Here is a 71,598-nt window from a genome sequence, read left to right on the forward strand (position 1 = left end):
GATCGTACTAGTTTGCTGCTATTTTATATGGACCTTTATGTTTCACTGAACCATGAGTTAGATATACAAAGGAAAAATGCAATTTAACAAAAATAAGAAAGTACGTGCAACAAACACGTTCACTGCAGTAGGGACGGCACCAGATTTAAGAGACCAGAGACCTAGAGCCAGCAAATGAGACACAGGGTTTTACTTGGGGAAACTTAAACACAGGGACAGTCCAGTGGTGGTGGGCTGAGCAGAAGAACCGTAATCACTGGCAAAAGTATGCAGTTGATTCAGCACCCTCACTGAGCACCTTCCATCAGCAACTTCCGCATGGCAACCTTCATTTCTTAAATTATTGCTGTTGGGCCAGGTGCAGTGGCTTACACCTGTAATTCCAGCACTTTGAGGTGGGAGGATCATTTGAGGTCAAGTGTTCGAGACCAGTCTGGCCAACATGGTGAGACTCCGACTCTATTAAAAATACAAAAATTAGCCAGGCGTAGTGGCGCGCACCTGTAGTCCCAGCTACTTGGGAGGCTGAGGCAGGAGACTTGTTGAACCCGGGAGATGGAGGCTGCAGTGAGCTGAGATCACATCACTGCACTCCAACCTGGGTGGCAGAGTGACACTCCATCTCAAAAAAAAAAAAAAAAAAAAAAGAAAGAAAAGAAAATAGAAAAAAAAATTGTTGCTGTCAGGTGAGCCTACCACATACTAGCCAAGATGAAATGTACAATGTTAATGGAATATCTGCTTCAATGACATGACAAAGGTCCTATTGTCTCTGTAACTGCTGTTGACAGCACTACTGTTAGGAACTCAATGGAATTTTGCTGAATGTCAATTAGTTTTATATTTCACATCTTTAACTTTATAGAAAAAAAGAACTTCACTCCTTTTTCCTTGGAAACTATGTAAACACTTACAGACTACTCAATCTCCCAATCAATATATTGAGCAATACTGACTTACCAGGCAAAGATTAAAAAGTGTAGAATACCTGAGTACTTTTCATCCAATTGACTTTGGGGCATAATTTTTGCAGTCTAATTTGTTTCTTGCTACCACTAGTCTGCATAAATTTGACAATATTTTTTATAACCTGTTAAAAAGGATTGAAAAAAACACTTTACAAGTTTCTGGCATGTTCTTAAGAACTTTAACCTCCATTGAACTGTATTTATTTACATTGTACAGATTTTAATAACTTCTCATTCGAATCTTAGAAGGAAAAGGTTGAGAAGCAGGAAATGCTAATCTCTGAGACTATAAACAGAGGTAATGCATTAGTGAAGATGGGTTGGGTTATGCCCCAGTAACAAACGACTCCAAAATCTTGAAGACTTAAAACAACAAAAGTTTTAAATAGGCTTTAAATCTACCACAGGTCAGCAGGGACCTCTGCTCCCATCTCAGCCTTGCCCTCACTCTGAAAAGCAAGTCAAGAAAGCAACCCCTCTCTGGAACACTGCCTGTTCCTGGGGGAGAAGGCAATGAAATGCTGCAGCCTAAAATCAGGGGCCTCCTTTACTCACAACTCCATGGCAGAAGCCATCAAGTGTCACCAACAAGAGGGCCAGGAAGTGCAAACTTACTCTGTGCCCAGAAGGGGGAAGAATGGGAAGAGGGGAACTGCACAGGTGATTCCCACCTCGGGCAGTCAGGCGGGTTTTGCTGCTCAATCTAGCAAATGTGCATGGGATTCTTACTGGTCCAAAGCGTAGTTCAAATTGTTGAGGGGTTCAATCATAACCTTGGGTTAAACAGTATCAAATAAATCAGAATTATGAAGAAATAACTTCTGTATAACAAAACGTGCTAAGAGCCAGAAAGGTAAAGAAAGCAAGAATCAAGAAAAATTTCAAAGAGAGAGAAATCCTTCGGGCTTGAATGACTGGGAAAAGCATAGAGGGGGCTAATTGAGGGCAGCCTTAGTTTAGGAGACATGTTCACATGCAGGGATGGGCAGGGAGACAGAGAGAAGGGATTTCCAAGCAGAGGAATTCCAAGCAGAGGGATTTCCAAGCATAACCAAAGCAGTACATGTTGACACACCCACTTTGTAATTGTATGTTGCCAGTTTTATAGCAACAATGATATCTTAAAGTCCATTTTCCAGCTTGCTCAGAGATCCTGATACTTATGCTAAGATTGGAATGGGGATATTTGTGGTATTTTGTCGTATCTGATTTTGGGGGCTGCTTTATTTCTGTTAGGGTGTGCGTGTGTCGTGTGTGTGTACACACACAGAGTGAGCGTGAACACTTGGAGAGGTACTTCTTGAAAGCTAATGTGTACTTTTTATTAAAAGGACTGCAGAAAAGATAGTCTTGATTTTAGGGAAGGGCAAAGAAGACATTTCACATCTACTCATATCCCTGTGTTGCCCCTAACAAAGAAACTGCGTAACTTTCTTCTTACGTTTGTGATGAACAGCTCTATCTCCACTTGTTTTTCCTTGTGAACTTCCCCCTCCCTCCTTACAGAAGTTAGGTTGGAGTAAGGTGGTTTCTTCTGTTTTCCTACACCTAAGCTAACTCCTTCCATGTTGTTTGAGGCAGACCTTGAAGAGAACAAATAATAGCAACAATTATGATAATTATTATCATTGTGACATTAGAAGTTACGTTAAAATGCCTTAGGAAGATGCCTGCCTCTTTGGGCCCCTGAGTGACATGTGATAGACTAGGATAGGTGCAGAGCCCTTTTAGTTGAGAAAGGTAAATAGAAATGGAAAAGTGAATGAGAACAATCCAGAGATGTGAAAAGATGAAGGCATGAGAGTTCATGCCCAGATCTGAAGCAGCAACCTTGGCAGGGCGGAGCCAGTGCCGTGGGTTAAAGGAATCCTGTGAATGTGGCCTCAGCAGCAGCCACTGAGTGCTGAATGCAAGAAACTGCAGCCACGGACCCCACATTCACAGTATCTGGGGCAATAGCAAGTCAGCTAAGCCAAGGCAGGATTGATGGGGGCATAACTGCCTGACAGGTTCATCTTGCCCTCTGCCCAGATACAGACGATTTATCAAGAGAAGGCAGTTGCAATAAAGAAAGAACTTAATACAAATAGAGATGGCTAAGCAGTAGACTGGAGGTTTTATTATAACTCAAATGAGTCTGCCTGAAAATTCAGAGGCTACGGTTTTTAAAAGGTAGTTTGGTGGACAGGGGGCTAGAGAATGGGAAGTACTGGATGGGCTGGATTAGGAACGGCATTATAGAGAGTCAAGGCTGTCCTCTTGCACTATGGCAGTTCCTGGGTGAGGGCCACAAGATCAGATGAGCCAGTTTACCAGTCTGGGTGGCACCAGCTAGTCCATCAGAATGCAGGGTCTGAAAAATATCTTGAACACCAATCTAAGGTTTTACAATAGAATTGTTAGATATAGGAAAAAGTGGAGATGTTAGAAATCTTGTAGCCTCATAATAATTTCCAATCTTCCAGCACTTTGGGAGACCAAGATGGGTGGATCACCTGAGGTCAGGAGTTCGAGACCAGCCTGGCCAACATGGTGAAACCCCATCTCTATTAAAAATACAAAAATTAGCCGGGTGTGGTGACACGTGCCTATAATCACAGTTACTCAGGAGGCTGAGTCAGGAAAATCCCTTAACCTGTGAGGCAGAGGTTTCAGTGAGCCAAGATCATGCCACTGTACTCCAGCCCGGGCAACAGAGCTGGAGTTGTCTGTCTCAAAATAATAATTTCTAATCTTGTGGCTAATTTGTTAGTTTTGCAAAAGAGTCTAGTCTCCAGGCAAGGAGAAGTTTGCTCAAGGAGGGGCTGTTAACATCTGTGTTTCAAAGTTGAACTATAAATTCATCCCAAAGTTAGTTTGGCCTAAGCTGAGGAATAAATAAGGGCAGCTTGGAGGTTAGAAGCAAGATGGAGTCTCTTAGGTCAGATTTCTTTCAGTCATAATTTTCCTGTTGGATTTTTCTCACTGTCATAATTCTTGCAAAGACGGCTTTAGGGGCACCTGTCTTCAGTATTTGCAGGCATTGAAGAAGGTTGAGGAGTTGTTAAGAATAGAGAGTGTGCCATGCTTGGATCAGGAGGGGAAGGAGGGGTTCTCCAGATGGATGCTGGGGCTCAGACCACAACCAGGGACCTCACTGCCCACCGAGCCCTGATGGAACTCCCCGGGGTAAAACAGGTGGGCAGATGCTGTTAAATTCCAATTTTCTCTCAATGCTAACCTTGGAAAATGCTATACGTAGAGAAAGCCGAGCCCCTCAATACCACTGATTGAAAAAAAAGTCACTGAAGAGGAACTTGATTTAACAAAGCCTGCTCCCATCTCCATCCCGCCCCAAGACTTAGGGAGCTGGCAGGCATTCCCTATTAAACTTGGCTAATAGCAGTGGTTCTTAAATTCGATTCCATATCAGAATGACCTGTTAACACACATTTTCTGTTGGGGGTAGGAGGTCTGGGAACCAACAGTTTGCCAAACTCCTTTACCAAGTGATTCCCATGTGCAACAACGCTAAAGAGCAAGTAGATTACAGCCTTGCATGTCAAAGTGTGGTCCCTGAACCAGTAGCAGAAGCATCACCTGGGAGCCTGATAGAAATGCATACTCCCAGGCCCCACTCAGCCCTGCGGCCTCAGAGGCTAGTGAATCACAAGATCCTGAAGTGTGTCATTTGCACATTAAAGTTTGATAAGCACCAGAATATCCTTTAATGGGGCCTAATGGGGCCTGCTGATTGTCATTATCTCCATAAATGGGAGCCCTGACTAATGTTGCAATAATGATGGTGGGTTGGATGTTGGAGTGGGGAGGGGCATGCAGACAGCAAGACCGGGAAAGCTGTTGATAAAGAGGCTGGAAGAGGCGGAAGTTTCTGGTGGTTGTGTACTTGTGTAGTTTGATTTTCACATTGCCGCCAACCTTCCAGATAGAATGCTACACAGTCAGCAGATTTTTGTTTCCACTGACAGCTTAATAGGTGACAAGCCAACTCTGTGCTTTGTGCTCATCATTAAATTAATCCTCAGGGCCACCACCCTACAAATGTTAATAATCCCCATTTTGCAGAAGCAGTAAGAGGGTAAGAACCTATCCAGTGTCACTTAGCCATTCCGTGGCAGAGTGAGGATTTTGTCTTTAGTGTTTGATCAATTATTCCTGAATCATCAAAATTAAGCTTTATTTTATAATTAGTATGGAGAAAGAGAAATAAAGACCAAACAGAAGCAGTGCTCAGCAGCAATGCTAGGGCAGAAACTGTCCCCACAGGGTTGACAAGAATGGCATGCCAGGTTCTGGATAGAAAGATAGTTATAATTAAGCATTAATCAGGCTGCACTTTGGCCCACTTTCTTGTTGCTAAAAGATATGTAGCACTAGATTCTGACCATTTGTATCTCTTTGTTCCTGTAGATAAGATTTCTGGCATTAAGGTTATAAGATGGTTTAAGAATTGATCTGCACCCCTGTTGTTCCTATAGACAGGATCTCTGACATTAGAGTCATAAGGCTTTTCTTTAAGGATCAGTTGATTTTTTCACGCCCCACATTCCAGCAACCAGTTTCAAGACCCCACAGAAGGATAGGATCAGCATGAGATTACAGCTTCTTCATCCTCATCCCATGACTACACCCTGCACTCTTTGGTCAATGAGTGATTTCCACACTTCACACTGTGGCACACTTCAAAACCCTTAAAATCACTAGCTCCTCAGTCCTTTGGGAGGTAGATTTGAGGTTTTCTCCTATCTCCTCATTGGGTGACCCTACAATTAAACCTCTTTCTCTGCTGTAATCCCACGCCTCAGGCATTGACTTGTCCCAGACTTAACAACCTCATTTTGTCAATTAAAAGAATCACTCTATAAAATTTTTCAAGAGATTTATTCTGAACCTAATAAGAGTCACTAATGGCCCTAGGCACAACCCCAGGAGATCCTGAGAAAACATGCCCAAGGTGAGCTGGCTATAGCTTCGTTTTACACATTTTAGCAAGGTATAAGACACTAATCAATACATGTAAGATATTCGGTGGTTTGGTGGGGGCTTCCAGGTTACAGGTAGATTCAAGAATTTTCTAATTGGCAATTGGTTGAAGGAGTTAGATTATTGTTTAAAGACTGGAATCAGTAGAAGGGAATATTTGGATTAAGATAAAGGTTTATGGAAACCAAGCTTCCTCTTATGTAGAAAGAATCAGTAGAAGGAAATGCCTCTTATCAGATCTAAGTGATCTATCAATCTTTAGATGTTTTAATGTTAATGCTGGTCAGTTGTGCCTGAATTCCAAGGGGAGGAGGGTATAATGAGGTAGGTCTGACTCCCACTTCCCATCATCACCCTAACTAGTTTTTCAGGTTAACTTTGGAATGCCCCTGGCCAAGGGGAGTATCCATCAGTCAGTTGGGGGGCTTAGAATTTTAGTTTTGGTTTACAATTTCGTAGCCTGGGGTTGTGGGGGGAGGCAGAACTAAAAAAAAGAGAAGACAGTTTGTGTTCACTTCTTCTATTTTGAGACAAGTAGGGCCCTTCCCTACTCCTTCCCTCTTACCTTACCCTGTCTGGAACATCTGCTTCATTTCCACCCAATGACAAGGAGCAGTGGGAAAAGTTTCACAGGATACCCCAGAGTGTGCCACTGTTGCCTATGCTAGATCTGCACAGAGCCTGATATCCTCCTGTTGTGGCCATAAGCACACAACAGCAGCTGAGGGGTCACCAAGTCAAGGCCATTCTAGACCAGCTAACCCCTTAAGAAACAGCACTACCTTCCAGCCAAGGTGTCATAACTGTAGCTTTATTGTAATATGTCCCATTATTTCCAGAACATCACTGGCAACTAGAAACTTGTATGCAAGGGTGATTTTTATAACCGCAGAGTAAATAAAATATACTAGACTTGTAACAATAAATACACTTTAAATATAAATATACACATTGATATCTCACACATATAAAAGTCATGCTCTGCAAATACTTTGTATACATACTGTCCTTGTGGGGTACTGAATTCCGGGATGTGTCTTCAAGGATTTAGGTGTGTCCCATTAGTTGTAGATATTTCCAGAGAACTTATGTAGAAGCAACACGTTACTAATTCTGGGGGAAAAAATTAAGAATCACAGAGCAATTTTTAAAATATTTAATACATTTTTGTTCTACAAAGAATGAGGATTTCTTAAATATTACAAACAGTGAAACAAATAAACTAGCTTCCAGATATGTACAATTTACTTTATACTACAAAAATGCAGGAAGGTAAATATATACATGTAATTTTAGATAGAATGAACAATTCAATATTGCTCTTGTGTTGGCCTTGCTGCATTGTATGCATGCCCATGGCTTGTTGCAGGATGGAGGAGGGACTCATGGGGATGGAAGGGAAGTCATGGAGTCCCATGCCCAGAACGCCACCTTCAAAGCAATGTTAATTTTATAACTTATTCTGGCTGGGTCAAAAACTGCTGTTCCCATTTGCAATGTAGGCCATGTTTTCAAGAACCACAGCTACACACTTGGAAATGGAAACATACAAATGCTTAAAAACAAACTGATTCCACGATACTAACTCCTCAAACCCTGAGTCAATTGGGGAGCTCCTAAAAGATGATTTTGGGGTAACCATCGATATCCTCAGTTCAGTTCATAGAAAATGATCTCAAAATGAAGACCCATAATTGAGGCTTTAATAGCCTTCCTAGCCAAAAATTTACAGGCAAAATATGAAGGAAAAAAAACCAACCGTGTCCTGCATGAGATCAGATTTTCAGTAATCACAAGCTTCTCATGCTGATAAAGCCCTAGACACTTAAACATGTAGAAGCCGATGTGAAAGGGATAAAAGAAATTCTGACTTACAATCAGTAGAAATGGGACGGTCTGCAAGACTATTTCACATTGAAAGCCTTATTCACACTACAGTCAGTGTTAGCAAAGAACCCACTCAAAATCGATACACCCCATTTTGGCCACGAACCTCTGTTTCTTCTTCCATTTAACCTATACCCAAATTAAAAGTCAATCATCTCTCTCTCTCAGAATAGAAACAGAAAAAGTTGTCGGGACAAGTTGAAAAACAAATGCTCCAGAAAATCTGCCAACTAAAGATATCATTACGAATGCTGCAACGGCTTTCTAGAACAGAACAAGCCTGCCTGAAGAATTTGAAGAGGGCCTCAGGACTGGCCCAAATGCTCTGCACCCTCAGCTGGCTACCAGGCCACTTCTTTGCTTTGTCAGCTCAGCATGAGTGTTCTCCCTGTAAAGTCAGGGCGGTTTTGTTCTAGGAGATCATGGAGTCAAGCAGTTCTCAAAGGCACCTCCCCCGCACTAAACACATCCCAAGGGTGAGTTATTGGGAGACCAGAGAGGATGAGATCAGGACACGGGAACTGAACCAGAAAAGACTAAAGAAATCTAGGACATGTTGAGAGAGCAAGTGTGCTTTGGGGGATGGAGATGGCCACATTGCTGCTGCTGCAAGCCCTGCATAGGAGGGACAGGAGAAACAGCAGTTGCAGGAGGTGGCATGGTCAAATATCCCCAACTTAAGCCCTGACTGTGCTGGCACTGCCGCCCAACAGCCAGGCAGCCCCCCCGCCCCGCCACCCCCAGGCAGGCCCACGTGCGACTTGCAACTACAGCTTCTTCTGCTCACCAGGCGGGTGACAGGAAGATTGCTGAGAGGATGCTGCACAGTTGGGGCCAGTACGTGTTCTGCCAACTGAAACAAACAGGAGATCTAACAGGCACTATCAGTGGGAGCTTTCAGGAAGCCAAGTCCAACCAGGCTCTGCGATGGCAGAACAATTAAGCTGAGCAGGCTCTGCCCAGGACAGAGCAGCCTGCCTGTCTCCAGCCACCATCCTATCCCCAAGCTAACACACAGGAAACCTGCAATGGCTATAATTTGGCTTGAAAGATTAAAGATGCACACAAAATCATTAGGAGAAGAAGATAATTGCTTCTAGAGTGAATACTGCATCGAACAGTTCTTAGAAGTCATGTATAATGGAACATGCAAGAGAATTTACTATTATTTAAATGCATTTTCCAGGAATATATTTCCAATATAGATAGATCATCAAAAACACAGTGAGTAACTTCTGTTTCAAAGTATTTCATTAAGGTGCAAAGTGTGTCCTATACATGTTTGTGACAGCTACAAAAATGAATGTGCTTCTGGTTGTCTGATGGCCTTTGCTGGCTACTACCCAGCTGAGTAGAGATTGAGTTATTTAAGAGAAGAAAACCACCTTGGAGGAAAAAAATGTCCAAAAATAGCAACTTTATTTGCTTGTATTTAAAATCTGAGGACTGAAAGAAGTTATAGTCCTCACAGGTCAAAAGAAGAAAACCACATTTCTAAAACCCTCGATGTATAACACACAGGAACATTATTGTGATGTTTTAATACTGTCACGATATCCTCACTCAAAAACTAAAGAACTTCTGACAGAGAAGCATACTATTGGTGAACCTGTCCCTGTACATGAAGATAAATACTCTAACAGGTTAAAATGATACTTCCCAACTAGGTCTACATGAGGCAAACACATCCCCTCAGGGTAGCAAGGCTTCTAACAGGCCAGGTGGGAATTAAGAATGAACACCCTTTGGGGGAGAAGCTGAATTTTTAAATCCCCTTTTAAAAAGCTGTAAAATGGACTAACTGTGGTCCACTTTGGACCATCTGATCTTCTCACTGCTTCCCGCCCCTCCCCTCCCCCAAAGATGTGACTGGCTTCTGTCTGGGGTTGGTGCAGGTAGCTCTGGGTTGACACGCTCTCACATGCATGTAGATGATATTTAGTCCTCTCGGCACATGTTGCTTCGTGGGTACCCGTCCTCCCATCTTCAGGTGTTGATCACCACCTTCAGAAATTATTGGCGCCTCTCAGTCCCAGGGATGCTGAGTGCGTTGGTGTTCACTTGAGCCGCCTGGCAGATTCTGTGACTCCAGAGGGGGGTGGCTTATTGTTGGTGGTGTGGAACGCCCTCTTAAGGACACTAGGGCGCATTTCGATTAAATGCAATGTTTAACACGTGGGCATTGTACATGCTACCCTGACGACGGTGGGTGTCACTGTGGGGAGTGAGGTGCCGGGGACACACAGCTGCTCCTCCCGCAGGAAGGACCTTCACATGATCACGCACTTGCCTTTGAGCTTCTCTTTCCGTTTCTGCTGCTTGCTCTTTTTCCCGTCGATCTGGAGACTCACGGTCCTGCGCTTCTCCAGGTTGAGCAGCTCCTGGAAAAGCTCCTTCACGTTGTGGTTGAGCTTGGCTGAGGTCTCCATGAAGGCACACTTCCACGTGCGGGCCAAGGCCTCCGCCTCGCTGCTCTGCACCTCGCGGCTGGGGCTCTCGTCACACTTGTTCCCCACCAGCATGATGGGGATGCTCTCCACGTCCCCTTTGATCTCGCAGATTTGTTCGTAGATGGGCTTGAGCTCCTCCAAGGACTGCCGGCTGGTGATGGAGTACACCAGGATGAAGGCGTGTCCTTTGGAGATGGACAGCCGCTGCATAGCGGGGAACTGGTGGCTCCCAGTGGTGTCGGTGATCTGCAACGTGCATATGCTCTTGTCGCAGCTGATCACTTGCCGGTAGGTGTCTTCCACCGTCGGGATGTAGCTCTCCCGGAACGTGCCTTTCACAAACCTCAACACCAGGGAGCTCTTGCCAACACCGCCGGCCCCAAACACGGCCACCCGGTAATCGTTGCTCTGTTCAGGCATGTTGCTGGAGAGCTCCAACGATCAGCCAGGACGCACCTAGCAAAGGAACCAGATGTTTGAGAGAATTAATAATTAAAATATAAAAACATTAATAAGGATGTCTCTACCCTCTTTTGATAGCTTAAAAATGGGAGGTGATGACATTTTAAATGGCTACAACTCTAAACCCAATAAATTTGGTCAATCTGCAGTTTCAAAAGGACAATCTACTGGGGGCCTCACTGGAGCCCACCTCTTTCTCCTTATTGGACCATGACAATTAGCATATTTGCTTCCACATAGGCCCTAAGCCCAGGGAAGATGCAAAGTGAGCCCCAGAGGCAGCACCAAGGAAAGGCAATGAGAATAGAAGTTAACCACCCCTCCAAAACACACACACACACACGTGCACACACATCACCGTCATCATCAGTAGCAGATCTTTGCTGTTTTTCCTGAAGTACTGAGTACCCAATATATTGGTCGTGTGTGTGTGTGTGTGTGTGTGTGTGTGTGTGTGTGTGTGTGTTAACAAATACCGGGAGAGGGAGATGATTGAGGAGAAAGGATGTTCTTAACATTTATTCAGTATTTATATTAACTCACGAAATCCTCACTACTCTGCAGAAGTTGGTGCCACTAGCTCTGTTGTGCAATGATGAAACTGGAAACAAGAGATTGGGAAAGGAATGTGTCTGATGTTACCCAGCCACTAAGAGGGAAGGCTGGGATACAACCAAAGCACTGTGGATGTCAGTGCCCACCCCCCAGGCAGTTTGTAGACAGAGCTGTCACCGTGCTTTGGGCATTACTTAGACGATGGTACAGATTGTCTCCATTAAGCAGGAAGAGTTAAATAATAAGCTTGGATAGTCATTTCATGCATCAAAATTCAGATGATTTTATAAGCTTTATTTTTAAGAAACATAAGGAATTGGATATTACCAGGATAGTAGCATAAACCACTCATTAAGGGTCATTGAAATGAGACGAATGCAGCAACTCTTTATAACAAACCTCACCACTAGTCTAAGGGATGTGTAGATGTGCCTTCTTAATTCATAACCAATCACAAATTTTTTATTCTGTACCTTCTTTGGTAAGGAAGGACATATAACACCAAATAAAATAGAGAATTACACAAATTTGGATACATTTTTAAAACTGAAGTTGATAAGTAACATGGCAATGTGAAGCATGGAATTCATTCTTTTCTGCAAGCAGATATTGTGCTGACTTTTCACTTTTCCAGTTTTAGGGTAACTGGAAAAATAACAAAAAGCTTTACTGAACAAAATCAGTTCTAGAGTCCAGTGAAAGTACTAAACATAACTACCAATGGAAGGAAGTGCATTTGTGTGGTGAATACGTTCTCCTGGTAGACAGAACATCAGGTCAAAGCCCCGGACTGAGGCATCCCACCTTCTCATTTTGCCTTGTATGTCTGCCTACAAATCTGCTCAGTTTAATACACGGCTGTTCTTGCATGCACTCTGGAATCCCAAACCCTCCAAGAGACTAAGGAAACATCAGTGCTAACAGAGAATATAAAAGACTGTTAGAAAGTTCATTAACAACAAAAGACGGCAGGGGAGCCTGCTTAGGAGTTTGATGAAGTCTATAAAATGCTTATGAGATAGTTATGATTAATTTGTGGCTGAAGCATTGTGAAAAATTGTTCTACATTAAAAAAAAAACTCAATGGTGTCTTAATTTGTTTTCTGTTGCTCTATCAGAATGCCACAGATGGAATAATTTTAGAAGAAATCTATCGCTTACAGTTCTGGAGTGCTGCCTCTCGGGCTCACTTTGCGTCTTCCCTGGGCTTAGGGCCTAGAGAAGTCCAATATGAAGAAGCTGGGTCTGGTGAGAGCCTTTCGCTGTGTCATAACATGGAGGAGAGCATGGTGTCACCAGAGAGAGCAAGCATGTCAGCTAGGGTCTCTCTCCTTGTCTTATAAAGCCACTGATGCCATGACAGGCATTGCCCAGCCCCTTCATGGCCTCATCTATTCCTAATTACGTCCCCAAAGGCCCCACTTCCAAATGCCATGAACATAGACATTTGGGGATTACATTTCTAACACATGCACTTTTAGGGGACACATTTAAACCATAGAAAATGGCCAATGGAATCTACTCTTAGGTTTCTTTCTACATCCTCAAAATGAAACCCTCTTTTTGCTTAGAAGAGAGCTTCCTAACTCTGTTTTGCCTTGTATTGTGGTTATTTAGCTCCAGACTAGAGCATAAGCATATAGCTAGAAGAGAACATGTCTTAACAAGTTCTACATCCCAATATACGTCAAAGAGCTCTTGGTTCGCAGCGCACATACTCTATGAGTTTGCTGAATATGTGGTCCTGTTTACTTAGCATAGCTATGTTAAGGTGTCTCCATTACTAAGCTGGCAGCCGACACATAGGAAGCAAATGCTAAAGATAATGTTTTCATGGCTACAATTATTCAATTACCCAGAGAAATATCCACTGAGCTTCCACTAATCCAGGCTCTGGACGAGGGGCCAGGAAATAACTGTGCAGAGGACAGACTTAAGGAAGAATCTCTATTCTCATGGAACTCAGAACCAAGTAAAGCAGACATCAGTCCAAAAGATAACTTCACAAATATTTAATAAATTATATCCCAGCAAGTGCTACAAAAGAGAGGTCTAAAGGAAAGTAATGGAACCTGAGATATCAGGAACAATTTCACTAAGGAGGCGGCGTGGAAGCAAGAACCTGAAAGATGAACAAGGAGTCAGACAGTTGAGGGGGTATAAAATTCAATGTGCATTTATGAGATAGGTCTGGGGCAATAACTCCATACTGATCTTCAACTCACTAACAAACACCCCAACTGTAGAGAATCACTTGAATCTAGGAGGCTGAGGTGGCAGTGAGCTGAGATCACACCACTGCACTCCAGCCTTGGTGACAGAGCAAGACTCCATCTCAAAAAACAAACAAAATAAACTCAAAACAAGCTATTTTCTTCCATCTTAGAACCATTCATTTATTTCATAAGCATTTATAAAGTGTCTCCTAGATACTGTGCACTTCTAGATACTCAATGCTTACCCAATAGCACTCACAGCATTAGAGGGGGGACAAGCATAGGAAAGTATACATTACACCCCGCTTCACAGATGCTGCAAAAGAGAGGTCTGAAGGAACCTAATGGAACCTGAGATATCAGGAGCAATTTCACTAAGGAGGTGGCGTGGAAGCAAATTCGCAGGAGAAAAACCTAGTGGGACATCTAGCTCTGCCTGGAACCTTCAGGAAACATTTCACAGAGGGCTAGAACTTGCCAGATGTTGAATGAAGGCAGGTCAGTCAGAGGAAAGAACCTCATGGGAAGGAATAAATGAAGGAAATAGAGCTAATGCTTGTGCCATGGTAGACAGCTTGTGTAAACTGGCATCCAGGAGTACACTCGGGGGAGCAAGTGAGATGTGACACTCACCATGAATCAAGATAAAAGGTGAAAGAGAAAAGCAGCTTTAGAGAAATCGTGGTAAACAGAAGGAGAACGGAGCTGTGATTGGTTCAGGTTTATGGGACAAATAGGAGGAGATATCTGGCAGGTGATTGAAGTTTAGCGTGAAAGTTCAGCAGAGAGGCCTCATCTAGTGAGAAATATCTGGATACCATTCATATACAAACAGCACTATCATAAACAAAAATTCTCCAGGGAGCAGGCAGATCATGAGGTCAGGAGTTTGAGACCAACCTGGCCAACAAGGTGAAACCCTCTCTCTACTAAAAATACAAAAATTAGCAGGGCGTGGTGGCGGGGATCTGTAGTCCCAGTTACTCCAGAGGTGGAGGCAGGAGAATTTCTTGAACCTGGGAGGCGGAGGTTGCAGTGAGTCGAGATCACACCGCTGCACTCCAGCCTGGGCAACACAGTGAGACTCCGTCTCAAGAAAAAAAAATTCTCCAGGGAGAGAGCATGTAGAATGGAAGAAGAATACCACATGCCCAATCTATCATGTGACCCAGCAATTCCCCTCCTTTGTAATATGCCCATGAGAAATAAAAACACTTAGCCACACAAAAGACATACAAAGATATTCATAGCAATATTATGCATAGTAGCCAAAAAGTAAAAACAGCACAAATGTTTGCAATTAATGAATGGATAAGTAAAATGTGATCTATCCATTTGATGAAATATTATTCATCAATAAAAAGAAACTGGTACATACTACAACATGAATGAATCCTGAAAATACATGGTAGTAAAAGAAGCCGGTGACAAAAGACCACACATACTGTATGGTTCCGTTATATGAAACATTTGGAATTGCAAATATACGGAAAGGGCGTTTGTGGTTGCTTAGGGGTGGGACGGGGTAGGCACTAGGGGGAAAACAAGAAGTAACTGATAATAGGTACAAGGTTTCTTTGGGGGCAACGAAATGTTCTAAAACAGTGGTAATGGCTGTACTGTAAAACCCTGTGAAGTTACTTGCTGAAGTGTACAATTTAATAGGGGGAATTATGTCTCAATGAAGTTTTTACTTATAAATAGACATCGGGAGGGCCAGTAATCCACTGCATATAATCTATTGTCCACTGATTCTGAGAATGATTCACAGATACAGAGCATCAGGTCACAGATCCTTGTATGAGAAATGACATGTTAAAGGTAAGAGGCTTCAGCTTTATTCCTACTAGGCAAATACTTGAAACATCCCATATAGTCACAGAAGATGAACAAACCCTGAAATATTCATAGCATGAATAACAATACCCTAAATGCTAAATGAACATATTAATACTTTAAGAAAAAACAATACAGGCTGGGCACAGTGGTTCATGCCTGTAATCCCAACACTTCTGGAGGGTGAAGTGGATCACTTGAGACTAGGAGTTCGAGACCAGCTTGGACAACATGGCAAAACCTGTCTCTAATAAAAATACAAAAAATTACCCAGGTGTGGTGGTTGTGTGCCTGTAATCCTGGTTATTTGGGTGACTGAGGCACGAGAATTGCTTGAACCCAGGAACAGAGATCGCGCCACTGCACTCCAGCCTCTGCAACAGAGTGAGACTTTGCTGTGGAAGGGGAAGGGGAAGAGGGAGGGGAAGGGGAAGAGGGAGGGGAAGGGGAAGAGGGAGGGGAAGGGGAAGGAAGTAATACAAAGAATGATACATGCAACAACATCTTTGAACCCAACAGTGGCCTGCTGGGTGCTGGAAATGTCACATATCTTGATGTGGGTGGTGGTTACGCAGATGTTAACACTGTGTTGTTACATGGCCATTATCTAGATTATTCTATCTTATTCACTTAAAATTATCATGAAAATGAATTTCAAATTTAAAACATCTTTGAAAACTCAAAAATCCAATAGGATACATTTTCAGATCCCAGTTAGAGGAATAGTGGCGTTGAGAGATCAAGTATGATAGAAATAAAGCATATCTTTGATTTCACAAAGCAGGAGTTAAATCAAGACTAACAAAATTTTAGTTAAGTGACATATTGGGGGGCTGTGAAGGGAGTAGAAGTTATGTTGCAATATTGGCCTGGGAGCGATGGAAATGGAAGAGATGGCTAGAAAGCCAGGAAATGTAGACTTCGCTTTAAATAAACACGGAGATTAAGGAAAGGAGAAAGAATGAGTGGTATAAGGTAATGCAGGGTTAGAGCGATGGGAAAGATTCTGTATAGTTCTGGTGATGGATAACTGATGGAGCAAATCTGGAAGGAAGCAGAAGTCACTGGGGTCTAGGATACACTCGGCAGGTTCATCTTCAAGGAAGGGAGGAGACAGAGAAGAGAGGGCACCTGTTAGTTCAGAAGCTCAAATTAAAACTGCCCAGACGAAACCAAAGAGTGAGCTCAGTAAAACTTACAAAGAGAGCAGGAGAAAGCCTGACTGATTACATAAATCTTTACAAAAGTACACTTTAAAACCAAAAAAAAAATTGACACAATGCATGTATTTGGTTAAAACAAAATAAGGAAATTATAAAATGCTTTTTAATGTGTAGCCAGGCCCCTTCGTTTAGGACCCCTCCAGTCTCTCTTTTCAGAAATAACAACTATTTAAAATAATGAGAATTCAGTCATCATCTTCTGATGTCCACTGTTGTAATTTTAAATGAGGCACTTATCATTTGAGTAATATATCTATGGTCTATCTACAAAATTAACACAATTACATTCCTTCCTCCACTACCCTGATTTTTGTTTTAAGAAAAATAAAGTATGCACTAGTATTTAAGATTTCCAGCTATATCATTTATAGTTTGTTCTAAAATATAAGTGTTCTGTGCTTTGCTACAGGCTGTTTCTAAACCCTACCAATAGGCCAGGTACAGTGGCTCATGCCTATAATTCCAGCATTTACAAGGCTGAGGCAGGAGGATTGGTTGAGGTCAGGAGTTTGAGACCAGCCTGGGCAACATAACAAGACACCATATGTACAAAAAGTACAGAAATAAGCTAGGTGTGACAGCACCCACCTGTGATACTAGCTACTCGGAAGGCTGGGACAGGAAGATCTCTTGAGCCCAGGAATGTGAGGTTGCAGTGAGCTATGATCACACCACTACATTCCAAGCTGGGCAGCAGAGCAAGACCCTGTCTCAAATACATACATACATACATACTCTATCAATAAAGAACATTAATAGGATTCTGTAACTATTTGAGTAGATGGTAGGACTGGACCCACTGAGAGAGAAGGGTAATATTCTTTATCAAACTTTGCTAATTGAAGAATAATTTTCTGTTGGTAACATTTGGATCCAACTTTTTTCTGGAGTTGTTTTTTTTTCTCTGACTCTTAGTTGCCATTTTTGATATTTCAGTTTGTCTCCTTTCAACCATTTCATGTGCTGGTATAGACAATACTAATAAATTATTTTAGATGGCATTAAAATTTCTCTCTGACTTGATAGAGTCCTGAATGCAACCCAAGTTCAAAGTCTTTCTTCTTCAGAGGTTATTTCATTTTTAAGTTTTGTAAGCCAGGCTTGTTAATGTAAAATCCAAAGGCAGTATGATTATCTTTCCTTTGTTAGAAATTTGTGTTTTTCTTTTTCTCTTTACAACAGTTCAGAGTTTTCTCTTTAAACTTGGAGTTATGAAGATTCACAAGGATATATTCAGAATTGCTTTTGGGGGCCTAGAGGGAGACAGAAGGGATTAAAAACCCAATTTTTCCCAAAGCCTGGGACATTGTCTTCTATTTTTAAAAATTACAGCATTCTAACCCCTACATCTTTTCTCTTTCTGAGGCTTCTATTAGATGATGGATTGATTATACCTATTCTTGATTTCTCCAGCATCTTCTATTTTTAATAACCTTTCTTGTACTCTGATTTTCCTTTTTTCATAGAAGTACTTTCTTATCTTAGGAAATGTGATACCGTGCTGAATTTCAATGAGAATGCTCCTTGTCATTGGTTGTGGCTGTTCTCACTTATCTGAGCTATTTCTGTCTCTGTTTGTTCATATGAATCCTTCTTTTTCATCTGCTCATTTTCCCCAGATGTCTTCTGGTCTCTGGTTTTTCATTTGGTTTATGAAAGAATCATCACATTGGCTGTGAGAGCTAGCTGGAGTGTGAGTACTCTTGAAGATGTACAGTTCTGTTTGGAGACAGCCCATCTTCTGAATGAGAAGGCTGGCTGGATGATGTGATCCACAGCCCTGTAATTTCCCTTTACTTGAACTTGGTTGAACTAAATTGTCTCAACTCTCACTTATAATCCAAAAAAGCTTATACATAGACAGATAGATGAAGGAAAGGATTAAGAAAAGAGAATAAACCATCCATCCCAAAATGCATAAAATGTAAGAATGTGTGTCAAGAATTCAAAACGAGACCTTGTAGGCAGTGAAAATCAGAATTAGGCTTATAGCGCCTAGATTCAGGGAAAATACAGTTTGATTTACTGAGTGACAGAAGTTTCCCATTCAAGAATATTTTAGAAGAAACTTGGATTCATGTGAATGAGATAGAAGCAGGATCTCAGGCAAAACAAACCCACAGCCTTTATCTGTATTATATCCTAAATTAATCCTGCTTCAAAACACAGTCATGGAACTGGGCATGGTGACACACACCTATAATTCCAGCTACTTGGGAGGCTAAGGCAGGAGGATCGCTTGAACCCAGGAGTTCAAGATCAACCTGGGTGACATAATGAGACGCTGCCCAAAAAAATAGTCAAAACTAGAGAAAAAATTATAGATTGGAAGAATTCAGATCTTTAAGAGAAAATGTTTGGAAAAGGTTGATAATTCAGTGTACTATTCTGCCCTAAATGTTCCATCTACAGCCTGAGTTAAAATGTTTATGAAGTTTATACAGGCTGTCTCTGCTCAATTACTGATCTGGTTTCCATGAAATGTTATTAACTTTAAACAAACCCTATATTTTAAGTTGGTACATGACAGCCCCTTAAAACTCTTAATAATACAAGGTGAACAATGGTCATTAAGAAATAACAATCAACAAAGGGTAAATTACTTAGGTAGAAAAGGGTACTTTTATATACTTTTAGAATCTTGATTTAAATAAATGTTTACTTTATATACCTTCTTATCTGAATCTAAAAAATGATAGATTTGTTAGTGGAAAATGTTTGATCATAAACAAGACTTAAACGCTGATAGTTCGTCTTTATCCAGAAAAGCAAAATGCTTTCCCAGGAATCTTGTGTTGTAGTGTTATGAAGACATCTTCCCTGGCAGTGGAGCAGGTACAGTCTTGTGAGACACATCCAGAGGGTCTCAGCTGCTCATTTCAAGATGCATACTATCTGGAAGAATGAAGTCAGTGGAGATAAACGGGCACTTCTTGGAATGGTGGGGATAGCATAAATTATTTTTTAAGGTTTCATTTTAAAGAGGCAAATAAGCCCACAGCTTTAAGTATACAAATAAGATTCACTTATATTTGTCTAGAACAATTTCATTTGGGGAAAACATGATGACCAAAAATTCCAAAGAGCCAAATAAAACATGCTTAATGACACTTTTAAGACTGCCAAGAGCCTAACTACATTTTGGACATTTTCTGCTTCATCCCTTTTTTATGTGAGTAAGGGAAACAAAAAGGAAAATCATGTGAATAACAAACAATATCGTTGTCTTGGTCAAGGCACTGTTGAACAATGACCAATGACCAATACAGCATGCTAACCCCTGCAGGGAAATACATTCCAAAAGACAAAGTCAACTGGAGCACATGAATCTGAGTGTATGGAAAAGAAAGTATTTGATGCCAGTTACAAGGGCTTTGATCTGCTACTGTGTGCAGCTCAGGCTATTTCATTCACTGTCAGCCCATGGGTTATCCATGTATAAGTGGTTAGGAGAATTTCTAGTGTTAGCCACCTAAATGTTTACAAAATTGGTAAGGTATAAAAAACGATTCTTTCAAACAATCATGAATTATTTTGTTATTCATTTTTTGGTGTCATTTGAGAATCCATTAGCAAATCCAAGGTCATGAAGATTTATTTCTATGTTTCTCCTAACAGTTTTATGGTTTTAGTTTTTATACTTAGGTCATTGATCCATTTGAGTTAATTCTTATATATGGTGTGAGGTAGGTGTCCAGTTTCATTATTTTACATGTAGATATCCATTATCCCACCACCATTTGTTGAAAAGATTATTCTTCCTGCATTGAATGGTCTAAGCCCCCTTGTCAAAAATCAATCAACTATAAATGTGAGTTTATTTCTGGACTCTCAATTCCATCCCATTGCTCTACATGTCTATGCATATGTCAGCACCACCCAGTTTTGTTTATTGTAACTTTGTAGATGATTTTGAAATTGGGAAATATGAGTCTTCAACTTTGTACTTATTTTTCAAGATCTTTTTTATCTACGTGAGGCCTCTTGTAACTCCATATAAATAGGTAAATTGAGCTTCAACCAAATTTTTAAAAATTTGTACAACAAAGGGCATTACCAAGAAAATTAAGAGATCCTATAGAATGGGAAGAAACATATATTTGAAAAGGATGTAGTATACAGAATATGTAAAGAAACTCTTACAACTGAACAACAAAAACAAACAAGCCAACTAAAAAAATGAACAAAGAAGCTGGGTGCAGTGACACATGCCTATAGTCCAAACTACCAGAGAGACTGAGCCAGGAAGATAGTTTGGCCCAAGAGTTCAAGTCCAACCTGGGCACTATAGCAAGTCCCCATTTCTTTAAAAAAAAAAAAAAAAGAAAAGGACAAAGAACTTGAATAGATATTTCTCTACAGAATATATATAAATGGCCAACAAGCACATAAAAATATGTCAATATCATTAGTCATTAGGGAAATGTAAATCAATGAAATGCCACTTCACACCCACTAGAATGGCTATTTTAAAAAAGCAGAAAATAAAAAGTGTTAGCAAAGATAGAAATTGAAACCCTTGTGCATTGCTGGTGGTAATCTAAAATGGTACAAAATCTGTGGAAGAAATTAAAGATAGACTTACTGTATGATCCAGCAATTCCACTTCTGGGTGGAAAAGAAATGAAAGCAGGGACTCTAATAGATACTTGTGTTTCCACGTTTACACAGCAACATTACTCACAATAGCCCGAAGGTGGAAGCAAACCCAATTTCCACAGAAAAGATGAATGAATAAACAAAATTCAGTGTACATAGACAGGTGATACAGTTTAGATATTTGTCCCTGCCCATATCTTGTGTTGAACTGTAATCCCCAATGCTGGAGGTGGGGCCTGGTGGGAGGTGTTTGGATCATGGGAGCAGATCCCTTATGGCCTGGTGCTGTCTTTGCGATAGTGAGTAAGTTCTTGTAATATCTGGCCATTTAAAAGTATATGTCATTCCTTCTCCCCCTACCCCTCACCCCCCCACCCGCAACTCTCTATTCCTTTTGCTTTCATGATGTGAAATGCCTGCTCCCGTTTTGTCTTCTGCCATGATTGCAAGCTTCCTGAGGCCTCCCCAGAAGCAGACACCACTATGGTTCCTGTACAACCTGCAGAACCATGAGCCAATGAAGCCTCTTTTCTTATAAATTACCAAGTCTCAGGCATTTCTTTATAGCAAAGCAGGAATGGACTAGGGCAACAGAAATATTATTCAGCCTTAAATGGGAAGGAAACTCTAACATGTGCTACAACATGGAGGAACCTTGAGGACATTATGCTAAGTAAAATAAGCCAGTCAAAAAAGACAAATGCTGTATGACTCCACTTACAGCAGGTACATAGAGTAGTCAAATTCATAGACAGAAATAAGAATGAGAGTTGCCAGGGGCTAAGGGAATGGAAGAAGGAGAGTTGTTTTATGAGCATGGAGTTTGGGTTTTGTGAGACGGATGGTGGTGATGATTACATGATGATGTGAATTTACTTACTGCCACTGAATTAATTATATGCTTGAAAAGGATTTAAATGGAAAATTTTATGTTATATATATTTTACTAAAATAAAAATAGATGAGTGTATGCGTAAACATTTTTAGAAATAACAAAACCATGAATTAAAGATAATACCCATAATGAACATAATTGGCAGCATTAGCTAGGCAGACAGCTCCTCCTTATTCATCCACACTATATAGTTAAAACAGTGAGGGTCAGGGGGTGTAGGGCAAGGGGAAGGAGAGCATTAGGACAAATACCTAATGTATTCGGGGCTTAAAAGCTAGATGACGGGTTGTTAGGTACAGCAAACCACCATAGTACATGTATACCTATGTAACAAACCTGTGCATTCTGCCCGCGTAGCCCAGAACTGAAAGTAATTTTTTTTTTAAAGAAAAAAACTAACAAGGGTCTCATCGAATCTGACAAGACAAACAAAACAAAACTAATATCTTGAGAAGATCAATTAAAATGCACACCTTCATGCTGGCCTTAAGTTTATACCGTATTACTGACCGTGTGAAGCAGTCATTATTAGCCATGGCATCTAACGCTCAGCCCGCAGACCTGTGCTACCCACACAGTGCCACTGGCCCCTTGAAATGCAGTTGGCTGAACTGAAATGTGCTGCCCTGGATTTTGAAAACTTAGAATAAAAAAAAATTTCTAACCTTATTCATAAATTCTAATACTGATTACAAGTTAAAATGATCATCTTATATATTTGTGAGCATATCAGTGCTTTACTGTCAGCCACAGCTGTGACCATGTTGCCATTTCAGACTGGGGAGGCTAGTGGCTGTCATCATTGCTGACCCTGTGGATAACATACAAAATGTAAAATAAAACAAAATCAAAATGAAAAAAACATATATACATATTACCTTACACACACACACACACACACACACACACACACGCTTGTACATTTTTTTGAGACAAAGTCTCATTCTGTTAGCTAAGCAGGAGTGCAGTGTCTCAATTGTGGCTCATTATAGCCTCAATATCTTGGCTCAGGTGATCCTCCCACCTTTGCATCTCCAGTGGCTGGGACTACAAGAACATGCCACCACTCCTGGCTAACTTTTTGTATTTTTTTGTAGAGACAGGGTTTCATCAGGTTGCCCAGACTGGTCTCAAACTCCTGGGCTCAAGTGATCCACCTCCCTCAGCCTCCCAAAGTGCTGGGATTACAAGTGTGAGCCTCCCCGCCCAGCCTAAAAATACATTACTTAAAATTAATTTCACCTGTCTTTTTACATTTTAAAATGTGATTGCTACAAATACAAAATTACATAGGTGACTCACACGGTCTGCACTGCTGGAGAACATAAAAACAAACCTCCATTTTCCAGCACAGTTTAATAACACATAATACTTAATCCAATGTGTTACAAAATTTAATTAAGCTTGATTTTAAAAAAAATGCTTACAATCCTCTTTTAAGGTTTTCTATTAACAGTGAAAGGCACAAAGCCACAAACCATTGGAAAAACATTTATTTTCCTGCTGTGGTAAACTATATACAATAATCCACTAAAATGTATGGTACAAACTAGAATTCACTTTTCTCAAAATCTTATGAGAAGATATATAGGAAAAAACTGCTGACAGTGTGAAAAAAAAACAATGCGGTTGTTCCTTGGTATCTGCAGGGGATCGTCTCCAGGACACCTGTGAATACCAAAATTCGGACGCTCAAGTCTCTTACATAAAATGGAGTAGTACTTGCATGTAACCTATGCACATCCTCTTGGATACGTTAAATCATTTCTAGGTGATTATCATACCTAATACAGCTTAAATGCTATGTAAATAGCTGTTATACTGCATCATTTAGGAAATAATGACCTGAGAAAAAAGTCTATACATGTTCAGTACGAGCACAACCATCTTTTTTTCCCCATTTTTTTTTTTTCAATTGGTTGAATCTGCAGATGCAGAAGCCACAGATACAGAAGGGCCAACCCGAACAAAAGTTACACAGAGAGAGCTTTGCTAAACAGTTGGGCAAAAGTACAAATGTTCCCAATAAGCCCCAGCTCATTTATGATTTGCTAGAATGATTCTCTTTCAACAATAAGGAACTTTGGTACATGTATTCTTCTTTCGGTGTTTTTATGCACTTACATCCATTTTTTTTCTTCCTCTTCTCTCTCTCCTACTCTTTACTTGAATATAGAAGCCAGGAAGGCAGGGACTTTTGGTTCATTCCCCAGCACATCCATGCCACTAGCCCAATGTCAGATACATCAGAAACACTCAATGTATATTTATTATTTGCTGTGGGAATACATTTTTTGAGTGTGATCCAACAAAGGAAAGTTGTAGCACTGAAGAGAATTAAACCATAAAAAAGTAAATAAGTTTTTTGAAAAACTCTACTTAAAACCACTCAAAAGTTGGCAGTGCCAATGGAAATAAAAAATTACACAAAGATATGTGTAAATATATGGAAATAAAAATATGCGTAAATAAATGGAAATTTTAAAATATATGTGTAAATAAATGGAATATTTATTTATTCCATTTATTATATGTGTAAATAAATGGAAATAAAAAATATATGTGTAGGCCAGGCGCGGTGGCTCACGCCTGTAATCTCAGCACTTTGGGAGGCCAAGGCGGGTGGATCATGAGGTCAAGAGATCGAGACCATCCTGGTCAACATGGTGAAACACCGTCTCTACTAAAAATACAAAACATTAGCTGGGCATGGTGGCGCATGCCTGTAATCCCAGCTACTCAGGAGGCTGAGGCAGGAGAATTGCCTGAACCCAGGAGGCGGAGGTTGCAGTGAGCCGAGATCGCGCCATTGCACTCCAGCATGGGTAACAAGAGCGAAACTCCGTCTCAAAAAATAAAAAATAAATAAATAAATAAATAAATGTGTAAATAAATGGAAATAAAAAAATGTATGTGTAAAAAATGGAAATAAAAAATTACACAAAGATATGTGATAACATGATAGAAACAGAGCAAGAGGTGAATTACTGCATCATCCATCACTACCTTATTGCAGAAAAGATCTTGAATCCAAAAGTAGGTGGGAGCTATGGGATAGCATGCACTTGCATATGTTATTTTCCATTTATAAAAGTCAGACTTTTAAAATACAATAGAATCTTTCCAATACTTTACATGGAGATGTGCAGCAACCATTAAAATATTTTCTATCACACAATGATTCGCTAGTTACTCTGTAGCAAAAAATAAGAGTTGTAGAACTAATATCAAGGTGTGCATTTTCCTTTTATACAAAAGCATTGTTCTAAGTTTATTAATGTTTTCTATTTGATAGGTCTTCAGGAGCAGGCCAGATAGCAGATATTTTCCAAAAAATAGGCATATTTTCTTCATCCCTGTAATTTAAAGGTGAGAGACACAGTACCTGCTTTGGAAAGCTAATCATCCTATAGAGACAGCATTTTGAAAAGGGACATAGAATAATGATTCCACCCTTACATGATATTGCCCAAAGCAATGTAAATGTGTCCTTAAAATTAACTCTCCAATCAGTACAGTTCAGAACCTGAAAATCAAATTTTAAAAATAATTTGCAAGGCCTTCCAAATGCGGGATTTCCTACAGCGTGCAACCATTTGACAGAAATACATTAATATATTTTTATTACATTTCAAAATATGTAGTGAGCATCAAAGATGATGAGAGGCCAGGGAAGGACCCTCTGAAACGATGATATGTTAGCAACAATTTGAGAAAGGTAATGGCATGAACTCTGTGGAAACCTGTGTGTGGGTGGTGGAGTTCTTCTGACAGAACAGCAGGTCCAAACACAGACGCTTGTCCAACATGCTCAAGACACACGGAGAAATTCTTGAATTGAGGGAAAAAGGCTGATGAGGTCAGCAAAGTAAAGGTTCTGGAGAAGACAGGTCGTGTAGAGCTTTGTAAGCACAGGGAAAAGGTCAGCTTTTATTCTAAGAAGAACAGAAGGCCGCTGGAGGGTTTTTGAGTAGAGAAGTGACAGGATGGGACCTCCATTGTAAAAGTACCTCTTTGAGGGCCTGCAGGCCAAGGGTTGGGAGTGGAGGCAGGATCCCAGTCAGGAGGCTCCAGCAATAATCCTGGTGTGTGCCAAGGGTGGCTTGTACTAGGGTGGAGGCAGCAGAAGAGCTAGATCGGCACCATCACTGCAACTAGCTTGCCTGTGAGACAGCCACACCCTATCTTTGCTACTCGTCCTTTGCTGCTACTCTACTCATTCAGTCAGTGGGGGCATCTGATATGGCATATCATTCATATGCCAGCGCCCGAACTGCATACCCATGGCCAGGACCTCTCCCTAAAACTGCTAACTCATATACCTCTCTCCTGCCTCAGCATCTCCACCTGGGTGCCGTGCACATTTCCCAGATAGAACGTGTGCAAGTCTAAACACCCTATAACACCCCAACACTGCCCCCCTACAGTTTTCTTGGTCTCAGTCCATAGCAACATTATTCCTTCAGTGACCCAGGCCAAGAACCTTGGCGTCCTCCTTACCTCCTCTTGTTCTCTTATACCTCAAGTCCACTCCATCAGCAACATTTGTCAGTGATATCTTCCAAACTCTTCCAGGCCCCAATATGAATCACCTTCCTCATTGTTAGCAGGCTTTCCAGGCACCATCGTCTCTCACCTGGATGACCGCAGCAGCCTGCTGGGTGATCAGTTTGCCTTAGGCCCTGAGCCACTCCAATCAATTCTCCACCCAGGCTGCAGAACACATTATTCCTATGCCCCAAACCCGCCATCACTGGCCCTGTCTCCCTGAGAGTAACAGCTAAGTGGCTCTGCTCCACACCTTACCCTCATTCCCACCATTATCCCCCAGCTCATTTAATTCCAGCCACACTGGCCTCCTTGCTCCTGGACTCACTTGGCATGCTTCTACCTTAGGACCTTTGCACTGGCTGCTCCCTCTTCTCCTAGGTAGTCACAGGGCTCACTCCCTTGCCTCCCACAGGCCTGTGTTAAAATATCGCCAGCTCAATGAGAACTTCCCTGACCACCCTGTCTCAGTTTTCAGCCTCAGCCTCAACCCAGTAGTCTGTGGCATCCTCCTGCTTTATTTTCTCCAGTGCACATTTGCTTTATAATATAGTATATAATTTCCTTTTTTAAAAAAAAATGTGTGTTTACTTCCACTATATTAAAAGCTCCTTAAGGGCTTTTTGTCTGTTTCATTCATTACTGTCTCCCAATGCTTGAACACTGCCTGGCCCATAAGTAGTACACAAGAAGAATTTGTTGAGTGCATGCATGCATTTGTATTTTGCTTCCAATGAGCACATTGGGAAAGGCAGGCTAAGCAACTTGCCTCCAGGTAAGCAGAACAAGGTAAGCAGACATCTCTGGCTTCACCCCTGCTTTGCTGTGACATGTGTTTTTGTAGCCTGGGTAGGATCTCAGATGGGGCTTCCAGGCTGCAACTACAGAGCACTAGTGCAGACCATGTGTCTATTTCACTGACAGGGCAATGCTCCTGCTTGATGATATCCAGGGCTCTCTGCTGTAGATGGATTAATGAAACCAGACCAACACGATGTGCCCCAGGCAGGCCCCGGGGAGGGGGACAACATGGAACCTTTCACATACTGGAAGGCAGGTGCCACCATGGGCCACCAGGGGAAAGCCACGTGAGGTGAGGCTGGAAAAGAAGGCATGCTGACATCATGTGAGGCTTGTAGAGGGCAGAGGGCAGCCACTGCAGGGACCCTGGCTTCTCTGTCAAGTGAGCAATTTGGTCAAAAACAAAGGCAGCTTGGGCTAAGGTGAGAGCAGGGAAGGCAGAAAACAATTATGGTGACATCAACAGCAGCTAGTGATAGATAGGTTGGTGGGAAAAAAATGGTTAGGAGGTAGAATGGAGGAGAAGGAAGCATCAGAAAAACTCCTAAGGTTTCCAACTTAAAGAACTGCATAGCTAGGATGAAATGATTTGCTGAGAGAACGCTAGACAAAAGACAGGTTTTAGGGAAGGAGTCATGGGATTAATCTTCAGCATGCAGATCCCCAAGTGCCTTTGGGACAGTCAGGGGCTCACATCAGGTAGACAGGTGGATACACGTCCAAGGCCAGCTAGAGCATCTGGGATTGAATGCACATTTGGGAGCTACCTGCACTGAGGCAGGGATGGAAGACAAGCGTGTGGATAAGATGGTTTGCAAGAACAAAGAGAAAGCAGTGGATGACTTGGACATGGCCTAAAGAGACTCCAGAATTTCATGTTTGGTAAAAGTAGTGGATCTGCACAAAATTTAAAAAAGGAGCGATCAGAGGAGGAGAAGCAACTCCATGGAGGAGCTATGTTGCAGAAGCCGAGGAAAGCAAAGACTGCGAAACAGAGAGGGCTTGACAGCCTGAACTGGCACTAAAAAGGGAAGTCAAATGAGAACTGGCGAGTGCCCACTGGGTGCCATGCAATGCAAGTCACTGGTGAACCTGGCAGGAGGCGCTTCGATGGCACCACAGGGTAGAAGACGGTTGCAGTAGATTGAGGAGTGGGCAAGCTCAGAAACACTTCCTGAGACTGTGGTTGTGAATCTGAGAAAAGTTTATGAATTGGGAGCTACATGGTACACAGTTTTGATTTGTTAAGTTTTTAAAAATTAATTTTTAAATACAGATATATAGGCATGTATACATTTTAAAGAGAAGGTAATAGTTGAATACACTGGCAAGATCAAATGTAAGTTCCTGGTGAGGGTGAAAAGGAGGTGCTATGATCAGAGTGGGGAGGCTCCCTCTGGTCCCCCTAGAAATGTAAGAGTTTCTACTCCTGAAAAGGTCCTCCTGTGCCTGTGGAGCATAAAACAGTGATGGAAAGTGAGTGGAGTTACCTTGGATGATATCTGAACATGAGGTCAGGAGGAAGAAAGTGAACCAAGGGTCAACACCTTTGGTGAGTGAAGAACAATATCCAGGAAGTCAGAAGGCAAGGGCATGCAATAAGGACCTAGGAGCCATTAATCAATGAAAATTTATTTGTGTCTGCTTTATGGTGACCAGGCAGGTTAACAAAACTGCTGTAAGAGGGAATAGCTACCAAGGTGTCTTGGATCCAATGATCAATAACCTCATACAGTCCTTAGTACCGGAGGATCTTTTGTCAGGCTTCCAGTCAAGGCCAGGATGCCCAGGATCTTTACACAGATGAACATCTCACGGCTAGAGAAACAAGACTATCAACCAAGGCATGTTCTTTCATGTTCAAAACCACTGAATTCAGTTAGAGCCAGGAACTCCTATGGGGCGATGAGTCCAGTCAACAGAGGAAAGGAACATTGGCAAAAGGAGGTAAGTGGATTTAACCAGATAAAAAAATAGAATCCTAGTTGGTTCAATGAAAAGAGAAAGATACATAGAAAAAAAGGGAACATTTTCACATTCATTTCAGAGTGTGAGCTCTGGTAAACTAGAAAGGGCTGAAGCTGAAGCCCGAATCCCACCCAGAAATAAAGTACAACTATAAGACAATGGGCTTCATGCCAAGTTGTGAAAGAGAGGAAAAAGTCTGAGACACAGAGAAAGAGGAACCACTCAAACGCTCATCAGATATCAACCACCCAAACAGCCTGAATCCTTACTGCCTAGCTGGAATCCAGACGTTCTAGGCAAGATTTGTCTTAAAAATACCTTTTGACTTAGCTCTTAGTAGCCCCAATTTACAGATGAGAGAAGTGAGACTCTGGATGGTTAAAGTCACAGAGAATTGTTACATAGCTAGTGACAGAATCCACATTTGAACTCATTTAGGTCAGTCCAAACACGCGTGGAAGAGGAGAAATCACAATAGCCTAGGGGACCAGAAACATGGCCTAGGCTTCAGTAAAAACAAGGAAGCTATGCATGAACGCTTCACACCATCAGGTATCTGGAGACAGAATCTTCAATTACGTTTTATTGCACCTAGGTATAATAATCATAGCTAATCTGGGAAGGCACCCAAACCAATCCAAATTAGTAACAACTGAACAAGAAGTGCTGGATTCTAAAATGTCACAGAAGGAAGTCTTTCAGACTAACCTATAATATTGCCAAGCAACTTTGAAACTTATATAATCATTTAAAAATGCAATGATGATGCTAGACAGCTTATAATGGATAACTGTGTATGTTTTCTGACTCATCAAAAATGCTACATATGCTTCATATAAGGTCCACACCAAAAGCTGAACTCTGGACAACTATACCAACAGGTCAAGAAAACACGTATTTGGAGGAAAACATGGGTTATGTTTACATCATGGGATATTTAATTCATGATTTCAAATGTAGCCTTAACACTAGTGGCAAAAGCCCGACCAGAGAAGGGCCAGGCCATGGGAGACTAGATTCACAGTAGGAAGTCTCATCTGTTGGTCTTTGCAGTCTTAAGATAATGAGAAGGTAAGATGATATTTGGTATTCACATATCTTTCAATGCTGGGGTAAAGACTCACAGTTTCTAATTAGTATACGTTTCTATTTACTACAAGTCCTACAACTAAGAGGTCTGGGCTCCATCTGTAGTCTCAGGATTGCAGGGCAAGACCCTTCTACCTCAAACATGGCTTTGTTTCCATAATGGAAGTGGTTCAACTTCAGTGGAATCTGGAATTGTCCTAAAGGACAGAGAATACAACTGAATATTCTTAAAGAATGCCACTGTATGAATAAAAATATCACCAAAAAGTTACCAATGCGAAAATCAACAATATTTTGTTTGAAATGCAACAAAATAAAGTTGAATATTTCTACAATGGGTTAACTTAATCGGCTCATTGTTTCACATTAACTCACAATGGCAACTTACTCAACACGATGTTTGTCTCAATTGCCAGAAATGGTCTCTTGTCAAAAGCATAAATTGAATGGGAAGAAAGGGGCTGGTAGTGAAACATTTAGCATGTGACTAAATGATCTGAGTGGTCATTGGTAAGAAAGCGGCACTGTGATCAGGTGTTAACAAAATGGTACATTGTCAAAGAGAGACATATCAATTGATAGCTATTTAGTCAGAGAGGTAGACAAATACATGCAAGTACGACATCCACAGTGTTTCATGTACAGTTGCTTCTCAACTTACCACGTGGCTATGTCCTGATAAACCCCTCACAAATTGATATTATGTCAAAAATACATTTAATACAACTTACCTACTGTATACCATAGCTTAGCCTAGCCTACATTAAATGTGCTCAGAACACTTTCATTAACCAACAGTTGGGCAAAGTCTTCTGGCAACACAGTCAATTATAGAGTATGAGTTGTTTCCCTTGGCGATCATGTGGATAACTAAGAGCTGTGGCTCACTGCCACTGCCCAGCATCGTGAGAGAGGATCATACCATATACCACTGCATATCACCAGCCCAGGAAAGAATCAAAAATCAAAGTACAGTTTCTACTGAATGTATATAGCATTCCCACTATTGTAAAGTCAAAACATCATACACTGACGCATAGCAAGCTGGGAGCCATCTACAGGTTTGTTCATACTAGCGTATATAGAGCCAGATTGTGTTTCTTAACAGCTTCAAAAGATGCTGCTGAGGGACAAGCTATCATTTATTAACCACTTTCTTGGTATTTTCAGTCTTTTTCTCAATGAATAGCCTTATACATAAATATTTTATGTTTCTGAGCCTACCTGTAGAGAAAACTCCCATAAATGGAACTGCAGAATCAAAGGGTAGGTACATTTCAAATTTGGTAGCGAATGTCTGTTGCTCTTGAAAATTACTGCCAACTTCTCCATCACCTGTTCCATGATGGTGTATAAGTGCTACTTACCCAGACCTTGCATAATATGGAGTATTATCGAACTCTTTGATCCCTTTCATTGAAACAAGATGTGTTTCTCATTATCAAATTAATTGCATTTGCTTAATTTGGGTGACACTGAGCATCATTTGTTAAAAGTAATTGGTATTTGTATCTTTGGAACTGGTGTGTTCTTGTTCTTGGCTCAGTTTCTAGTAGTTTGCAAGGATGGTATTGTCTTAGATTAAGGCCATGGCTCTCCAACTGTGCTTGGAAGATCAGCACAATTCCCTTCACTGGGACCTTATTAGAAACACCAGGTCCCCATTGAGTCAGATCAGCTGAATCAGAGTCGCATGGGTCTGAAATCACAATCTCAGGCTTAGCAAGGCCATCAGGTGATTCTGATGCTTACAGAATTTGAGAACCACTGTGTTTAAAAAAATAGGCCTCATTTAAAATATGTTACAAATATCTTCCCTTTGATATTGTTTATTTTATATTGTCTCCTGGAAAGAAATTTAAAATTTCAAATTTCTGTGGATCCAATTTAACAAACTTTTCCTTTTTAGTATTTCAGTTTGAGTTCATCCTTAAAAAGCCCTTCCCTACTCTGAGACCATTAAAAATTCTCCCATATTTACCTTTTCATTCTTTGTTTAAATATTTGTTCCAACAACTTATTTCTGCATCTTGAAATAATTGAATATATGGAGGAATTTTAACTAGCATTTAAAGAATGGAAGAACAAAAAAGATACACAAAGCATTATATGTAAACCTGGCAACATTTTTTAAAAATAGATAAGCACATGGTTGTCGTGATAGTCAGATAAATTTAGGTTATTTTCAAAATCTAGTTTGCCCAGCCATTTCTATTATCCGTGGTTCTATCTCTTCTCGGCTTGCAAACACTTAACACATACCTTACTAAAAAGCTAATGTCAGTTTTACATTTTGTGGTCCACTCCCATTCATTCTGTAAGAACCCAGTAAAGGCCAAAATGGTTCCAAAAGAGAAGCACAAAGGTGAAGAGATGGAAGCAAAAGGCTTAGTCAATCCTTTTTTAAGTGTCAGATGACTGTTTTATAGGCAAGGAGGCAATGAGATACTCCACTGATCGTGTGTGTTGTATGCATGTTATTGGGGCAGTAGGTAGCTGGGTGGTAAGGCTGGGGAGATGAGTCTAAGTTTATACAAAAATGGCATTGAGCTGGATTTTTGTATGCAAATAGGGAGCTGAGTGGACTCCACCTGGATTCTCCTCAATGAAGAAACCTGGGTTCTGATCACTTTTCCTTTTTGCTCAGCATCTTCTAGAGAGAAATCCCCAAACTCAAAAGTCACAAAGGTGCTCCAATAAAACAATCAGAATGTAAGGATGACAGAGGAAAGAAAGCTTCCTCCTTCAAAGGCTTCTTTGAGCCCTAATGAGTATCTGAAGATGTTAAAGTAGGGCGGAGTGTGTGTGTTTATTATGGGAAGGCATAATGGAAAGTTCTTGCGTTATTTCCTCAGAAAAATTATCACTTTGCAGACATTAATTAGCTTTAAAAAATATTGCCCCAAATCCTTTCATACAAAACGCTGCCCTCTTTAAATCTCCTATGATAATTTTTGAGACAGAGAACCATGTGATGGAAATGGTACCCACCCCACAAGCACTCACTGATCATGGAGGTATTCAGGGACTAGATAAAGAAATGGATATATTTTCATTAAGGCCATTAATTTCTGTATTTCAAGAATTCGGTATTCATATGTCATTTGTAAAGCATTAGATTTCACCCTAAACTTTAATGGTGTCAAAATAAATAGACACAAACATTGAAAATACACCAGTAAAGAATAACACTGAAAGATTTGTGTAATATATTTTATTGCATAGTAAAGAATAGCCACTGGCTGTTTATTAGTTTTATAATGGGTTTGCGGCTGCTTGTTCAATAAAAAAATTATATGAAAATTGAATGATTCATAATGGGTCTTGGGGACTAAGTTGCTGATCTCTGTAATCAAGAATTATGCTGAAGCAAACCCCAGGTGCAGGGTGGGGTGGGCAGTACTTCTTGGGATGGAAGTTAGTAATGGTGCAAAATGATGACGCCCATCAGGCATACCTGTTTTCCGTTGTTTCTGCCACAATAAGCCTCTAGGCTGCATGCAGATTGGATCCCCCATGTCTAATCACTGGTTATTTTTTATAGAATCACAGGAGGTATTTGATCTAATCCTCTTGTCTTCCTGACAAAGAACCAAGTAAGAGGTTCAAGACAGCACAACAGTTAACGGCAGGAAAGAGAAGGACACATATCTCACAGCAATCTGAGACCATTTGTATATTTATTTTTGATAGTGCTTAGTTGGTGATGGCGCCGAAGGCTTTAGCTTTTAAATTACCCTCAATTGATTAATGATCTATAGCTGTGCTGGACAATACAATAGCCATCAGCTGCATGAGCTATTGAACACTGGAAGCACAGCGAATCCAAATTGAGATGCCTTCTCAGTAGTCATTTAAAATGGTAAAATATCTTATTAGTATTTTCTATGGATTATATCTAAATGGTCATTTTTTAATATGCTGGCTTAAATATAGTATTAAAATTAATTTCACCTTTAAAATCAAAATTAAAATCAATTAAATTAAAAAAATTAAAAATTAAAAAATAAAATTAAAAATTTTTAAAAAACTAAAATTAAAATTAATTTCACTTTACTTTTCTATTACGACCATTAGGACATTTTAAACTCTGCACGTGCCTCACACATTTCAATTCTATTGTACAGTACTGATTTATAAGAAAACACTGCATTAAGGAGTCACCTATAAGGAATCTCTTTCTAAATTTGCCAGTGGCTGAGAGCAAAGAAGGAGAGAATGAGGGGTCATTTGTTTTGAGTACTTCCAAAAGTCCTTCCTGTCAGTGAGGAGAGACTCGCAAACCATGTAATAAACGGAAAACTAAAGCATTATTTGACATCAGTTAAATAATTTTAAGTTCCTATTTAAATATGTATGCATGAATTAGTAAATTTAACTCTTAAAAAGCCATCAGCAATTTGGACAACATAACAACCGTTGTATTCTCTTTTGATTGAGTAGCTGTTTTCCTGGAAAAATCATAACCAAAATCAATTAGTGTCCTACAAATCAGTTCTATTCTGAAAGAGACATCTGTCTACTATCAGTGCTCATACCAGATAGACTGATGATAGATAGAGCCAATCCACCCTATAAATGAGAATTGGGGATGGTTGTTATCTGAATCCAAAGTTACAGATCAGCACTAAACACTTTTTTACTTAAAATAGCTGGCAGGCAACCACCTCAACCCAGACAACTGAATGCTCCTCTAACAAAGAAATTCTCTGGTGGAAAAATTTACTGCATTTATCATAGGGAAATGATGATTTTGTCTAAATCAACAGGTTAATTTTCAACATATCAACTCTGGCCTCCAAATTAGAAGAATGACCAGTACATTTTTATTATCACAGATACACTCTCTTTTTGACAAAAGCACCCCAGTTGTTTTTTAAAAGGTTTTAATTTTTCAGTAAGATATGCAGTATTTACCACTGAAATAATACATTTCCAATACAGTAAAACTTGTGTGTGGGTGTATAGGATAGGAACAACATACAATAAATAAATAAATAAAGATCTCCTCTGCTCTTCTCATGAGGAAACTGCTTTGCTGAGAATGCTGAGTTGTTAGACACAAACTGAAAAGTGACTTTCACAACTTGGCATTCCATCTGTTTGTTTTCTGAGTCGCCTCTTAGGAACAAGTCTATTAAAGGTGTAACAAAGATTCTGGAGGTTTCTACAATAACCATGAACACATACTGCCCATCTGCAGGGATCACTGAAGTGTGAGCAGCAGTTCTCGGTATACACGCCTTGGTATCAACGGCAATTACCCCTCCCTGCCCCTTCCTTTCTCTGTGCCCGCCTGAGACTATTACCAAATTAAATGCCATCTGTTAAATGGGATGAAAATGTTTCCTTGCCACTGTATCTTTTATTTCTATAAAATGAACTGTGTCTTCCTGTCCCCAGCCCACAGAGCCTCCTGCATTTCCAGAGATAGGGAAAATTGTGGACAATTTGCAATTTCAGGCAATAACCAAGAAAAAAGTATGATTCCCCTACAAATTTGTTAATTTTATTCTAATTTTATCCTCCCCTTTTCTCTCCCTCCCACTCCACCTCCTCGAATCCAAATGCCACTGGAAATGGAGCATATTGTGACTGGTTTGGAATGTAAAACGCTCCAGACTTTCAGCGTTACCTAGAAAATCTTCCTTAAAAATAATATTTTTGAAAATTTTTAGTTTGAAGCAGAAAAGTTCTGATATGCTAGACTAGCTTCTCACATGCGAGGGGATCCATTTAAAATATAACAAGGGCAAATATGTAAAATAAATTCCTAGGGAAGGCAAGCTGTGTCTCTGCACAGTAGGAAGAAACTGAATTCCACCACAATGTTATATTCCAACATTCAATTGATGTAACAGATGATTCATAGAGCTTGTAGTTTAAAAGTCTCCCAAACCCACATAGAATGTGAATTGGAGTTTTAAAGAGGAAAAACAGCATTTTTCAAGAGAGGACGACAGAGGCAGTTTCCCACACTGCCCGAAGCTAGCACTGCTTTGCAGGTGAGCCTGGGAGCTGTCAGCAGTCATTGTCATCTGATAGGAAACCAGTCTTACAATTAAAGACTGGATGCAGCCCCTTGCCCATCTTCTGCTCTTACAACAAGAGAGAGGAAAGGAACACATACGGATACCATGAAACACATTCTTTAAAAAGACAAACAAAAGATTCAGACAGGTCTCAGCCAAGCCCATGAAGTGAAGCAGTCGAGGTGGAAAGCATGCCGAAGCAAACGGCAGTCTCTAATGTGCTTGGCATTTTTTCTCACTTTAGACCACATCTTCTTACACTTTTCCTACAATCCATTAAACTTCCAGGTTAACAGAAACACCTGCACCATAGAATTTTCCAAAACGGTAACTCTTGTTTTGCAAGGAATCCCTAATAATATGTAAGATACAGATTTTTTTAAAAAGAACGTGTTTCAGACAAGGGTAGGAGCGATGCTCACCCTTCCAGACAAGGATACAGAAATGCAGGTCTCTTCCCCCCTTAACAACTCCGGTATTTACACGCGGACTCGCCCTCCCAGAGAGCGGTAATCCCTTTCCAGGGGCTGGCAAACAATCAAGCCAAAGCCGCCCGTGCCCCAGGGCGGACGCAGCGAGGCCACGGCAGAAGGGGGAAATCGGTTACCTGGGGAGGAACACAACTCCGCTCAGAGCCTCTTCAGAGCTCCGCTCGCGCAGGACAGGACAGCGCAGGCTGTGTGGATGCAGCTCCTCCCGGAGGCAGGCGCAGCGCGCTCCCTCCCGCCGCCGTGACGACGCGGTCAGCTGCTCTCCCGCCGCGCGCCCCGCGCCCCGCGCTCCGCCCGCCCACAGCCCCTGCACCTGCGCTGGCCTGAGCCACGCCGGCCTGGCACGGTCACCGCCGCTGCACGCTGCTCCTCCTCCTCTCTCTTCAATCTCTGCCTTCTCAGATGTGCCAGCTGCTGCAGAGGCCGCTGCTCCTGCTTAAATGGCGCCTGCTCGCCTCCAAAGAGCTTTTAGGTGCCACCTACCGCATGCTCCTGGAATAGATGGTGAGGACCGGAATTTTCTGATAATTTAATGAATTAAAACAATTCCATTGAAAGGGAACCAGGTTCTTTTGTTCGCATTGCCAACTATAATCACTACTAACCATATAGTCTTTCTTTCCATTTCCAGATTTTAACTTTTAAAAACCGACTCATTTAAAGACAGACAAAATGCCCTGCCCCGTAGCCAACCACACAGACTAGATTAATACTTTCTAATTTAATGGGATCCTATGACAACACCGCTGTTGGCGAGCTTGGATTAGAACTGCCTTTTCACTGAGTGGTTCCACATTAGCATTTCAAGGAAATAACCACGTTTATTTCCTGACATTGATAAACAATTTTGTCAGACACATTGATTAAAAACAGGTGAATCAGCAAGAAAACGATTAATGGCTAACAATTCTGTGCAGGCATTTTTAAAAGTGCTTGACCGTAACATTGAGCCATATTAAATTTACAGACTGAAGGAAGATTTCTTCTCTTGGTTATGTTGCTCATTCTTTTGTAATACCAAATATGCTAAAAGACTTGAGCAAAATTAATATTTTGTAGTTCTTTACATTTGGTTTGTGTTGTAGAATCTTATTTATCTGTTTTAATCCCGTCTTCACTTTCTGAATAATTAAAACATGTTATCCTTTGAAATTCATTTCCAAAGTAAAATTCTGCCCTACTATTCACAGGAAATAGGTGTTTTTAAAATCATACTTTAAAACTATGCATTTTACAACTTATGGTCAAAAAATCTTATTTTATTCCCCAGTTCATCCTGATTCTGGCCTTGATCCTATGGCCATTGGAATATAAAAAATACACTGTTTTTCCTAAAGTCATTTAAGGCTACTGTCAGCAAACCTGCACCTACGCTAATGATATCTAAAAGCAGAGTGGTCACCCTGCCCCCCAGCCTCCTCTTCATTGCAAAGGAATGTATGACCACTCAGAAAGCCATCCCAGAACAGGCTCTGAAGACAATGACAGTGGATTCTGAGCACTGCCTGATGCAGTTTCTGGATCCTGAAACAACCATCCTGACAGTCTTAAAAGTCAGGATGTTGTTTTCCATGACAACCAAAATGTAGGTTATCAGGTTAAATGACAAAATGGAACTTAAGAACTAAACAAAGAAGGGTAAAAGGATTAAAGACGCAAAAATACTGAAGGCAAAATGCCAGTGCTAGCATGGAAGCAGGGAGAGCAAATCTGGAGCTAATAAAGAGAGCCAGTTCTATGCTGAAAACCCCACAATGCAGAAGAATTCTGCCCTTTGCCACATGCCGTCATTATTTGTTCTAAGAATGTGAAGCAGGAGCCCAGAGGCCTCATTTAAACAAGGAGCAACTCACTTAAAATGATGTCTCTGGCCTCTTTGGCACTACCCAGGATCCCTAATATTTCATCAGTCAGAAGGAACAGATTGCTCCCAAATTCCTCCTTTAACTTCCCCTTAACTTACATCCTTCTAAGAGCCTGTCCCATTTCTAGGCTAGGGGCTTCTGACACCTGCCTGCACATTAGAATCGGCAGGTGAGCTATAAATACATTTTAAAACAAGGTCCAATTTCCAGTCCAGTCCTCCGTGGGTGGGACCCAAACATCCATGTATTTCAACGTGAAATTGCTGTTTGTGTCCCCCCAAAATTCATATGCTGACATTCTAGTTACCAATGTGAGGAGGTGGGACCTCTGCACAGCACTGTCATGAATGGGATCAGTGCCCTTACACAAGAGGGCCAGGAGAGCTAAGGCATCATCTGTGAACCAGGAAGCAGACCTTCATCAGACACCAAATCTACCTTGATCTTGGACTTTCCAGCCTCTATAACTATGAGCTATACACTTTGGTTGTTTATAGCTATGGGTTTTTGTTGTTGTTGTTTTAATAGAAGCCAAGAGTAAAACAGGAAGTCAAAGGTCAAGAACCATTGCTCTAATATAAACCTTTGTTACTCAACGTGAATTCATGGATCTGCAGCATCCGCATTACCTAGAAACTTATTAAGAATACAGACTTTTAATCCCCACTCCAGAACTTCAATCTCAGAATCTGACTTTAATAAAATCTCTAGGAGTTTCCTAAGCTTGTTAGAAGTGGAGAAGCTCCAAGCCAGGGTATCTCAAATGCTACAATATATCAGAATTACCTTGGAGGAGGAGGCTTGTTAAAACATTTCCAGCTGGGCCACGCCCTGATTTTCTGATTCTGTAGGTCTGGGGTGGGGTAATGCTGATGCTGCTTAGGGCAGGAATCCAGGTGAGCTATCCCACTCAGGTCATGCAGAGACCAGTAGCAAATGATAGTGGGCTGTTGAATGCTGAGGTGGAAGCAACACAACAGGCCTTTGTTTTCTAAAGTAAATCAATCCAGTGTCACTCCTTTTAGGGAAGCCCCATCCTTCTCCACAGTCTCACAGGTGCACTTTCCCCAGGGCCTTTGGATGCCTGTAAAAAGAGCCTCTTCAGCTGAGTTCCTGCTTTGTTCTCACAGCTTAGGACTCTGCAAGCTTACACTTGGCCTTGGTGCAGATGAAAAGACGGCCCCTCTCTGGGTGGACACAACCCTTCTCTCTGCCCAGACATCATGTGGCTTGAGGGACAGAAGACCCTTTGTGCAAAGAACTTCCTGGACAGGTGCAGACCACTCTGGGTACCCACCTGGGTGAGGGATGCACCTGCTGAGCCCCAGGGTGCTCTCACCCTCTGCTGGTCACCTTGTATATCATACAAACTGCACATCCCACAGGGTACACATCAGCTCCGCTCCCCAATCAGGCGAGCATGGTCTGTGTGAGGGCTCATAGCTCCATTTATGACCTTGGTCCACAGAGTGCCAGACACTACCAACAAAGAGGAAGAACCAAATTCTAACACTGGGGACACAAACTAAGAGAGAAGGCAGTAGATGCACTGATCAGATGCTGAGCAAGCAAGCATGCAGTGAGCACATGCCTTTGGACTATGTTCTCCATGGGTCTCCTTGTCTTATTTTTATCTTGTTTTCTCTAAGACAGTGGTTCTGAGTACTACCCATATCAGCAACCCTGGGGTGTTGTTATAAATACATATGTCAGCGCTACCTGGACCTATTGATTCAGAAACGCTGAAGGTGGAGCCCAGCTGGCTGCTTTTTAGCAAACATTCCAGGTGATTCTGATGCATAGTAGAGTTTGAAACTCATTGCACTACAATTTTTTTTAAATTATCCATTTAGCAAATGCCCTGTCGACATATCTTCTCTAAAATTCTTGAAAAGTTACTTCAATCTCAGAATCTGACTTTAATAAAATCTCTAGAAGATTCCCAACTTGTTAGAAGTGGAGAAGCTCCAAGCCAGAGTACGTCAAATGCTACAATATATCAGAATCACCTTGGAGGAGGGGGCTTGTTCAAACATTTCCAGCTGGGCCACGCCCTGATTTTCTGATTCTGTAGGTCTGGGGTGGGCTCCCTGGTAATGCTGATGCTTCTTAGAGCAGGAATCCAGATAAGCAATGCCACTCACGTTATGCAGGACCATTAGCAAATGGCAGCGGGCTGGTACAATATGCTCAAGAGAACAATGCACTCCATCCTCTGTGATGTTTCTGGTAATGAAGACTCAGCAGATTTTCCTGACATCACAACATTAGTTTCTTCTCAGCTGTCCCTTCTAAAGTTCCTTTGTAAAAGGGTGGGGCACAGGCCTCTGCTGCTCAGAGAACACTCCATTTCCCAGCTGTCTTGTCACCAGCGAGGATGTCCACCTCCAGGAGTGGCCCCAGTCTCTTTGCACCTCAAAGGCCCGGTCACCATGTCCTCCTCGACAGGGTCATTCCAGCCTAATCTCTGGAGGAGCCAAATCCTGGGAACTAAGGTCGCAGCCTTGAAATGCAAAAAAGCTCTGCAGATCTTGAAGAAAGGAAGCACATAAAGGCTACCCCCAAAAGGGAAGAAGAAAATAAACTTTTCCTTTCCTTCTTGTCCATGAGTGTACTGGCCCAAACATAAGAGCTCTGAAGTTGGGGTGGCCCTTCAAAGGTAGCCCACACTGAGGCAAGAAAGCCACTCTGGATCAGTCATTGTCTGTGTGCTGTCTCTCCTCCTCAGGAATGCAATTTTGGGCAAGGTGGCTGTCTTTGGTAGAAGGTAATGCTAAAAAAGGGAGTCAGCTGAGAACCTTCAGCAGTGATACTCCAAAATTATAGATGTGTGATATTTTTTAAAACTAATTTTAGTGTAATGAGTTTCAAACTCTCCTGTGCATCAGAATCACCTGAATTGATTGCTAAAAAGCAGATTGCTGAGCTGCACCTTCAGAGATTCTGAATCAGTAGCTCCCGAGTGGGACTGAAATGTGTATTTCTATCGTATTGCCACTGGGGCAATAAGAGCTTCAGTCCTGTGTGATGGATAAGGTGGTACCCCATGGCATCCCAGGCGGTGCCCAAGAGTGACTTTTAGAGGATGGTGTAATTTTGTTGCAAATAAAGGATCTCAGAGGTAGGTCTTCTTTGCAGCAGGTAAAGGTATAGTGTTATTCCATTGGTTTCAATCCTGATACTGTATTTTTAATCATCCCTTAGGCTGTACCATCCAGCTGTACTAGATGCTCTTAAGTTTAACAAGGTTTCACCATTCACCTGCCCTCCCTCCCTCCCTCCCTTTCTTCCTTCCTTCCTTCCGACCATGTGTGCCCCATTAAGAATGAGGCAACATGCTTGCTATATGTTCTTAATCTTTTCAGCTCAGCTGAGCTACACAGATGCTAAAGCTGACATCTGTTCTCCGTAATCTCAGAGAGTTTCTCATCCCTGCCTTATATGAGGTTGACCTAGTTCTCTTGGTCTACTCAAAATATTAGTGACACAAACAGATGATTATATGCGTAAAATGTAACTCCGTGCACTAACATTGCTCTGGGCATTCCTGGATCCAACCCATCACACTCCTCTCCTTCCCTCCTCCCCAAACCTTCCACTATGTCCTCTGGAATGCTTGTGTCCTATTCATCAAATTGCTTGGAAATTTAATTTTTTTTGTGGAAGGACCGTTCTCCGGGCCCCTGCTTCCAGTCACATCTCAACCAGATGTTCTCCTTCCTCTGGATACATTATCTTTTCTGGGCCATATCTTCCCCTCCCAGCTGCAAAATCTTCCTTCTTTTTGGATCATGCCATTCTCTTCCCTTCATCTTTTCATTATCTGCCATCCTTTTGGCCTGGTGGTCTTCCTCTCTACCTGGCTGCCTGAAAGATTTGCTTCACATCTGGTCCCTATGGTCATGGTTTCCTTTTCTCCTTTGACATTTCCTGCACCGCACTCCAGCTGTCCCACTGACAGCCATATCCTGCTCCCTGGCATCGCAATAGAATATTGGTTTCAAGCATCCTAATTCCGGGCCAGTCACATAGCTACGCCTCCTCTTCAGCCGGCCCATACCTCCTCTGTGCTCAGGCTCTCTTCTTTCCAAGTGTCTGTCTCTTCCACACCCTCATTTCTCCCTGTCTGTTAGATCTTTTCCATTTGTATAATAGGTAGCAAAAAAACATTGTCTGTCCTTCTCACTCATTTGTCCCCTCTGAAGAATCAAAAAGATTGAAGGAATGACCAGGTAAGTATGAGTTTCTGCAACGGTCTCCTTGAATTATGTTACCTCCGCCCTGTTCCCGCAGCAGCTAGGATGAGCAGAGCAGGATATTATAAAGCTTTGAGAATCAAGCCCAGAGCTTCATCTGGCTTATAAAGCTCTTAGGATCCAGCCGCTTGCTTCATCTCCAGTTTTATCTCAGATCCTCTTCTCTACTCACAGGTGCCAACCGGCCTGGCTTTGTTTCAATTCTCAAAATTCGCCCTGCCCCTCCTCCCCCTGGGTTGCTGCACATACCATACTGGACTCTGTATGCTTTTATGGCCGTGGCTGTTCCACTGGATTCCTTGCCTCCAACATACTCCTAAAAATCTTGTCCACAGAGAGACATTCCTTGACCACCTCGTTTAAAGTTGCATCACCTTCCGCTGTGGATTGAACTGTGCCCTCCAACGAAAGATATGTAAAATACTAAGCCCCAGTAACTCAGAATGTGACGTTATTTAGAGACAGGGCTGTTACAGATAGAATAGGTTAAGAAGAGGTTATACTGGAGTAGGATGGGCCCCTACGGGGAGCACCCCTTGTAGAACACATGGCTGGTGTCCTTTTAAGAAGAGAGAAAGAGACACACAGAGAGAAAACTATCAAGTGACAATGGAGGTAAAGATGGGAGTGATGCATCTACAAGCCCAAGAATGCCAAGGATTGCCAGCAAGCACCAGGAGCTGGGAGAAGTGAGGAAGGATTTTTCCCCAAGGCTTTAGAAGGAACAGAGCTGAAACCTTGGTTTTGGACTTCCACCTTCTAGAACTGAAATAATACCTTTATGTTTTTTAAACCATCCAGTTTTAGTACTTTATTACAGATGCCCTAGCAAACTAATATACTTCCTGATATGGGCTAAATATTTGTAACCCTCCCCCAAATTCATATATTTGACGCCTAGATGCCCAGTGTGATAGTATTTAGAGATATGGATTTTGGAAGGGAATTAGATAATGATGGGAGCCCCCATAATGGGATTAGTAGTACCCTTATATGAGAAGAGACACTAGCACACTCTTTCTCTACCACGTGAGGACACAGCAGGAATGTGGTTACGTGCAAACCTAGAAGAAAGCCCTCACCAAACACCAGATCTCATGGCACATTGATCTTGGAGTTTAATGTTTTTAGAAGTATGAAAATTAGCCAGGCGTGGTGGCTCACACCTGTAATTCCAGCACTTTGGGAAGCCAAGGGGGGCAGATCACGAGGTCAGGAGTTTGAGACCAGCGTGGCCAATATGGTGAAACCCCATCTCTACTAAAAATACAAAACTCAGCTGAGTATGGCGGCATGCACCCATAGTCCCAGCTACATGGGAGGCTGAGGCAGAAGAATCGCTTGAACGCGAGAGGTGGAGGTTGCAGTGAGCTGAGATCGTGCCACTGCACTCCAGCCTGGGTGACGGAGCAAGACTCAAAAAAGGAAAAAAGAAAAAAAAAAAAAGAAGTGTGAGAATTAAACTTCTGTTGTTTAATCCACAGTCTATAGTATTCTATTATAGCAGCCTAGCAGCCTGGACTGCCCAGGGCACTTTCCATCATCCAGCCCCTATTTCTGCTTGCTTTATAGTCTAGGTTATAACATCTTCAATTTTGTGTATTAGTCATTTATATGCATATTTTTGTCCTACCCTTTATTCTATAAGCTATATGAAGTTAGGCACCATGAGTCCTTTTCATCATTTCTTCAGCATGTCAGGTTGAAAAAGAATTTAGGAAGGAAGTGCATAAATGCTACCTCCCTCACCACCTAGATTCTAAAGCAATAAATAATATACATAAGAATATTCAGGAATCAAAATACTTGAGCAAGATGGCAAACTAGGAACTCCAGGTTTTTGTTCCCTGGAGAAATATCAAGCAATAACAGACTGAATAGCTCAGTGAAAGTTCTAGAAACCAGTCAAGGCTTTGTAGCAACCAAGTAAATGTCCAATGAAGGAAAAGAAAATTCTTAATAGCAGAAAATGGCATTGTGTTTGTGCTCACTTTGCTCCACTCCCGCCTTAGCAGAGTGCCAAAGGAAGCTACTCAATTCCTGGTATTTTTCTTGGGAAAGAAGTAAAAGAGAAGAACTTGTTTGCAGTGTTCTAGCTTGTCTGGGGATTGTCCAGGGAATGGGTTCCTGTCTTGCCTGACTCAGCAATCACACAAGAATGGTGGCAGCTTGGATAGTAGGTCAGGGATATTGAAAGCAGTGTTGGGTATTGCAATGCTTGAAAACTACAGGGGAGCTGCAGACCCATAGATATCTGGAAGGAAGATATTACAGGCAGAGAACCACAATAGGACATCTAAGGCCAGGGAAGAGAAAGGGGTAAAACTCCTAGAAAATTAAGACATGTAAAAATAGTCATGTATATAAGGGCACTGGGAAAAGGGTGCATACACAGTCCTAGGGAGGATGCATCCCCAGAAGAGCCAGAGAAGACCTTAAACCTTCATGCCAAGCTGATTAATAAGGATCTTTCCTGCACAGAGGCAGTCTGCAAAGTCTGCAATGTGGCTGTTTTTATTCAAATGCCCAATTTTCAACAAAAGTTCACAAATCATACAATGAAACAGGAAAATATGGCCCATTCAGAGGAACAAAATAAATCTATAAAAACATACTCTAAAGAAACACTGGCTTTGGCTTACTAGACAAAAATTTACTAAAAAGAGACTGTTCTGTATATGATCAAAGAGCCAAAGAAAACATGGACAAAGAACTAAAGGCAATCTGAAAAAAATGATATATAAACAAAATTAGAATATAAATAAAATATTATTAAAAAGAACCAAATCAAAATCTAAGAGCTAAAAAATACAATTACTGAATTTTAAAAATTATCAGAAAGCTTCAACAGCAGATTTTAACAAATGCAAAAAAGACTTAGCAAACTTGAAAACAGATCATTTTAAGATATCAAGTCTCAGGTGCAAAAAGAAAAAAAATATAAAGAAAAGTGAACAGAACCTAAGAGATTTATGAGGCACCATCAAGCAGACCAATATATACATTAGAGGAACTTCGAAAGAAAAAGAGGCAAAAAAAAAAAAATATTCTAAACTTCCCAAATTTGAAGAAAGACATAGATACATAAATGCAAGAATGACAATGAACTTCAAGTAGACTAAATCAAAAGAGACCTAACTGACACACGTTGTAATTAAACTGCTTTTTTAAATTGCATTTTAGGTTTCGGGGTACATGTGAAAAACATGCAAGATTGTTGCATAGGTACACACATGGCAGTGTGATTTGCTGCCTTCTTACCCTTTACCTATATCTGGCATTTCTCCCCATGCTATCTCTCCCCAACTGCCCACCCCCCGCTGTCCCTCCCCTATTTCCCCCCAACAGACCCCAGTGTGTGATGTTCCCCTCCCTGTGTCTATGTGTTCTCATTGTTCAACACCCGACTATGAGTGAGAACATTCGATGTTTGATTTTCTGTTCTTGTGTCAGTTTGCTGAGAATGATGGTTTCCAGGTTCGTCCATGTCCCTACAAAGGACATGAACTCATCGTTGTAATTAAACTGTTAAAAGTCGAAGACAAAGTAGCAAGAGAAAGGCAACAAGTCATGTACAATGGATCCCTAATAAGATTATCAGCAGATTTATCAGCAGAAACTTTGCAGGCCAGGAGGCAGTAGGATGATGTATTTAAAGTGTTAAAAATAACTGTATCTCCCAAAACTGTCTTTCAAAAATGAAGGAGAAATTAAGACATTCCAAGGCAAACAAAAATTGAGTGAGATTATTATCACTAGATCTGCCCTACAAGAAATCCTAAAGGAAATTCTTCAAGTTGAGATGAAAGGATGAGAGACAGTAACTTGAAGCCATACAAAAATTTAGAAATCTTTGGTAAAGGTAAATACGTGAGGGAAAAAATTAATAATATTATTGTAATTTTGGTTCTTGACTCCACTTACTATTTTATAGAATTTAAAAGACAAAAGCATAAAACTAATTGTAAATCTATATTAATGAATACTGTATATAACGGATACAAAGTACATAAAGATATAATTTATGGCATTTAATAATATAAAAGGAGGGCAGATCTGTAAATGACTAAAAGGCTTTTTTTGGTTGTATGCAATTGAAGTTAAGTTGTTACAAGTTTGAAACAGGTTTTTCTAAGTTTAGGATGTTATATATAATCCACTGGTAAGCACAAAGATAATATGCACAAAAGAAAATGAAAATGAAATCAAAATATGCTGCTACAAAAAATCAACTGAAAACAAAGGAAGGCAATAGGAAGAAAATGAGGGCACCAAAAAAACCTATCATACATATAGAAAAAAATAAAGTGGTAATAGTAAGTTTTATATTATCAATAATTAAACTCTGCAATCAAAAAGCATAGATTGGCAGAATATGCATAAATAAGACACAACTATACGCTGTTTACAAAACATTCACTTCAGGCCCAAGGACGTGTCTAAGTTGAAAGTGAAAAAATGAAAAACAATGTTCCATGAAAATAGTCACCAAGAAAGCATAGGTGGCTATACTAAAATTAGAAAAATAAACGTCAAGTCAAAGACTGTTATAAGAGATAAATACATTATATAATGATGAAATTCAATTTATCAAGAAAATATAACAGTTATAAAAATACATGCACCAAACATCAGAGCTCCAAAATATAAAAATCAAATATTAACATTAAGGGAAAAATAGACAACTCTACAATAAGAGTAGGAGACTTCAATATTCCATTTTAAATAAAAAAATAGAACAATTAAATGAAAGATTAATAAAAAAGCAGGGAGTGAACACACTGTAAAACAATTGGAAATAACAAGCATATACATAGCACTCTACCCAACATGGGCAGAATACATGAAAATTATGTGATAGATTATATATTAGGTCACAAAATGAGTTTCAATTTTTTTAAAAGATTGATTGAAATCCATAGAAATATCTTTTATGTTCACAAAGGAATGGAACTAGAAATTAATGGCAGAAGGAAAACTGGAAAATATCCAAAATAAAAACCAGTGAATCAAAGAACAAATCGTAAGAGAAATTATAAAATATCTAACATAAATGAAAATGAAATCACAACATACCAAAAGTTATGAGATGCAATAAAAACAGGGCTAAGGAAAATTTATATCTGTAAATGCTTACATAAAAAGTGAAGAAAAATCTCAAAATAACAACCTAAGTCTTGTGCCTTGTGTTAGTGTGTTCTCACACTGCTAATAAAGACATGCCCAAGACTGGGTAATTTATAAAGGAAAGAGGTTTAATTGACTCACAGTTCTATGTGGCTGGAGAAAGCTCACAGTCATGGCTGAAGGCAAATGAGGAACAAAATCACATCTTACATGGTGGCAGGCAAGAGAGTGTTTTCAGGGGAACTCCCCTTTATAAAACCATCAGATCTCATAAGACTTATTCACTATCACAAGAACAGCATGGGAAAGACCTGCCCCGTGATTCAGTTACCTCCACCAGGTCCCTCCCACGACATGTGGGAATTATGGTAGCTACAATTCAAGATGACATTCGGGTGGGGACACAGTCAAACCATATCATGCTTTATGGAACTAGAAAAAGAAGAACACACTAAACCCAAAGCTAGCAGAATAACAGAAATAATAAAAATTAGAGCAGAGAGCAACCAAATAGAGGAGAACCAGTAGAAAGTTAACAAAACCAAGGGCTGACTTTCTGAAAAGATAAACAAAATTGACAAACCTTTAAGTAGATTGATAAATTTTAAAAATGAGAAGACTAAAATTACTAAATTCAGAAGTGAAAGAAAAGACATTACTACTAATATTACAGAAATACAAAGGATTATAAAAATGTACTATAAACAATTGTATGCCAAGAAATCAGATAACCAAGCTAAATTAATGAATTTTTAGAGACACAGCCTAATGAGACAGGATCATGACGAAATAGGAAATCTGCATATACCTATGACTAATGGGGAGATTTAATCAGTAAGCAAAAACTTAACAAATACTTAATAGCAATTATTCTCAGTCATGTAAAAAATTGTATGAGGCCAGCACTACTCTGATACCAAAGTCAGTTAAAGACACTATAAGAAAATAAGTCTACAGACCAATATTCTATATGAATATTGATGCAAAAATGTCAACAAAATACTAGCAAATATAATTCAACAGTACATAAAAATGTATACACCATGACAAAGTAGGATGTATTTCTGCAATGCAAGGATGATTCAACATATGAAAATCAATCAATCAATGTAATCTACCATATAACTGGAACGAAGGAGAAAATACACATATAATCAACACAACTGATGAAAAGAAAGTGACAATATTTAACACCCTTTCATGATAAAAAGACTCAACAAACTAGAAATAGCAAAAAAAGGAAGCTACCCTAACACAATAAAGACCATATGTTTAAAGCCCAGAGAATACATTTTGTTTTGTTTTGTTTCAAAGATCTCTTTTCCAAAGGCTACTGGCAACTTGATCTAATTTGGACTAATTGTTTTCTGGGCTTGCTAGAAATCTGAAGTGGATTTGGAAGGAAAGCGACTAGAGGCAGAGAGACAAGTCAGGTGAGACATCATGAATCATAGCCGGGAGAGATGAAGGGCTGAACTGAGGCAGTGACAGAGCACAGAAGCTAGGGAGAATTGATACTTAAGGAATTAATTAGACTGGGCAAGGTTTGATGGCCAGAGATGGGAGAGCACAAATGTATTCCCACGTTCATGGCTTGCTGGATAGATCCTGGTACAACTAAAACTAGTTGGGAGGATTTGGATACTCTAGACATTCATGCTCCACTGTATAATTTTTTAACATTAAGGACTTTTCTTAAAAAAAAAAAACAAAAAACCTAATTACTGTCATCCTAGCATTTTGTGAAGCCAAGGCTGGAGGTATTTCTCGAGTCCAGGAGTTTGAGACCAGCCTGGGCAACATGGTGAGACCCTTGCTTACAAAAATTAGCGGGGCATGGTGGCGCATGACTGTAGTCCCAGCTACTTGCGATGTTGAGGTGGAAGGATCTTTTGAACCCAGGAGGCAGATATTACAGTGAGCCGAGATCACACCATGGCATTCCAGCCTGGGTGACAGAGCAAGACCCTGTTTAAAAAAAAAAAACAAAAACAAAAACAAAAAAAACCTAAGTAAGCAGTTAAAATGATGAAATGCAGTTAGAGAAAAAAGCAAGTGTAGTCATAAACAAAGAGGACGCTGGAAGTAAAAATTCTAATTCGGAAAGATGGGCATGGAAGAGCTAACCCCAAATGTGTCTGTTCTCGATGAGGCAGCATTCAGGAGGTCAGATGGTACTGGTGTGAGAGCAAGACTGAACATTAAGTAGTTACTTTTGAAAGGCTACTTGTATCAAATAAGAAATGCACTAAAGGAAATTAGTTTTCCTACTAAATGCACTGGCTTATATTTCTTGAATATTACTCTGGAGATTATGATGAGAAATCTATTATTTTGACAATGTTCAAAGAGTTAATGTATTAAATTTAGAAGAACTTAAAAATGTGTTTTATTGTGGTAAAACATACATAATATAAAATCTACTATTTTAACCATTTTCAAGTGTACTATTAAGTAGAATTAGGTACACTCTCATTGTTTTGAAACTATTACCACTATCGATCTCCAGAACTTTTTTATTATCCCAAACTGAAACCCTGTACCCATTATATAATAACTCCCCTTTCCCAATCCCCAGCGAACTGCTGTTCTATTTTCTGTGTTTATGAACTTGGCTATTCTAAACACCTCATATAAGTGCAATCGTATTTTTTTCTGTGTCTGGATTACTTCACTTTGCATTTTTAAGGTTTATCCATATTATAGTATGAGGAAGAATTATTTAAGGCTGAGTAATACTCCATCGTATATAGACAACTCATTCACTTATCCAGTTACCTGTCAATGAACATTTAGGTTGTTTCCACCTTTAGCTATTGTGTTCATAGGCATGCTGCTATGAACATGGGTGTACAAATATCTATTTAAGTCCCCGCTTTCAGTTCTTCTGGGTAGATATTCAAAGTGGAATTGCTGGATTATATGAAAATTCTGTTTGATTTTTTGAGGAACTACCATATTATTTTCCACAGTACCTGCACCATTTGACAGTCCTGGCCACAGTCATCTACGTCATTGACATCACTTATTCTTTTCTGTTTTGTTTTTTATATTAGCCATCCTAACAAATGTGATGTCTCATGACAGTTTTGGTTTATATTTGACTATTAGTGATGTCAAACATCTTTTCATGTGCTTAATGGCCTTTTATATATCTTACTTGTAGAAGTGTCAGTTCAAGTTCCTTGCCCATTTTTAAACCATTTTCTTGTCATTGAGTTGTAGGATTTTTTATATAATTTGGTTATCATTCTTTATCAAATACATGATTTGCAAATATTTTCTCATTCTGTGTGTTGTCTTTTTACTCTGTTAATACTGGCCTTGGAAAAACAAAAGTTTTTCATTTTTATGAAATCCAGTTTATCTACATTTTTGTTGCCTGTTTTTGGTGTTGTACCTAAGACATCATTGCCTAATTCAAGATTACAAGGATTTATTTCTACGTTTTCTCCCGAGTTTTTTTGTTTTTGTTTTTGTTTTGAGACAAAGCCTCACTCTGTTGCCCAGGCTGGAGTGCAGTGGCCAATCTCTGCTCACTACAACCTCTGCCTCCCAGGTTCAAGTGATTCTCATGCCTCAGCCTCCCTACTAGCTAGGATTACAGATGCTCACCACCAAGCCTGGCTGATTATTTATTTAGTAGAGACAGGGTTTCACCTTGTTGTCCAGGCTGGCCTCAAACTCCTGACCTCAGGTGATCCATCTGCCTTGGCCTCCCAAAGTTCTGGGATTTCAGGCATGAGCCACTGTGCCTGCCCTATCTTATGAGTTTTATTGTATTAGTTCTTACATATTGGCCTATGGTTCATTTTGAGTTAATTTTTGCATATGATGAAAAGTTTCAATCTTTTGCATCTGAATATCCAGTTTGCACAGCACCATTTGTCAAAAAGATTAGTCTTTCTCTATTAAATGGTCTTGGCAAAAACCATTTAACCATATATGCAAGGACTTATTTCTGAGTTTTCTATTCTATTTTATTGGTCTATTTGTGTATCTTTATGTCAGTACTACCTTGTTTTGATTACTGTGGCTTTGTAATAAGTTTTGAAATCAAAAAGTGTGAATCTTCCAATGTTGTCTTTCTTCTACAAGATTTTTTATATTTAGGATTGCTTCAGATTCCATATGAATTTTGGGAAAAGTTTATTTTTGCAAAACTGTAATTGAGATTCTGAAAAAGTTTAGTAGAAATTGCATTGAATTGCTGAATCGTTTTGGGTAGTAATGACACTTTAGCAATATTGAGTCTTCCAATCCATGAATATGAAATATACCTTCATTTTTCAATGTCTTTTTAAATTTTACTCAGCAATGTTTTATAGTTTTCAGTCTTTTGCCTCTTTGGTTTAGTTTACTCCTAAGTATTTCATTCCTTTGATGCTACAGAAAATGAATTTTTTTTTTAAATTTCCTTTTTGAATTGTTAATTGTTAATTTATAGAACTATATATAACATTGGTGCATTGATTATGTATCTTATAGCTCTACAAAATTTGTTCATTAGTTCTGTCTGTTTGGTTTAGTTTACTGCTAAGCATTTTATTCTTTTGATGCTATTGAAAATGATTTTTTTAAATTTCCTTTTTGGATTGTTAATTGTTAATGTATAGAAATATATCTAATGTTTGTGTATTATGTATCTTGCAACTCTACAAAATTTGTCCATTAGTTCTAACATTATATTATGAAATCTTTAGGGTTTTCCACATAGAACATTATGTCATTCACTCATTACTTCCCTGGGTGAGGGAGCAGCTATGTGGTTTATCATATTTAGTCATTTTCTGTTGGTTTTATTTTTCTTAGCACTGAACACATGTCCACCAATAAATAGAGAAAAGTATATATCTGGAAGATAGACAATAGAATATCAACATAGGAATAATAAATATCCCTAGAAAATTTGAACAGAAAATAATAAGCATTAAAGATGTAATTTCTAAATGCCTGAAATGATCTAAATCTACATATTTAAAGGGTACAATGTGTCACAGCAAAGGTAGACACAGAATAATTAACAGGGAACATAAACTGCTAATCGTAATAGCCTTTTAAATGTAAAGAAACAATCAAATTATATGAATAATGTACAAGTTTTCTTCCTCCTGCAAAGACAAAACTACTTGGGATGAAGGAACTCAGGCTTACAGGCCAGCTGCAGACTTTCTCCATAGCAAAATTTAAGAAAGGAAATGAGAACAGCATAGAGAAGTTTTAGGAAAATAACAGTTAGATCCTGAATGTTTCCCTAGACTACCTATTTTTAATTCACAAAAATAAAATGACACTAACCAAAATTTTACACAAAGAGAAAGCCAAATACTAGCTAACACAAATCCGTCTTGAGTGGGAGATCGGAATAAAAAAGAAGAACTTCAGAAAACCAAGAGGCCAACAGGAAATCTGTAAGAACACTGGGCAATAGAACTCAAGCTAAAATGTACGGGAACTATGGTTGCAAAATGACGTGCAAATGTTATAAAATAACACAAATTACAACAAAAAAGGCATTATTGCTATCGTTTGAATGTTGTCCCCTCTAAACCTCATGTTGAAATTTGATCCTCAATTTTGGAGCTGGAGCCTAATGAGTAGGGTTTGGGCCATGGGGACAGATTGCTCATTTGTAGACTAATGCCCTCCCTGTGGACCAGCAAGTTCTCACTTCACTCATTCCAGTGAGAGATGGTGGTTCAAAAGAGCCTGACATCTCCCTTCTTTCTCTCTTGCTTCCTCTCTCCCCATGTGAGCTGCACACTGGCTCCCCTTTACCTTCCAACATGAAAATGGATATCGCCTATGGTTGTCACCAGAAGCCAAGCAGACGCTGGCACCATGTTCCTTGTACAGCCTGCAGAAGCATAAGACAAATAAAACATCTTTACTTTATGTAAGGTTTATTGCCAAGGTAAAATGAGGAAACTGAGGCAAGTATAAGAAAATGAGAAGCTAATTTATTCAGCTCCCAGGCGAGGTTCTGTGGTCCAGGAAGGGGCCAAAGAAGTGACACCCAGCTGTTTAGGGCAAGGGGTTTTATGGGAAGGGAAGGCAATTGACTGGCTATTGGGGAAACAAAGCGAAGGCAATTTTATTGGTTGTTGAGAGGCAGGAAATGCCTGGAGCTAGCTGCCATTGGTAGGCGGGTGGGACCTTGGGTAAGTGGGCCGGCTGGGGTCATACGGGGCAGACTGCTACTGGGTAGGGTTTGGTGGGGCTTCTTTAAAAATTCTTTTGCAGGTTTTTTTAACAGCGGGCTGAGGGTTGGATGCATAGTTTAGTGCTGAGTGTGGGCTTGGGTATGGTATGCAGAGGCGGGTGCGGGGAAGCCATGTGGCCAGGCCATATAACGAGCTTGAGTGGTGACCTGGTTATCAGGCGTGGAGAGAGATGGATGTGTCTGTTTGACTCCCGACGAGGCAACCGGCCTTACACTTTATAAATTACCCAGTCTTCTGTAGTCCTTTATAACAACACTGAATGGACTAAGACAATCATGTAATCAACTAGATTGCAGGTGTAATCGGGAAAAAAGATGAGAGTCCTTGGAATCTTTCCTCATCTTGAATGGAGTCAGGAGACATTGTCAGGACAATCTTGAGTTTAGGTTCAAATAGAGACATTATCAATTTTTAAAAGGTAATCAATTAACCAAGAGAAGGACTAAAGGTAGTGTAGGATCTGTTAAAAGAAAACTTCAGGTAAATTAAATTTAACAGAGTTTAATTGAGCAAGAAAATAAAACAGTTCATGAATCAGGAAGCCTCCAGAGTCTCAACAGATTCAGAGAGACTCCAGGGATGCCCTGTGGTCAGAACAAATTTATAGACAAAAAGGGAACGTGACATACAGTGAGGTGCAGAAACAGCTGACTTGGTTACAGTTGGCATTTGCCTTATTTGAACACAGTCTGAACACTCAGCAGTGTATCATTGGTTGAAGTATGGCCACTGAGATTGGCCAAGATTCAGTGACTGTTACAGATGCATACTCCTAAGTTAGGTTTTCAATCCTGTCTGACAACTAAGTTAGGTTACAGTTTGTCCACAAGAACTCAAATATAGAAGTATGGAGTCCTTCTTAGGCCATGTTTAGTTCACTTTAACAATTCCCCTCTTTTGGTCAGCCTCTCAATTTAGAGAGGTTAACCAAAACTTTAGGCATTGTTGCCACTCACTGCCACCTTCATAAAGATGCATTTGGTCTCAGTGTGGAATTTACAGGTCTTCTATAGTTTTAGTATGGAGCTTTACAGGTCTTCTTTGGTGTCAATGTGGAACTCACAAGTCACACTTTGTACCAGCTGAATGATTCTTTATGTCCCTGCTGACCCAGTTGGGATGAGACCATTCAACTCTCAATGGATGACTGCATACAAAACATTTAAGACTTGAGAGGATACAGTGTACCGGGGGACTATGATTATGACTATCAAGATGATACCGAAATGCCAAGGCATACTCTTTAATAATAGTTCTTATGAAATGAACTGAACCAAAGTAGCCAAGCTAAGGTTCAGACAACATAGGCACTTCAACAGTATTAGGGTCTAATTGGCCATAGTCCCCATTTGAAGTGTGATAGCAATTAAGGACCATAGTTTACTGTAAAGTCACCTGATTTAAAGAGGTATTCTTTTTCATCCTAGTAGGTTTCCAAGTTATTTGACTTGTATATTGCCAGTCATATACAGATTAGAGATCCCTGGAAATATGAAGATTAGAGACCCTTGGAAAATGCAAGCTTGCCATCCTTAGGATGCCTACAAACCAACTGTTAATTGCTCCTGTAAACACATCATGAGTTCCTTTCTCTTGAGAGATTGCTTTAATGTGTTTGGTGGCAGTGTCTAAGGAAACAGCAGTATCAGCCACCTGTTAAATTAGGCTTTCTGTCGTAACAAAATAAGGGGAGAAGTAAGTACAACATTTATTTTTGTTCAACACCAAACACAGGTCTCCAGCTTGAGCAAAAAGAAGTTCTAAGGTTGCATGATGTTCCATTAAGTGTTTTTGTTGAATACGTATGTTGTCATCTACCTTTTGGAGAGTAGCTTCTACCTGTTGGCTACAAAATCCAAGGTTTTTCCCAATTTATAAATTAGTTTTAAATTCCATACTAATGACACCTCAGTACCACCAAGAGTGAGCCCCCAGGATCCCACTGGAATCTGTCCTTGGTGCAAACTAGCTTAGCCTCATCTATTTCAAGGCTAGTGCTAATTTCAGTTATTGATCATTTGGCCCTCCAATTATAAGAGCTATCGTGAGGATTTTCAGGGGAAGCTATACAAAAGGCAGGAGCAATCCAGGCCAAATAACAAGATCCAGACCAACAAGGAGGCAGAATGGAATATGCAGATTCTCCACAGACCCAGTATAGACCCTCAGGGGTTGAAAAGAGGGCCGCTAGTTGCATTTGAGCAGGAGTCAGTCAGGTTCATTGATCCATAAATCTCCATAGTTCCTGAACAATGTCCAGTGGGAAATTTACCTTTTTGTGACCCCTTTATAGCATGTTGTAAGTGTGTATAACCACATCTAGTAAAAAGAGACCCTACTGAATTTAATCCAGTTACATTACACAAGCAATTACTTGTACCAACACAGGTAATTCCAAAATCTTGAGTGTGTGATGCCTAAAGGCACAATATACTTTCTGCAGGAATCACTTTCATTGGCTTTTGATATTTGGTAATGATCGAGTTGTCAACTGGAAAAGTTAGAGTGTTGTTTTTAGTGGGTGTAAAAAGCAAGTAGCAGTGATGTTTAGAATATCAAGAATAGCTTTCAGGCCAGGTATGGTCGCTCACACCTATAATCCCAGCACTTTGGGAGGCTGAGGCAGGCCAATTGCTTGAGGTCAGGAGTTTGAGACCAGCCTGGCCAACATGGCAAAACCCTGTCTACAAGAAATAGGAAAATTATCTGGGCATGGTGGGGCACGCCTGTAGTCCCAGCTACTCGGGAAGCTGAGGCACAAGAATCACTTGAGCCTGGAGGCAGAGGTTGTAGTGAGCCAAGATTATGCCATTGCATTCCAGCCTGGGTGACAGAGCAAGACTCTGTCTCAAAAAAACAAACAAACAAACAAAAAAGCTTTTCATTCTTTCCTTGGAGTTTCAGGGTGATTCTCATTGGGAACACAGAGAGGGATTGGCATAGTGAAAGTGTTTCCTGATTTTTCGGCAATAGCCCACAAACCCAACAGTCACTCTGGTTTTGTGCTACAGCATAAGCTCAAACTAAAGTCATCCACTGATTATGCGCCCATGGGTTTTCCTCCAGGAAAGGCTTAGGAAAAATGAGGAAAACAGAAAAAGACATGAGGCTTTCATGATGGTAGCAAAGTCTTGATTCATGATCTTGGGAAAGCTGTCCACAACTAGAATGTTGTCTGCTTCTGGGGAGAGATTTCCTTGGTCAGTTTTACCTTAAAGACTCCAACAGGTATACAGTTCCAGGAGTTAGAAGGAGCCCTTTTGAGTTGTGAGACATGGACCCAAGATTCAAGGTCCTGAAGCTTCACTGTAGTGTGGGTGGTGAGAAGGACTTGGTATACTCCCTTCCAAAGAGGTTCAAGAGCAGTCTTCCTCTGATGTCATTTCCAGAAGACTCAGTCTCCAGGTTCCAGATCATGGAAGGTTTGATTGTCCTCAGTTAGTGGATCTCAAAAAGCCTACTTTCCCTGGTGGGCGTATACTTTGGCATAATACATTAAAGCCTTGCAGTATTTAGTCACATCAGAATATAAGAGAGTAGGAGAAGCATGAGGTGCTATCATTAAGGACATAGCCCTTTCAGTGACTATTTCATAAAGAGTCAACTTATGTTTTCCAGTGAAAGTGAATCCAATTGCCATTAAAGCCAAAGGTAGTACCTTTGGCCAAGGTAACCCAATTGGTTCAGCTGACTTTGCCAATCAGTTCTAATATACCATTTGTTCTTCCAACCTTTCCAGAAGATAGGGACAATGGTAGTGTCACTGTGTTGGTAACACCTTATATAACTGCTTTATAACTTGCCCAGTAAAATGAGGTAGGCTATCACTGGAGATTTTTCCAGGGATCTTCCATAAAGGAAAAAAAAATTTTTTTTCAGACAGTCTTGCTCTGTCACCCAGGCTGGAGTGCAATGGCGTGATTTTGGCTCACTGTAATCTCTGCCTCCTGGGTTCAAGTGATTCTCCTGCTTCAGCCTCCTGAGTAGCTGGGATTGCGGTGCCTGCCATCACACCCAGCTAATTTTTTTGTATTTTTAGTAGAGACAGGGTTTCACCATGTTGGTCCAGCTGGCCTCAAACTTCTGACTTTGTGCTCTGCCTGCCTCGTCCTCCCAAAGTGCTGGGATTACATGCATGAGCCACCGCGCCCAGCCAGGAAAATCGTTTTCTACTAATTTCTTAGTCACTGTCATAGCAACAGCTTTCTTACATGGGAAGGCCTCTATCCAACCAGAAAACATGCAAACTATTACAAGACCATACTGATACCCCACTGAAGGTGACAACTGAATGAAGTCCATCTGTAAATGCTCAACTGGTCCATCACGTGGTAGACATACACCACCTGAAGTTTTTATTGTATTTCCAGGATTATGAGTTTGACAAGTCAAACATTGGTTATAAATCATTTTAACAATTTTGGAACCATCACCCAACCAGTATTTTTTCATATTTTGGACCGTTTTATCTGTTCCAAAATGAGTTGTGGAGTACAGAGCTTTCAACAATTGAAGCTTCAAAGACTCAGGGAGGACCAGGCAACTGTCTGAACCCTCTGTGAGTCTGTGCTTCACATTAAACGTACATCCTTGTAGATACCAATTTTTTGTTTTTCCAAATGAGGTGCATTGCACTGTTTCTGAAATAAGTCATCCTAAGGAAGCTGGCTTGGACTAATCTTATGGATTGCATTCAGATTGCATACTTTAAGAGTGTGAGTAGCTGATTTAGCATAAAAATCTGCTAAGGCATTTCCCTGATATTCGGTTTAGTTCAATAAGTATGAGCTTCAATCTTAATAACAGCAATCTGCAGTGGTAACAATAGCAAAAGGAGTTTATCTACATGGAGTCCATTTTTGATGCGGATTCCACTAGAAGTGAGAAACCCTTGTGGTTTTCATATCATACCAAAATAATGTACTATTCTGAAAGCATATCTGCTATCTGTATAATATTTACTGATTTGTCCTTAGCTATATGACAAGCTTGGGTGAGGGCAAAAAGTTCCACAAGGTGGGCTGACTTAAAGTGAGAAAGCATTCCCTTCTCTATCAACTAATTTTGGGTGGTAACAGCATATTTTGCCTGATATTTTCCTTCTGAGTTTTTAGCACAGGACTTATTAACAGAAAGTATCAATTTAGGATTATCCAGTGGAGCATCTGGTAAATCAACATGAGGGGCCACTATTTCTGACTCTACACTTAAACAATTGTGGTCTTCACCATCATCAGGCAGAGGTAACAGAGCAGCAGCGTTAAGTAGTTTATAGCATGTTAGATCTAGATTAGAAGGAGATAGATGAAGTAATTCATGTTGGTCTACTTACTGAAAAATGCTGGGTTTGGTTGGGGTTTAATAGACTTTCCACAGCTTGTGGAACTTGCAAATTAAGCGTGTTTCCTAAAATGGAATCTGATGAAGCTTCTACCAGCTTGGCTGCTGCCACTCTTGCTTTTAAACAATTAGGATATGCCTTAGTGACTGGGTCTAATTGCAGGCTAAAGTATGCAATGGGTCTATATTTATCACCATGTTCTTGAATAAGGACTCCTAATGCCTGATTGTTATGCTCACGAACAAACAAGCTGAAAGGCTTAGTGTAATTTGGAAGTCCTAAAGCTGGGGGCTGTTGTAAGGCCAACTTTACTTAGCTAAAAGCCTGCTCATGACTGTCTTCCCAAGGTAAGGACTCTGGTACAGTATTTTTAGTGAGTTCATACAACAGTGAAGCTTTTAAGAACAAAAATTGAAACCCAGGATCTGCAATATCCTGCAAGTCCAAGAAAGCCTCTTAATTATCTTTTGGCTGCAGGTTGAAGAAAACTTTGAATAGTTTTCACCCTCTCAGATGAGAGGAAAATCTCTTCAGCAGTCAAGTCACATCCCAAATAGTAGACTTTTCCTCTGAAGACCTTAGTTTTTCTATTGAAGTCTTGTAACCTTTATATGTGAGTTTCTGTAAAAGGTAAACTGAGTCAATTTCCAAGCACTCCTTAGGGGGCGAGCATAACAATAAGTCATCTACTTACTAAATGAGAGTAGAATTTTGAGGAAACTGTGTTATTAAGTCCTGATGCAATGCCTGAGAAAATATGAAGAGGCTTCCGTAAACCCTTGTGACATTACAGTCTAGGTATACTGCTGATTTTTCCAAGTAAAGGCAAACAAGTATTGACTCTATTTATGAACTGGAATGCTGAAGAAGGCTGAGCAGAGATCTGTTACTGTGAACCACTTGGAATCAGTGGGTACATTAGATAATAAACTATGAGGATTTGAGACTATAAGAAATCTTGGTATCATGATTCTATTAGTTGCCTGTAAATCTTGAACAAATCTCCAACCTCATTTATTTGGTTTTTTAACTTGTAAGACTGGAGTGTTACAAGGGCTGATACACGAGATTGAGTCCTTATTTAATTAACGATTTTACAGTTGGTGAGAGCCCTTGAATAGGTTCAAGGTTCAGGTTTTAGTGGATACTGGGATAATTTAGGCAAAGGATTAGAAAACTCTGTTTGGACTTTCATTGGTTCCACACTTTTAATTCTTCCTATATCAGTTGGGGAAGAGGCTCATAAACATTAGGTATTTTAGAAAGATCAGGGGTATTACAGGCCTGAGTTTTGATCTTATTAATTTCTGCCTGTAGACTGCATAACAGTTCTGGTTCAGGAGAATCAGGAAATGCTAAGATTATTTCTCCTTCTGAGAAAAATTTTATCTGCCCTTTTAGCTTTGGAAGTAAATTTCACCCTAACAAGTTCACTGGAGCAGTATCACATATTTTTTAAAAAGTGTGTTTTTCTGAAAAGAACCTCTAAGTTAATTGGATGGGTTCAGATATGGGAAACTGTTGAACTTAACTTGAAACCCCCATCACAGAAATGATCTTTTACTCTGCGGGATTTGTTGGCATATTAGAGTAGGGTTTGTGGTAGATAGAGTAGCTCTGGTATCCACCAAGACCATACACAACTCCCCATTTATTTTACCCTCTGTTTCTCCATGTTCATTCAAAGGTATTACAGGGAGCAATTTACTGAAGAATCCCTGAGAGCCTCATCAATGCTAATTTTTATCAGGAGGACTAAGCTGTCTTGGGCTCTTTCTGTGGTTAAACAGTTTGGCCTAAAGGGAGACTTATTGGTGGGCTGACATAAACGTGGACAATCCCTTTTCCAGTGTCCTGGATATTGGCAATAAAGGCAAACATCTTGGGGTAAAGAACTTCTTGTTCTAGGACCTCTTGATTGTGATTTAAAATGAGAACAAGAAGGTCCCTTTGTAACTGCGGTATAACAATTGAAGGGTCATAAGTGTGTTAGCCTTTTGAGTTCTTTCTTGCTGTAGAGCTCTCTCAAATGTTCAGCTAAGGCCACCAGTTCAGTCTGTAACTTGTCATCCCAGCTTATGTTTATTAATTAAATGGCTAAGTTCAGGACCAAGCCCATTTAACAGGGCAGTTGAAACTATTTCAGTCCCTGCAGGAAATGCTCCTTGCTGTCTGTACTTGGAGCCCAGAATGTTTCACAAACAATGACTCTAAGCAAGTTCTGTAATCTGAAGCTAATTCATCCTTCTTTTGTTTATAAGATCGTATGATAGACTACCCAATTTCTTGAAAAATAAATTGAATTTAAGAGGTTTTCAGCAATTTTTCTAGCTATTTCTGGTCCTTCTCGGGAGGAGCTTTTGGAGGGGTCTTTAATATCCTCCTCAGGTCTGTCCCATTCTGCTGCTGCCATCCATTTCCAAGCTTCACCGACCCCAGAATTGTGTGAATAAATTGGTAAAGTCCTAGACAGTAAGCTCCTATGAAGTTTCTAAACTCCTCAGTAAATTTTTGAGGATTATTCTTGGGTCAGGGAAGTTCTTCGTAATGGCTCTAAGCTGTTTTAGACCATGCAGTGAAAGTAGTTACAGCAGGCAGACCTGGCTCATCAGAAGGGCTCACTTTGTATCTGCCCAAGTTCCGTTTTTTCCATCATCTTCACGGTGAAAAAGGTAATTTAGCTAAAATGTTAGTGGACTCAGAGTATGTAGGTAGAGATGGGTAAAGTGAAGGAACAATTGGAGTTAGTTCAGTCAGAGTGGTTTTATCTTGTCTTTAGTCTGTTGTTAAGCTTTTCATTTGTTTTTTGCAAAGAATCTTTTAAGGAGGCAATTTATTTATTATTTATTTATTATTTATTTATTTATTTATTTATTTTTGAGGTGGAGTTTTGCCCTTGCTGCTCAGGCTGGAGTGCAATGGCACCATCTCAGCTTACCGCAACCTCTGCATCCCGGATTCAACTGATTCTCCTGCCTCAGCCTCCCGAGTAGCTGGGATTACAGGCATGTGCCACCACGCCCGGCTAATTTTGTATTTTTAATAGTGATGGGGTTTCTCCATGTTGGTCAGGCTGGTCTCAAACTCCCGACCTCAGGTGATCTGCCTGCATCGACCTCCCAAAGTGCTGGAATTATAGGCGTGAGCCACTGCACATGGCCAAGGAGGCAATTTTTGATTCATTTAGTCTTTTAGAGGCCCCTGCATACCAATGAAAGAACATGTCCTACTGTTTGAGGGGTTTTTGATCACCCTTTCCTAATATGCCTCACAAACATATAATTTTATCCAAATTAAAACTTCTCCATTGTGGCCATCTTAATTCTAAGCTTTGTGTGTGTGTGTGTGTGTGAGGTGAACCCATTTTTCTAAAATTGAACACATTTTGGGCCCATGATTTTTATATATAATATTAGCTACAGTCCCGGAAAGTGGAGTCCCAGACTCCTTAGACTGAGATGAACCCATTTTTAAAATAAGGCACCTATCCGAGGTCCAAAGCCTCTAACTGAGTCCAATCCAGTTAATTATCAAATCTAATTCTATCTTGAACCCAGTCTAATCTTAGTATTGCTCAAGTAAACTCAGGGAGCTCGAAACACATGTTAGTGGAGCTCAGAATCCAAGAGAAAACTCACCCAGGACCTCCAGTCACAATCAAGAGAGTAGTGAACACAATGGGCTCTGCAGGTTCACCTGGTGTTCCTGGGGGTCACTGGAGTTTTACTTCAAATCCCACCTCTGATGCCCGATCTGTTCAAACAGTTTTACCTATTAAAACTTCAGGCCGGGCACGGTGGCTCACGCCTGTAATCCCAGCACTTTGGGAAGCCGAGGCGGGCAGATCATGAGGTCAGGAGATGGAGACCATCTGGCTAACAAGGTGAAACCCCATCTCTACTAAAAATACAAAAAATTAGCCTGGTGTGGTAGCTCATGCCTGTAGTCCCAGCTACTAGGGAGGCTGAGGCAGGAGGATCACTTGAACCTAGGAGGCAGAGGTTGCAGTGAGCCGAGATTGTGCCATTGCACTCCAGCCTGGGCAACAGAGCAAGACTCTATCTCCCAAAAAAAAAAAAAAAAAAAAAGGACAGAAAATTTCAGACAAATACATTTAACAGAATGAAATTCACAAATCAGGCAGCCTCCAGGATCACAGCAGATTCAGAGAGACTTCAGGTATGCCTCGTGGTCAGAACAAATTTATAGACAGAAAAAGGAAAGTAATGTACAGCTGGATCTGTTACAAGTTGGCATTTGCCTTATTTGAACACAGTTTGGACACTCGGCAGTCTATGAGTGGTTGAAGTATGGCTGCTGGGATTGGCCAATACTCTGCCATTGCTACAGGACATATTCCTAAATTAGGTTTTCAATCTTTTTTTACCTATTAAATCAGGTTATGGTTCGTCCACAAGTACTCAAATAAGGAAATACAGAGTCCTTCTCAGGCCGTACTTATTTCGCTTTAATGGGTCCGAGCCCTTGGTCCCCTGAAGTTTCACTGAAAAATCAACTCAAAAAGATAGATTAGGCTGCGTGTGGTGGCTCATGCCTGTAATCCCAGCAGTTTGGGAGGCCAAGGTGGGCAGATCATGAGGTCAGGAGATCAAGACCATCCTGGCTAACAGGGTAAAACCCTATCTCTTCTGAAAATACAAAAAATTAGCGGAGTGTGGCGGCACACACCTGTAGTCCCAGATACTTGGGAGGCTGAGGCAGAAGACTTGCTTGAGTCTGAGAGGTGGAGGTTGCAATGAGCCAAGGTCGTGCCCCTGCACTCCAGCTTGGGTGACAAAGCAAGACTTCATCTCAAAAAAAAAAAAAAAAGAGAGAGAGATTAATAGAGAAAAGGCATACAAATTTATTTAACGTGTCTGCACAGGAGGCTTCAGAATGAAGACCCAATCCGACAGTGGGGTACAGAAGCTTTTATACTATCTTGAGCTGAGAGAAAGAACACAGACTCAGAGCATAACCAAAAACAGGTCATGGTGGTAAATCAGGTTTTAGTGGCAAGACAGGATGTGGGAGGAGGAGAAAAGGAGGCCTAGCTGGTAAAGGTGGTCTTGTTATGCAGATAAAGCGTCACAAATAGCTGTCCTCAGAGATAATAGGCGGTAAATGTTTATTTAAGATATTTAAGGTGTTAGACTCAGTTTGTCTGTCCTAAATCCAGACAAGGGAAAGCCCAACTCCATTAATGCAGCTTATTAACACAGGCAAATTTCCCCCCACAAAAGACAGCCTTGCAGGGCTACTGCTGTTTTCTGGCCCTCTGACAGCATCTCAAAACAGGTCAAAGAAATATATTTTGGTGTCAAATATGTTGATTTTTTTTTTTTAGTAGACAGATGACTTCCAAATTTTTTGAAATAATTCAGACATAAGCAATCCTCTATGCATAAAACAAGCACAGACCAAATAGCAAAATGCAAAAATGAGGGCTTTCAGACAAAAATACTATAAAAATGGCAGATCTAAGACTAAACATACTTTTCACATCAAAAATGTAAATAGATGAAATGAAATCTAAGGATAATTAACCCATTCCTTTTTAAAAATGGCTCAAGCAGTCCAGGCGCTGTGGCTCACACCTGTAATCCCAGCACTTTGAGAGGCCCAGGTGGGCAGATCACTTGAAATCAGGAGTTCGAGACCAGCCTGAGCAACACGGCAAAACCCTGTCTCTATTAAAATACAAAAATTAGTTGGGCATGGTGGTGGGTGTCTATAACCCCAGCTACTAGGGAGACTGAGGCAGGAGAATTGCTTGAACTCAGTGGGTGGATGTTTCAGTGAGCCAAGATCACACCACTACATTCCAGCCTGGGCGACAGAGTGAGACTCCGTATCAAAAAAAAAAAAAAAAAAAATTGCTCAAGCAAACCAATCTTGTGCTGTCTACAGCACCAGGTGAACCAAGATACACAAAGCAAAGAGATGCACAAAAGAAGAGGTGTGCACAGAGGATCCCCGACAGGTGGTGGTCAAGGCAGAAGTGCAAATAAGAAAGGAGGAGGAGGATACAACTCTCTGGAAATCTTTGTGCAGCAAACACAGAGGATCTGAACAGATGCTGCAAACAAACAGCAAGGCAACTACTAATGCAGAGGTTCAAATCCCCTCACCGGGACCACAGGAGTGCTGGTGTGCAGTGGCCACGTCAGTATGGAGGAAATCTAGAAGGGGTCAGAGGGGCACTTCATGCTCTTTCCCTGGACTCAGGATCCCTCATGGAGCGCTCTTGCCCCGTTTGCTAGCCTCTCCTGCTTGGCTCAGGAGTTCTGTCAGGCAGGTGTTCTGGGAAGAAATCACAGAGCCTACACCTTCAGGTCTGCTTGCCCCCAGCAACACAACTGATTGTGTCCTCGTGTATGCATACATCTGACTAATTCAGGACTGAGCTCCAGGGCCATGAAGGCTACCCATCTTCACCACATCTTCCAAACCAACTTTGTTCAGTAATTGAGCTAATGACTTGTTCTCTAATCCCTGTGTTTTTCAGTTGGTCTGTAAATCAGGATGTGAATGGGTGAACACAGGTTCTTCATACGGCTCCTATAAGGCTCCAGGAAGAGGACCTGGTCATTGACACTCTCACATGTGAGGGTTGGTGGATAGTTGCATGTCAGAAAAGAGACGCAGCTACACCAGAAGGCAGGGCGTTAGGCCTCTTTTTCACTGCGTAGCTAGCAGTTCTCGGGGCCAGAAATTCTGTTGATGTGTCACCATGCACAAAGCATGTGCAGGCCCCAAACTGCATCTTGCTTCAGAGTAGAAGTGTTCAGGTGACTGGCTAATGTCAGGAGCCTGTGCCTACACCTTTTCCAGGTGAGAAACCTGAAGCCAAGGGCAAAATGTAAAGGCCTGCCTTGAAAGCTGCCATTTATGGCTTTGAATCCTTGTGTTCCATTATCTGGACTCTAGTCATCTTCACTTCTCCTTAATAAAGCCTAAGTTATGGAATCGTTTCTTAAATTTTATATAGAAATTTCCATTTGGGATAGATTCCTAAGAGGAAAGTTTCCTAAGAGGAAATGTGTTAAACCTGTGATGTGGATAGAGGAATCCTTTGCGATGGTGGGCAGGCTCCAAATCTACAGCTCTCCCCTGGTGACGTGGAAATGGGTCCTGTCTCTCACACAGCTGAGTGGGCAGGCAGGACAGCCTGCATGAGCAGGCTTAGGGGAGCAAAAGGGCCTCAGGATCTAGCTAGTTCTTAGTTTACAAATAACAAAACTGAGGCCTGGAGGAAGAAAAGTGTTTTTCATTATTATCCTGGAGCAGGTACTGGAGATCACATTTGAAAGGAGCCACAAGCAGAGATCTCTGGTATAAAACACAATTACGAGAAGACACACACACACCACACACACACACACAGACACCTGCTGCAAGGGCATATAAATGATTATGTGCAAATGTGCAAAGTAAATTGCTTTTGCCTCATTTATTATTAATGGTCCATGACACACATACTCATTTCCTTCACAGTTTCTTTACAGAGAATACACACAGCAATTGTGTTGCTATATGAACCAATAATGCCACCTTGGAGTTACAAAGCAATTTTCACAAAACAGCTAAAATAAATTTAAATAATATCGCATTTGTTACAAGAAAACTCATCTCAGTGGGTAAGCAGCAATTACGGTAATCTTTGCTACTGCTTTAAGATCACTGATCTGAAACCAAGGAATGCCACCTGGAGAGCAAGCTGGGTCCCAGGTCCTGGCCCTGGGTGTAGCAGCAATTTTCTGGCTCCAAGTATCGTAAGTGTGTGAGCTGGCTCTTCTTTGCTTGCTGGTGTTGTGCCCATTTGCAGCCTGCTTGGCTGCCCTATGTCCCCTGTCCCACAAGCCTCATCCTCTGTTTGATTTTTCTTTTATAACTTTGTCAGTAGTTTTGTGTAAGTAAAGATTTTAAGGAGTGCTTCATCGCCATCCTTCTAATAGCCCAGATTAACACTTTTTAAAACTCTGCTTTGAAAAACAATTTTTTTAGAAGCTGATTCGTATTCATAATCTGAATTAATAAAATGACTTGAATTGCAGAACCCAGCCGGGCACGGTGGCTCACCCCTCTAATCCCAGCGCTTTGGGAGGCCAAGGTGGGTGGATCACGAGGTCAGGAGATTGAGATGATCCTGGCTGACACGGTGAAATCACATCTCTACTAAAAATACAAAAAATAATTAGCTGGGCGTGGTGGCACACACCTGTAGTCCCAGCTACTCGAGAGGCTGAGGCAAGAGAATCACTTGAACCTGGGAGGTTAAGGTTGCAGTGAGCTGAGGTTGTGCCACTGCACACCAGCCTATGTGACAGAGCAAGATTCCATCTAAAAAAATAAAAATAAAAAGACTTGAATTGCAGAACTCAATAGACTGCATGCTTTTCAGTCCCAGAGGTGTGTTGGTTGGTCATTTTAGCAGAAAAAAAAAAAAAGTGTTGCTGGCTAATAACTCCAGTGTGTGGTCCCAAGACCTGGAAAGACAGTCAAAAGCTGAGCTTTCATATTTTTGTTTTCATGTGATTCCCTTATGAATACAAGCATTTGGCATTTCCCTGCAGTTAACATTTTATGTACTGAAGCTTTTTATATCCCAGCATGTCTCTTTTTTAAATAGGCGGCTTTGAGAGCCCTGGCTCACATAAGTGAGTGTGAAAACCTTGACGTTGTGATGATGCCTTTAGCAAGTGTTGACTTGAAAGAGAGGAGGGTGTAGGAGGGGTGCAGAGCAGGCTGGCCCCCATCCCCGGGCACCTCACTGGCATCTGTCTGCCTTGTGTTTGATTGCATAGAAGACTTGCGTATCAGTACATTGCACCGCGGACAGTAAATGAGGATCCTAGACTCAGGGCTCACGCTAATTGTTGTCACTTCAAAAAATCTTTCTTGGCACTGTAAGAGTGAAACAAAAAGTCTCATCGTACTAACTCCTGCTTTGCAGAGGCATTGCTCTAAGCATTTGTATTATCTTGTTTAAATTCCATGACAGCTCTATGAAAAAGCTTTCATTATGCTCTCATTTTTATAATGTGGAAGCCAGGTACAGAGAGGTCAAGCAACTTGTCCAAAATCATCCAGTTCGAAAGATGTAGATGTAGAGATTCACTACTGCACTAAAAGGCACATTTGATCTTATTTTGGCACAACCAGCATTCAAAAACATCAATTTCTCAAATGCTTCTGTCACCCAATGAGCTCCAAGGCAGATGAGCAGACCTGGTCAATATGTGTAGTGAAAAGCATCAGGGAGCAGAATTGAGGATGCTATGGAGGCTTAACAAGAGGCTCTAGAAATATCTAGAAGGTTCTAGAAAGTTCTCCATTTTCATGACTATCTTGGAACCATGTCCCCCAGGCATGGATTTAGAAAGAAACACAACATTCTAAAACAGTCACCTGTGTGAAGCATAAGCTACTTTTGTTCATTAATCGGTCTCATTCTTTTCTCTTTAAAGAAAGACTCCTAGACAAGCCATAAATAATGTTAAAATGTTTCTAACATTGAAAAGCGTAGGCCCTGATTCCCTATTTCTGTTTCCCTAGCTTTGCAAAGCAAATTGAGCAGCTAGGAAAGAGGACAATTTTTATTTTTGAAAATGAAAATGTTACTTGATGTTGAAAGCACATTTTCAACCATCAAGCACAAACTCCCAATGTGCCTTAAACCAAAGATGGAGTCAGCAACTCCTTTCAGTCGTGGCAGCTGGAACTCAGGATCAGGCAGAGAACAATCACTTATCCTAATTGGGACTGCAGGCTGGTGAGGAGTGTAGACCACCTCCTATTTTCTCCTGTCTTGTTGCAACCAGGAAAATGCAAGTTTTTTTTTTTTTAAGATATTATACATCATAGACACTTTTAACTAAGAATGAAGGGAGACCAATCTCAGGTTTAAAACCATGGTTGGAATGCAAATAGGTTATCAATTCCACTTAAGTCTACATCATGCTTAAGCCTAAGAAAAATGTTTACTTCCCTGAGTTAAAAATAAATATATTTGACATACTGAAAAACAAAAGTTTCTTTCATAAACTTAAAGCTATAATTTTTGCCCGCTTCCAAACTACCAGTAAAATTGGTCAGTTTTCACACTAAATCAAGCTAATTTGGTGAAAGTAAGACTCAAATCAAATTAATTTATGTAGTTGGACTAATCCCATATGCAGATTGTGATGGTAAAAAAAAAAAAAAAGTCGCCTGGGGTAGGATTATCATTTTCTCAAGCTTTATTGGGGCATAATTGACAAATGTTGTATATATTTAAGGTGTGCAATGTGACGGTTTGATATACATTGTGAAATGATTACTGCAATTAAGCAAATTAACCTATCACCTTACAGAGTTTCCTTGTGTGTGACAGTGAGAGAAAGAGAGATGAGAATACTTAAGATCTGCTCTCAGTAAGTTTCAAGTGTACAGTACATTATTATTAACTATAGGCACCATGCTATACAAGAGATCTCCATAGGGTTGGATTATCATTTTGTTAAAGAGATTTTTATGTATGTATTTTCTACCAGTATTTTAGACATGTGCACACACACATACACATTGCATGAATGCGTGATCTTTAAAAAAACAAAAATCACTTTTCATATCTCCTTTATGACTGTTTAAAATTACCAGTAAATTACTTTATCTGTGTAATATAAAGTTCCCTTCTAAACAATAATCTGCGCCCTTCGGTCACACTGTTATACTAAGAATTATCATCCAGCTCAATTTAAATATGGATTATATTAAATTAATCACCTTATTTTTATTGGCTATGGTTCTTTAAATAAAAAAAAACTTTTTCCTTCTATTCAGGGTGATGTGACAGGGTTGTAAAACCTTAGTCATGAGCAGGGAAGCGTCTTCTAAAGTTTGCAACCCCATGATATTTTCAGAATAATTAGACGGCAGCCACCAATCAAGTGTCTTTTGTGAAGAAAGCAAAGTCAATTAATTCAGAGCACATTCTCAGATCAGAGCTGCAGTGACATAAATTAGGGTGTTTGAAGAATTCTCTCAACTCTCAAGACCCACATACTGTATAAGGCAGCACTTACAGCAAGGGCGATAGGAGCATGTGTATTTTCTCCTCTGAAAATAGGTTCTGAAATTTGTAACTAAACATAATTAATAAAAAGTATATATAAACTACACACGCAAAGTATCTCTGTGTGTATGTGTGGTGTTGGGGGGGTAAATGCATGGAATGTGTGTTTGATGTGCGTATGTGAATATGTGCATGTGTGTGAATGTGAGTGTATGTGTGAATGTGTGAGTGTATGTGTGTGAATATGTGTGAATGCGAGTGTGTGGGTATATGTGTATGCGAATGTGTGGGTGTATGTGTGTGAATGTGAGTGTGTATATGTGTGAGAATGTGTGTAAGTGTATGTGTGAATGTGAGTGTGTCAGTGTATGTGTGTGACTGTAAATGTGTGGGTGTATGTGTGTGAATGTGTGTTTGTGTCTGTGAACCTGTGAATGTGTGTGTGAGTGTATATGTGTGAAATTACTGTGAGTGCATGTGTGTATGAATGTGACTGTGTGACTGAACGTATGTGTGCGAATGTGCATGTGTGGGTGTTTGTGAATGTGACTATGTGAGTGCATGGGTATGTGTGTGTATGTGTATGAGTCTGTGTCTGGGGTATATGTATGTGTACAGGGGTGTGTGTGTGAATTTGTAGAGGGATTGTATGTGTGTGTGTGATGTGTGTGTGTGAATTTGTGGAGGGTATATGTGTATGTGTGTGTGAACTTGTGGGGGGTATAT

At 40.5% G+C, this 71,598-nt stretch overlaps 1 protein-coding gene across 2 annotated transcripts; it reads right to left on the reverse strand.

The window, feature by feature from the left end:
* Positions 1-6,741: 6,741 nt before the first annotated feature.
* On the reverse strand, positions 6,742-37,440 carry DIRAS2 (DIRAS family GTPase 2). 2 transcript variants are annotated; one of them, XM_032260440.1, is made up of 2 exons: positions 37,120-37,440; positions 6,742-10,744 (listed from the first exon to the last, which is right to left on the reverse strand). In XM_032260440.1, exon 2 carries the CDS (start codon positions 10,706-10,708, stop codon positions 10,109-10,111), a length of 600 nt encoding a protein of 199 aa, XP_032116331.1. In that variant the 5' UTR covers positions 10,709-10,744; positions 37,120-37,440; the 3' UTR covers positions 6,742-10,108. The 2 variants fall into 2 exon arrangements, with proteins under 2 accessions (XP_032116331.1, XP_032116332.1); XM_032260441.1 differs by lacking the exon at positions 37,120-37,440 and adding an exon at positions 36,935-37,113.
* Positions 37,441-71,598: the final 34,158 nt, after the last annotated feature.

This window comes from Sapajus apella, unplaced genomic scaffold (genome assembly GCF_009761245.1).
Source record: "Sapajus apella isolate SASKATOON/1434 unplaced genomic scaffold, GSC_monkey_1.0 scaffold118, whole genome shotgun sequence".
NCBI lineage: Eukaryota > Metazoa > Chordata > Mammalia > Primates > Cebidae > Sapajus > Sapajus apella.

Coding starts and splice junctions, on each gene's coding strand:
- DIRAS2 (XM_032260440.1), bottom strand. CDS start 10,708: ATGCCTGAACAGAGCAACGATTACCGGGTGGCCGTGTTTGGGGCCGGC.